Genomic DNA, 63,402 nt, shown 5'->3' with positions numbered 1-63,402 from the left:
ACAAATAAAAGCAGGCCCACAAAATGGGTCTTAATTCTTCAAAGAGTGTGTTTTTTCGGCTAATAATATCACTTGATGACAGATTAAATACAAAAAACGTAAATGTAACAAAAGGGTTGAAGTGTTGGGGTTCCATCTTTCAATTCTTTTTTTTTCCCCCTCAACGCTACATAAGACGTCTGAACCCTTACCTTCTTATTATAACCCTTCGTATCCCTTCCATCCTGAACAGTACTTATACTTTAACTCCACTTGACGCCACGTTATCTAATTAAATTCTACGAAAACTATTTCCACAAAAGCTCATAATGTTCACAAATTTGTCAAATTTAGCAAAATTGTCGACATGTCGTCTGCGACGCCGACATGACGTCATTGACCAGCCCCGCCCACTCCATCACGTGAAAGACTTGTTTACATTTAGGGTTCTTTGGTCGTGACTGCTCAGTGCGGGTGCAGCCAGGAGGAGAGATGGAGGGGCGGAGACAATGGAGGAGGAAAGTGGAGGGGACAGACGAGGAGGAGGAGGAAGATGAAAAATTAAAGACCAGAGGGAAATGAAGAGGATAATGCAAAGGAAAAGATGAAACAGAAGGAAGAAGTAAAGAAGCAGGAGGGACATTGAGAAAGTAGGAAGACAAGGAGATACAGAGATAGAGAAAAGAAGGAATTAAGAACGAGATGATGGGTGAGGGCAGGGGAAAAAGAGGGAATAAGGAAGAGGAGGAAAGAGAGGGAGAGGGAAGAAAGAGGAAGGAGGAAAAAGGAGGGGATGAAGAGGAGGAAGAGATGGAGGGGGAAAGGGAAGACTAGGAGGAAGTAAAACAAATAAGGAGAAATTAGGAGGAAGTAGAAGAAGGAAGGAAGCAGTGAAGGGAAGAAAGGGGAGAATGAGAGGAAGGTGGGAAAAGAAGAGGAATTAAGACGAGGAGGAAGGAAGATGAAGAGGGAGGGGGAAGGATGACGAGGATGAGGGGGTAATTAGGAAAAGGAGGAAGAGGAGGGAGGAGGAAAAAGACCAGAAAAAGAAGTGTTAAGGAGGAAGAAGAGGAGGAGGCAGACGAGGAATGGGTGTGTGACGGAGGGACGGGGCAGAGGAAAAGAGGAGGAAGGGCGGCGAGAAGGAGGAGAGGGTAGAAGGGAGAAAGGAAGAGAGTAAAGGAAGGAGGAAAAGGGAGAGGGAAGTAGTGGGAGGGAGCGTGGGAGATGGAGAGTGAGGGAGAGAAGGAGAGTGAGTGATAGAGAGGGAGGAAAAGGGGAGGAAGAGAGGGAAATACAGAGGGAAGAGAAGGAGGAAAAGAGGAAGAAAAACTAAGAGAAGGAGCAGAGAAGGAAGAGAGGAGGGAAAAGAGAGGGAGAAATAAGAGGAGGAAGGGGGAAAGAAGCAAGAGGAGGAGGAAGAGAGGAAGAGAAAAAGAGGAGAGAAAAAGAGGAATGAAGAAATGGACTGAGAGAAGGAAGAGGGGAAGGAAGCGAAGGAAAAGAGGAAGAGAAGGACTAAGAGAGGGAAGAGGGGAGGAAGAGAAGGAATAAGAAAAGGAAGAGAGGAGGAGAGGGAAGAAGAGGAGGAAAAGAAGGAGGAATTGAGGAGGAAAGAGAGGGAGAAAGGGAGGAGGAGAGGGAAGAAGAGGAGTAATCGAGGAAGAAAAAGAGGGAGGAAGAGAGGGAAGAAAAGGAAGAGAGATAGAAAGAAAAGGAGAAAGGGAGGGGGAATAGAGGGAAGAAGAGGAGGAAGAGAGCAAGAGAAGGAGGGAAAAGAGGAAGGAAGAGAATGAGAGAGGGATGACAGGAAGAGAGGGAAGAAGAGGGCGAAGAAAAGAAGGAAGAGGGAGGAGGAAGAGAGGAGGGAGAAGAGGAAGAGAGGATGGGAGAGAGGAGGGAAAAGAGGGAGGAAGGGCGGGGAGGTCGATCAGTGACGCCTGGCCCGAGTGGGCGTGGCCGCCCATCGCATGTTCGCGCGACGCCACGCGTCTTCTCGACAGTCACATCCGGGAGTCGAGGTCAATCAGCCGCACGGACGATAAGGTCACGGCACGGCGCCGGTCGCGATTGCACGTGACAGAGTTGATTACGTGGTCAACAAGCCACGGGTGCCACGTGATCCACACGTAAATAAATAACACTCAAATCACGTGATTCCTGGAAAGCGCATACGCATGGAAACACGCTACACACTTGGCCTGCTAATTCAGCTGTCCTGAATTCAGTCCCCATTCCCTTAGGCAAGGGTTTAAGGTGTTGGCTTGTAAGGTCAATGTGTTACTCACGTTGAGTCATATGAGCTATGGAGCTCTCATCCGAAAGAGTAATACCTGTCGATCACGAGTACAGCACGTGATCCAAGCCTATAGTGAATCACACAGAAGTGGCGTAATGCTGTACGTCCCCTGTAATGTTGACCTGAGAATACCATTAAAACACACACACACACACACCACGAGCATAGCTCCCTTCCCGTATAATACAACTAGGTAAATACACACACACACGGCTAAGCGAATGTATTCTAGCCTCGCATGGCACAGCCCGGGGTTCGAATCCTGTAGGAAGAGATTAGTCGTTTCTGCTATTCATCTTTCCATCTACATGAAAATGGTGGGCATTAACGAGATCTTTTTTTCTTATTATTTTAATACAAGTGGAGAATGGCTGTGTATGGATGATACTGTGATGCATGAAAGGGAGTGGGTGGGGGAGAGGGGGGTTCGCCGATTTAATGAAGCGGCTTTGCTGTAGATGTGCTATGCCTTGCTGCATCGCTTCTGACCCAGGGCGATGGGAGAGATGCAGAGATAACCTAACATCCAGGAGGAGCCAAGATGAGAGGGAGGGAGGGAGGGAGGGGTGGTGAATGGGAGTGGAATGGGTGGGAGTGGATTTATGCCTCTTGACTTTGGCTACCTCCCTTGTAAGGGGGAAAAAGCCCTTGCTATATGTATGCATTATTAGAGCTGTTTTCCAGACTATTGGAGTTGGTGAGAATGGAAGTGGAAAGGGAGTGGAAAGGGAGTCATTCATTCATGGACAACACTCCACTTGTGGTGGAGTCCGAAGGGGGATTAAGACAACTAGTAGTGGAGCTTGGGAGAGTTATGTGAGAGGAGAAAGCTGAAAGTAAATGTTGTCAAAAGTAAGTTGATGGTAAGTACAAAGAGGGGTGGCAGGGAGTTGGAGGGAAGTTAAGAATTTAAGTCCAAAGTTTCATCCCAGAGAGATCTATGGCAGGACAAAAAATAAAAGTGAATAAATGAAAAATAAATAAATCTACATTTCAACATGTTGCTTCCATGTCATGCTCAGTCCATAATCATCTCATGTCCACATAGACCTAGATATGTTATCAAGAGCATCCAGTGTTTGCCATTTGCACAGGCTATCCAAGTATACAGAGCAAGGGACCTCACTCTACACTGCCCATCTCTCAGTCTATCAATCTATACACCTAGGGCTTTTTCCCCCTTATAAGGGAGGTAGCCAAATCAAGGCACACACCCACTCCCATCCACCACTCATTTCCCTCAACCTTAGCTCCTCATGGATGACATGTTATCCCTGTATCCCACCCACTGCCCTGGGTCAGAAGCAATGCAGCAAGACACAGTACATCCATAGTGAGGCCGCCACTTCACTTACATAGCAACCCCCCCTCTGTCCCCTCAAGTGGAAAATAGAGAAAATAGAGAAATTCCTTTGGACTGTGTCAAAATATTATTCACACACAACCAATCCCCCCCCCTCCTTCCTTCCTTTCCTTGCTTGACACGGAAAAGAGAAGACAGGGAGGAAATCCCTTCATGCATCTATACATTCTCCACTCACCACTATCCCCTGCCTTCTCCCTTCCTTGTTCAACAGACATTCACCTCTTGATCACATCCCCTTTCACTCCATCTATCCATCTCATCCTTGGTTGCCCCCTCAAATTCACTCCATCCATCTCTGCCTTCCACACCTCTTTTGCTAATCTTTCTTTACTCGTTTTTTCCATGTATTTATACCCTATCTGCCATCCCCACTCTCCTCCTCACCTTGTTTTGCACTCTATCCAACCTTGTAATCGCCCTACCATACTTCTTGGACACTTCATCTCAAACACATTTAAACTTCTTTCTACCTCTCTCAAACTCCAAGTTTCCGCCCCATACAGTGTCATGAGTACAATCACCTCGTCATCAGGGCCCTCACATGAGGTGTGGGAGTGGGATAGGGGGTAGCATATGACTGGGGGAATCACTTTTAGGGGGGGTAGCAATTCTAGCCTGGACTTGGCGCCCACAAGGCTGACAAAATAATGATAAAAAAGATGTCAAAGAAGCCCTGAATATTGTAGTGTAATCAATTTTTTTTTTTTTTTTTTTTAGAATTGACAAAATATGAAATATTTTCCCTTATCCTTTCTGCATTTGGGACATTAAACACAAGTTTTAAAATCCGTTTAATTATTTTGCAGGCCAATAGCTAAAATAGGTAGTATCGGGTGGTGGAGGTGGAAGTGGTGATGGGGTATGGCATCACTGACAACTTTTCCCTGGGGTGGCACTTAGGCATGTAAGGGTTCTGCCCTTCTTATAATCTTCTTTTTGCATCCATTCCCAGATGCCCGTTTCTCATGACACTTTTTAACCGCCCCCCCCCCCCACAACAATTACTTGCGTCTCTCAGTCTACAGTTTACCTTATCAATATATTCTCATTTTATACAGATACTAAATATCTACTTGGAGTGATTTATGGACCAATCCAGTGTCTGTGGCCCCTGGGGGGAGGGGGTAGTTGATTATATTTCTTTTGGGTCTCCTGCAAGAAATTTTAGGCAACGGACTGATTGACTGAGGTAAGTGTCTACCATAGCTAAATGTCTCTTGGATTTTCTCCTTCAACACTACCACCACCTCAACATAACACAGGTTCCTCAAAAACATCAACTCAACGTAAAGGAATTCATCCACGTTTTCAGTGGAATATAACAAGACCGTGAAAGTCTAAAAGTGTATTTTGATCATTTACAACAAAGACTTAAAAATACAAGAAGACGTGAAAATATATTATCTATACAAGTATGTTAAAAATCATATCCCCCACAAATAGCCCCCTGAGAGCTCCTCACATATTTATGTCAATAGCACACACTGTGAACTTACTTAGAACCATAAACCTTATAACTTTTCTGTCAACTCAGGTACAGCTTTGAACAAATCAGCAACAAGGCCAAGATCAGCAACCTGTGGAAGAACACAAGAACACTTTGTAAGAACTAGTTGACTTTACAAATACAAGTTTACATCTAAAAACAATTTCACATACATACATATGCCATGGGCTTTTTCCCCCTTACAAGGGAGGTAGCCAATGTCAAAAGACATAATTCCACTCCCACCCATTTCATCCCCACCCGTTCCACTCCCATTCACCACCCCTCCCTATTTCTTTGGTTCCTCCTGGATGACAGATCATCCCTGCATCTCACCCACTGCCAGTGCATCTATTCTTTGGACAATATCACACTACAATCATGGAGTGGTTATATGTGTAGTAGCCTGACTAAATGGGCGTGAGCCATCCGTTGTGTGGTTTGTGTTGGTATGTCTCACAGGTACAAGAGTAATCCTGAAGATACAAGACAACTTCTGTCACCAATTCAAGGGCAAGAGACCACCACTGCTTACCTGGAAGATGGGTGCCTCTGGATCCTTGTTGATGGCCACAATGGTCTTTGAGTCCTTCATACCGGCCAGATGTTGAATGGCACCACTGATACCAATGGCGATGTACAATTCGGGTGCCACAATCTTCCCAGTCTGTCCCACCTGCATTAGAGAACAGAAAAATTATGTTAGAAAGCTATCCAAGCTATAAATATTTTATCCTTGGGTTTGAAGTAGAGAGAATGTGCTGTGAATATGCTATGTCTTGCTGTATTGCTTCTGACCCAGGACAGTGAGCAAGATGCAGGGATGACCCATCATCCAGGAGCCAAGAAAAGATGGAGGGAGGGGTGGTGAATGGGAGTGGAGTACGTGGGGATGAAATGGGTGAGAGTGGATTTATGGCTTTCATTTTGGCTACCCTTAGAAAAAACCCTTGGTATATATGTATGTACATGTGTATATATACATATGTGTGTGTGTGTGTGTGTGTATATGTGTATGTGTGTGTATGTGTGTGTATGTGTATGTGTGTGTGTGTGTGTATGTAAAATCCACTCCCACCAACTCCATCCCCACATACTCCACTCCCATTCATCCCCTGCCCTCCCTCTTATCTTGGCTCCTCCCAGATGACAGGTCATCATCCCTGCATTTCTCCCACTGCCCTGGGTCAGAAACAATGTACCAAGACACAGCACATCCACAGCAAGACCACTTTATTTCCCTCATGCAGAAAAAGAGAAGACATGGAGAAATCCCTTCAGGCTGCTTCAAAATATCATTCACATTTACTCCCTCACCCCCCATCCCACACCCACTCCCTTCTATGCATTACAGCATCATCCAAACACAACCATTCTCCACTCACCCTCATCTTCTGTCTTCTCCTTTCCTTCCTCAACAGAAATTACCCCTTTCCCAACATCCCTTTTACTCCATCCATCCATCCACCTCATCCTTGGTTGTCCCCTCATGTTCACTCCTTCCACCTCTGCCTTCCACACCTCTTTTACTAATCTTTCTTCACTCATTCTTTCCATGTGTCCAAACCATTCCAATACTCTTTCATCAACCTTCATAGTCTCCTTTTAGCATCCATTTTCAAATCTCTATTTCTCATTACTTTTTAATCCCCCAAGGCATTTACTTGCTTCTTTCAATCTACATTCTACCTCCACTCCTCCCTTTCCCACCACATTTGCACCCAGGTATCTAAAGCTATCCACTTCCTCTAGTCTCTTTCCCTTAATACTCACTTCCAAGGGGGAAAAAGACTTGGTATATATATGTATACATACATGATAATTGATGATTCAGTCTAAAGTCACAAAACTCCTCCCTATCAGGATGCTAGGATGGTGCCCTTTACAGAGGAAGTTCCATATACTAAAAAGGTCATATCCCCTTATAAGGAAGGTGACTGTCATCCACCCACCCCCACACCCTTTAGTTGTCTTTTCTTTCTTGGCTCCTTGTGGATATAGGGTCATCCATGTCCCAATCCACCGCTCAGGTTAGAAGCAATATAATAAGACAAAGTAAATCTGCAAGGCCCATGAACCAAAACAGATTTACCCCACTGTTTCATTACATCCATGAGAAGCTAAGATGAGAGGGAAACCAGGGTAGAGGGTGGGAATGGAATGGATGAAAGCAGAATGAGTGGGAGTCCCTTTGATTTGGCTACCTCCCTTATAAGGGGGAAGAAGCCCTTGGTATATAAATATATAGCTTCATTACATGGCAATTTTCCCCCAACATCCACTTACGAAATTACAAAGCAAACAACAGACTCATTGACGAGTGATGTCGGGACACCCCATACAGTCTCGTGTACAAACCTGCATATCATTTGGAACAAATCCAGCATCAACAGCTGCTCTGGATGCACCTACAGCTGCATTCATCTTGTCAGCCAGTGCGTAAAGAAGCTGGAAATTGTCTCCTGACTTCATGCCTCTACCTCCACTGACAACAGTCTGCAATAGAGAATTTTTTTTACATAAGATATACTGTATAGTTTACATAAGATACATAAGGTTATATATGATATCAAAATGACATGAGATTACATATCTTTTACATAAGATAATAAACAATATGAGCAAAAGATTAATAAAACCATAGCTTATAATATACAAAACACAAGTCAGCCCCAGAACCAAACAAAATAACCCAGTGATAGCCAGATTAGAATTTGTGAAGTTAAACAAAGTAATTAATTCCTTTTACAATGGGAATGGTAAACTCAGTGAATACCTTTTTGCCCTATGAAGAGAGGAGAGGAGAAGGAGGAGAAAATGAAGGCAAAGAGGGGGAGTAGGCAAGGGGGGTAACTTAGTCCCCTACTTCTGCCAACATATGGAACAAGCAGGAGGAGGAGGTAGAAGAAAAAAAAAAAAAAAGGAGAACGAGTAGAAGATGGATGAGAAGGAATAGAAGTAGAAGGACATGAAGAAGAAGTAGAAGAAGGAGAATAGGAGGAAGAGGAGGAAGAAAAGAAGGAAAAGGAGAATGAAAAGGATGAGAAAAAGGAAGAGGAGGAGAAGAAGGAAAAGAGGAGAAAAAGGAAAAGGAGAAGAAGAAAGGAAGGGAGGGGATAACCTAGTCCCCTACTTCTGCTGACACACGGTATATATTGTCACCTTGGCAGCTGTGAGTTCGGGCCGGTCAGACTTGGACAGCTCTTGCTTGATGAAATCAGACATCTCTGTGGGCAGTTCAGGGAGAGCTGTTGCCTCTGTGGTTGCACTCCCACCCTCCAGCAGTGCAGCCTCGAAACTGGTGCCTCGAACTGTGATCACCTGGTAAATAAAAAGATACAGTTTAAGCAAATACATACAGAGCCAAGATAAAATTGAGATATAGAAAGTGAAAGTGACAAAATTCAACTATTATTTTCATTTTCCTGTTTGAGAGGGAGATGTCTGTTGAGGAAGGAAGGGAAAGGACAGATGATAGGGGTGAGTGGAGAATGGTTGTGTATGGATGAGGCTGTGATTCAAGGAAGGGAGTGGATGGGGAATGGGGGTTTAGAGAGTGTGTATGAATGATATTTTGATGCAGTCCGAAGGGATTTCTCCCGGTTTTCTGTTTTTCTGCATGAGGGGACAGAAAGGGGTGAGGGGTCACTGATTAAATGAAGTGGCCTTGATGTGGATACAAAGTCTTGCTGTATTGCTTCTGACCCAGTGCGGTGGGCAAGATGCCGAGATGACCCATCATCCAGGGGGAGCCAAGAAGGGTGGGAGGGGTGGGAAATGGGATTGGAGTATATGGGGACAAAATGGGTGGGAATGGATTTATGCCTTTGACTTTGGCTATCTCCTTTGTAAGGGGGAAAAAAGCATTTGGTATATGTATGTATGCAGGTATGTATGCCTAATATTGCATTGATTGTTATGCTTATGCTATTTATCTATATACTAAAAGCTTTGTCACCTTTTTAAGGGAGTTAGCCAAGTCAAAGACATGTACTTACTCCTGCATATTCCACCTCCCTCCACCACTTTCCCCCCCCTCCCCCTCTCATCTTAGCTCCTCATGGATGATGGGTCATCCCTGTATCCCGCCCACAGCCCTGGGTCAGAGGCAATGTAGCAAGACAAAGTGCATCCACAGCAAGTCATCCACTTAATCAGTGACCACTCTCTCCATCCCCTCATGCAGGAAAAGAGAAGAATGGGAGAAATCCCCTTGGGCTGCATCAAAATGCCATTCACACAAAAGCATCCCCTGTCCCCTGCCCCTCACTTCCTTACCTTACAGTATCATCTATACACGGCCACTCTCCACTCATCTCTATCTCCTGCATTCTCCCTTCCTTGCTCAACAGACATTCCTCTCTTGCTCCCCCATCCATCCATTTAATCTGATTGCACCCTCAAATTCACTCTTTCTACCTCTGCCTTCCACAGCTTTTTAACCACTTCAGTACGGGACTTAAATCTCGCGGGCAGCAGCCAATGCCAGCCGTATGACGTAACGAAATAATATTCGCATCATAAAATATAGTCGCCGCTTATATCGATCGTTCTCTCTTTAACCCGCGAATTTTGAAAACCACAGAGAATGGGATTCAGGGCGCATTTGGGAGAATGTAAAAACACGGGCGACTACAATAAATATAATCAAGACGCCGATATGGCAGCGTCGCGAATCCACTTGCTCCTCATGACGCCTACGTGTGCGGCACCGTATGGAAGGGGTTAACTAATCTTTCTTAACTCATTCTTTCCATGTGTCCAAACCATCCTAATACTCTTTCATCAGCCTTATGTCATCTCCTTTTCCACTCCCACTCTCCTCCTCAACTCCCCATTTCTCATTCTGTCCAACTTAGTAACCCCTACCATACTTCTCAGACACTTCATCTCAAATACATTCAAACTTTTCCTCTTTGCTTCTCTTAAATTCCAAGTCTCTGCCCCGTACAAAGCCATTGGCACAACCACCCCTTCATACAATCCTTTTTGCATCCATTCCCTAATACCTATTTCTCATGACATTTTTAATACCCCAAGGCATTTAGTTACTTCTCTCAATCTACAATTTACCTCCACTCCTCCCTTTCCTGCCACAAGCAACCCCAAATACCTTGAGCTATCCACTTCCTCCAGCCTTTCTCCTTTTAGACCTACTTCCAACTCGCTGCCATCCTCTACCCTTGTACATCTCATCACCTTGCTTTTATTTATCTTGAACTTCCTCCTATCGCAACCTTCCCAAACTCCATTACTAACTCCCTTTATCCCTCCTCTGATCCTGCCACAACCACAATGTTGTCAGCAAACAACAACTGGCTCACCTCACACTTTTCTTTATTTTCTTTAACCATCTCCAGTCCCCTCTCCATTACCCTTGCAGTCCCACCTTTACCTCAAACCATGCACTCTCTCCATTTTTATATTATTAGAACGGGATATAAATATGATGGGGAGAGTTAAATACATAAATTCATGACATTCTAATCTTACAACTGTAAACTATAGAACCAAGAAGTTCTCTACATAGAAAATTAGAGTTCAGCAAAACATCAACAAACACACCTTAATGGGGTCTTTACTCTTCAGTGTCAGCAGTGCATTGCCGGCATAAATGGTTCGGACAAAAGTGTCAGCAGACTTCACCTCGATGATGTCACTGATGGGTGCCACATCTAGCTTAGCAGCAACGCGTGGCAGAAGTGACTTACCAAAGGCAGTTGCACCAGCTGAAAGAAAAAAATATATAAATAGAATAGAATAAATCAAATTAATAAATTAAAATATACATACATATACCAAGGGCTTTTTTCCCCTTACAAGAGAGGTAGCCAAAGTCAAAAGGCAAAATTCCACTTCCACCCATTTCATCCCCACCCATTCCACTTCCTTCCACCACCACTCTCTCCCTCTCATCTTAGCTCCTTATGGATGATGGGTCATCCCTGCATCTCACTTGTCACCCTGAGTGAGGAGCAATGCAGCAAGACACATACACAACTAAATATGATGATATGGTTTAATGTCACAAACTCCCCCCTATTGGTAGACTAGAATAGTGCCCTTTACAGAGGACTTTGTAGCATAGAATTTAATGAACCATGCCCTTAGTTCAATTTCACCAGTGGCAGGGCTCAAACTGCCATTCCCTCGACCTTCGCCGCAAGTAACGATGCCCTAACAAAGTAATGTGCATCTACTCTCAAACTTTCTCTTCACATACATACATATACCAAAGGCTTTTCCCCTTTACCAGGTAGGTAGCCAAAAAAACAAAGGCATAGAAACCACTCCCACCCTTTCCATCTCCACATACTCCACTCCTATCCACCCTTTCCCTAAATGTTTCTCTTCACAGTGAGACAAATTTACCACATTTATGGAGTTCTTCCTGGTTAATGACAGATGATTTTCTTTTCTGAAGAAATCTAAAGCATTAAAACAGTGTTCTTGTTTCTTGGCTATAAAATTGAAGATTATCCTTGAACCTATGACTCCAATACTTCTATGATCACAATATATATGTGTATATACCAAAAGGTCCCTTTCCTACCTTGCAAGGAGGGTGGTTGATGGATAAACTAGCTCAGGTCTCAAAGACAAGGGTCATTGTGGCTGCATGATGTGCACACATGAACACATGCATGCATACACACAAAGGTTAACTTACAGACAATGTGTGTGAAGTTAAACTGTTTCTGTGTCGCCAAAACAATTGGCGTAAGGCGTTCGGGCAAAAATCCATTTAAGGCCTCTGATTCTGCAACGAGAATCTTGCTGATGCCTGCTGCCTTGGACAGCTCACCCACAACCTGCGGAGAAGATCTATTTAGTCCCTATATTCTCGCCTCATTTCAGCCTATGGACGACCAGCCCAATCAAAAATATATTGTGGATCACTCCATTTATGTGTACGGATAAATTAAGCATGCACAAATCTAAAAATATATGCACCAATTACCAGTTTATTACCAAATATAGGACATCAGGCACCCAAACAGTGGGCAAGAGACAGGGATGACCATCCACGTGGAGCTAAGATGAGAGAGAAACAAGGGTGGTGGATGGGTGGAAGTGGATGTGTGCCATGGACTCCCCTTATAAGGTGGAAAAAGCCCTTGGTATATAGAGAGAATGTTGGGAATGACAAGGAGGTGAGGGATGGAGGGAGGGAAGGAGTGGCATTGCTGGTACATACATACATATACCAATGGATTTTTCCCCCTTACAAGGGAGGTAGCCAAAAAGAAAAAGGCATAGTAACCATTCCCACCCATTCCATCCCAAATACACTCCACTCCACCCTCCCTCTTATCTTGGCACCTCCTGGATGACGGGTCATCCCTGCATCTTGTCCACTACCCTGGGTCAGAGGCAGTGTCACAAGACACAGCACATCCACAGCAAGGCCACTTCATTAAATCGGCAACCCCCACCTCTCCGTCCCCTCAGGCAGAAAAGGAGAAGATGGGAGAAATCCCTTTGGGCTGTGTCAAATTTTTCTCACACATACTACCTCACCCCTCATCTCCCCACCCATCCCACCTCATGCATCACATCATCATCCATATACAACCATTCTCCATTCACCCCTGTCTTCTGTCCTCTCCCATCCTTCCTCAACAGACATTCCCCTCTTCCCCAGAGTCCCTTTTACCCCATCCATCCATCTCATCCTAGGTTACCCCCTCATGTTCACTCCCTCCACATCTGCCTTCCATACCTCTTTTACTAGTCTTTCTTCACTCATTCTTTCCATGTGTCCAAACCATCCCAATACTCTTTCATCAACCCTATCTCCCAACTCCCTTACCACCCCTGTTCTCCTCCTCACCTCATTTCTCACTTTATCCAGCCTAGTAACTCCTATCATACTTCTCAGACACATCATCTCAAACACATTCAAACTCCTTCTCTCTTCCTCTCGTACGAGTATGTTCCATGTTTCTGCCCCATACAGTGCTGTTGGCACAATCACTCCTTCATACAATTTCCTCTTAGCATCCATTCCCAAATGTCTATTCCTCATTACACTTTTCAATGCACCAAGTGATGAAATATGCAACATGTGGTAGAATGGAAGGAAGTATCTAAGGATAATGTGGAATAGATGGAACTGGGATGAAAGATAATGGTTTTTGTGAGTGCATACAGTCCTTATAGTGAGAAAAGTGAAGATAAGAGGGAGGCTTGTTTTGAATTGCTAGGAATGAGGAATGAGGAAATATAGGAGAGAGGAACATAAATGTAGTGTTGCTAGGGGATTTCATTGCTTGAGATGGGCCAATAGATGGAGTACTTGGGAAGTACCGAGTGTCCAATAAGAGCTATAATGGAGACATGTTAGAGAAGTGTTTAGATAAGGAGATGACAGCAACATAGTATTTATGAGACAAGTATATGTGGGTCATGGAGCTGGAGATTAGTCTGTATGATACAAGGTTTTATGATGATTTGGTTTAAATATAGATATCATGTGGATTCTTTTCCAATTAGCTGGAATTCTATTGTGCACCCAGGAGTGGTTGAAGATATCAGTTATGCCTTTTATTGCATTAGGACTGAGGTGTTTTTCAGTGGGTGTTTGACACCTTATCTGAGCATATTGGATTTTTTCATCTTCTTTATTGCATCTTCTACATCTTTATTATGTGCAGAGGTGGTTTTATCAGAGGCATGCTCATTTCATGTTCACTTAATTGTGGGTTCAAATCCTGCATTCCTCTTTTTGATTCCCAGCAGTGACTGTTACCTGCTCCAAGCAGTCCATATGCATGGCAAAGGTGATCGGTTTAGCCATAGCTATGTGCCTGGCAGAAGATCCTCACCACCTACATTCTTATCAGTGGAGAGTTAGCATCCATGTCTGTTGTGATTTCTCATATTTCTTTTTCTAGTTTCCAATTTTCTGGAGAAGTGGATTTGGAACTTTTTTTTTGAAGAATTGTTTCTTGATGATGTTGCATTGCTGTTTTGGTGATGGTTGTTTTCCTCGAGTTGCTCCAACTGTTTCTTGAGTGGGAGGTGGTTTTAATTTTAATTACATTCAAAGAAGCCTTGAGAAAGAGGGGAATGTCTGCTGAGGAAGGACAGGAGAAGACAGAAGACCGGAGTGAATGGAGAATGGTTGTGTATGGATGATGCTGTGATACATGAAAGGGAGTAGGTGGGGATGGGGAATGAGGGAGTATGTGTGAAAAATGAATTGATGCACCATGAAAGGATTTCTCCCCATATTCTCAATTTCTGCACGAGAGGCCAGAGGCAGGGAGGGTCGCTGATTTAATGAAGTGGCCTTGCTGTGGATGTGCTGTGTCTTGTGACATTGCTTCTGACCCAGGGCAGTGGGCAAGATGCAGGGATAACCAGTCATCCAGGAGGACCCAAGATATGAGGGAGGGATAGGGTGGATGGAAGTGGAGTATGTGGGGATGGAATGGGTGGGAGTGGATTTTATGCCTTTGTTTTTAAGCTACCTCCCTTGTAAGGGGGAAAAGCCTTTAATACATGTATGTATATACATACAAAGAAAGAAAGAAAGAACATAATTGCAGTAGCCTTAGAGGGACCAGTTTTAAGTGCAGTTGGTCAGACCCTGGACTGGTATCTGTATTGTAGCTGTGCGGGGCTGTTTCTTTGTCCATCTATATACCAAGGGATTTTCCCCTTACAAGGGAGGTTGCCATGTTTATTACCAAATGAAAGTAGTGGAATGAGAGTAGCAGTGACAAGTTGTCCACTCTCCTTGTGTTTAAAAGTGGAGGAAATACATATGAAAATTATCCTGGGCCCAGTTCAATGAATGCCAGCTTCATAACCAACAGGAAGACAACTCTCTCTGATGTCTGTTTCACAGAATTGCCACCTACAGGTACCTGTTGTCTGTTTCCCTGCGGTTTGTTGTCACAACTTACTGGGTAACTGGTGCATATGAACTCTGAACCCTGAAAACAATGTAAAACAACTAATTTTCACATATTCATAACATCAGCCTATATCAACACTGATCAACTCGACTGACCCCAGCACAGTCTTTTCCTGCAACAAGACATGACACTTCTCCACCGAGTTGCTTGGCTGCTGTCAGAGCGTTGAGCGTGATTGGATTGAGGGTGACATTGTCATGCTCTGCCACCACCAGTGTGCTCTGCAGGCGGCATCCAGCTGCCTGAAAAAGACAGATATAAAATAAAAATAGAATAAATACTCCCATAACAGGGGAATAAGACTGCTACCATTAAGTCCCATGTATGATATAAAAAATTGGGATCAATCTTTTCTATTTTTCTCTCATGTGGAGTGAAAGCATACTCTAATATGGCCATGCCCCCTTGTGGGGAATGATCACTGGTATATATACATACATACACACACACACACACATATGTATACATATATATACTAGAAAAAATATATATAATAATATCAAATACTCAGGTAGTGCATCTAGAAGCATTTCAAGTGAAAGAAGTCCAAACCTTTAACTCAACAATAGGAAGTTACACCTTTGCCTTGTGCTGTGTTGCTTGCATCTCAGTTTGCATTTAGGTTTACTGCCTGCCTGTCTTCGTGCATGCTCAACCTAACCTCACCCAATACTAAAGCTAGTCTATCCCATATGCCAGGGGCTATGCCCCTACACCCACTCAATCTAGTTAATATTTTCCTTTCATAAATTCAAGTACCTCTTTCTTCTTCATTTCTCCTAAGAGATCTACTTCTCAAGAAACTTCTTTATATGGGGGACGACACCTTTTCATGTACTGATTGACAATATTTTTGACAAAATATGTTGCATCTGATGCACAGGGCAGAATGGAAGTACTGGAATAGGAGAGTAGGTCACATCTACTAGAACAACATAAAATACTATGCAAAAATATGTGACCTTAATCAAGTAGTTTCATTAAAGTCTTCATAATCATTTCCAGTAGATGAATTTCTTGCATGTGGACGCTTATCTTAGTTCTGTTATTGTACCTTAGCTGATGGGTGCACCTGTAGAGCCTTCAAACTGGAGGCACTACAGAGGACCTTCACAAGCAAAATAGAAGACTCAACTACTGGGAGAGACTGAAAGTACTTAAGCTCTACTCTCTCCAGAGATGACATGAATGGTACACCATCAAGTATGTGTGTAAATCACTGGAAAAATGGTGGCAAATATCGGCCTACATGTCAACAATCACCTGCAACGGGGCTGACTATGCTATGGCCATTAAGCTGAAGACCATAGTCCACCAGTTTCACTTACACAGGGGCATGCCTCTTCAAGTCTGCCCCCACTAAAGATAAGAACATTGACTGGGATTACACCAGAGAGCTTTAACCACTTCGGTATGACGACGCCTATGTACGTGTCATGAGGCGTGAGTGGGTACACAAGGATGCTGGCATCGGCGTCTTGATTACATATTTTTTGTAATTATACACAAGTTACTACTGGATTCTGTGAACTGGTTTGATCTCGTTTTCTGTGTTTATTATTACTAAGAGTAAGAGAGAACGAGTAATACAACAATGACTTTCTATTTTATAATGCAAGTTGTGTGATGCATCGTATATATGGCAGCCGATGCATGCTTCACATGATAATTTGACTCGTACTGAAGTGGTTAAAAGGCAACTGGACAAGTGGTTGCAAATGGTGCCTGACCAGGCCCCTACTTCAGGATACACCAGCCCCACATGACCAATAAACTCCAATCACTACGGCAGAACCTAGGAGATGTGGAGCTGCCTGGAGACAGCGGACGTCCATGCCAGCTGTGTACTTAAATGGATGAAATTCTACAAAGTAAACAAAGTAATCAGCATACATCCTACAATTGCTACAGTAACAATTCCAGTAACGTGCATGCACAGATATTCAATATGAAACGGTGCCAGTTTAGTATGTGACCTACCTATTTGACGCACCTAGGAACGCGCCAAGCTTTGCAGTATATATAGTTTGTAATCTTTAAGTAATAACAGTTCTCCGTCTGTGATTCCTTTGTCATCACTGTTTAACAGAGGTACGTTTTTCAAATTTTACCACTATGTTGATTCAGCTACTGGCGTTCATACTCAAAAAATTGAAAGATCGTGGTTGGAAAGTAAAATAGACATTCTGAAGAAAAAGCGTGGAGTCCCTTTTCATCATTTCCAAGGGCATCTTGATGAATACTGCTGGCGGTATTCAAAGGGACCTGATGGCGACTTATTTTTATGCATTTTGCAGGTATCCGAGAAATTTTTGTACGACTTGTTAATAAATTGCATTTTAATTATTAAATGAAAACATTTTCAAAGTATTGTTGTTTGTTTCAAAATTTTCCTGAGGTAGGACACATTCAAATAGGGTAGGCCACATACTAAACCAGTTTCAAAGAGGTAGGCCACATACTAAACCGGCACCGCTAATGTTGTCCAATAGCTCCTAACCTAACCATTCATGGCAAAGTGGATCTTTCAAATACAATAGAGAAAATACTGAAAAATGCTTTTATTTGTTACTGAAGCAGAAGTCAGAACCCTATTAAGTTTAAGGTGCAGACCCCAAATATAATTATTCATCAAAAGACAATAAATATGTATTTAATCAGTATCAGGTTCTTCATTGCTCTATTGGGCAAACATATAAATTTTCTGTGATCTATGACTGGGTAATTATATTTTCATTAGAACCCAACAATTACAATCATCAATGACAATGCTAGTTGCTACACAAAAAAAAAATAATTCCCGAATCAAGCCCAATATATTAATATGAATGATGACAGCCAGTGTTTTTTCCGCACTAACTTCATACCCTACGACCAACGGAATGAGATGGTATGGTCCATAAACGAGCTGAGGCACAAAATTATAAAAAATATTAATATGTTATATACGAGCCAATCACCCAGGCCAGTGCCCAGTTCCAGGGGCTGCCCAAATTATCGTAAATATACTACAAAATTCACCGATTTACAGAAAAATATTAATGTTATGTTTTACGTCTATTGCATTTAAAAACTCACCTGCCATAGCCGTGGGGCATTCCTGGTGAGAGAAAGCATTTCTTTTGCTTTCTTCCGGATTATTGTTCTCTACCAGCTGATTAGACGGTACCTTCAGTAAAGAAGGGACTGTACATTGAATGTGCACGGCTAGAACTGTTGTATAAAGTTAAATAATCAATTCACAAAGTTATTAGTATGCATAGTTCTTTATCTGATTTAATATAGATATATGATTTAATCTAACTTCTTACTTTCTATGCAATATTTAATATCATAACTATAAATTCGCGTATATATTATGTAAAACTATTTTTGAAGTTATCGTACATAGGCAGCACATACGCGCATATTTTGTAAGCGCAGATTTCATAACATTGAATGCTTTATGTAAATGTAAAGTGATAGAATATTATAAACAAAAAGGGACTTTTGTAAACATCTATAATGCCTAGTCAAATCACATATAACTTATTTTCCTTATTTCAGTTGTTCTTCTCCAATTAAGGTGATTAGTCGACGTAGGAAAGGATCATTCTCATCCCTTCCACTCCCATCATTTGTCTATTCTACGTCTTTCTACTAAGATATGATCATATATGCATACATATAGAAAATCCTTTTAAGGGAGTGGCCAAATGAAAGTATCCACCCAACTTACACCCACCCAAAACCTATTAATTTAACACCCCTCTCATCTCAACCCTGTTTCCCACCACACTACCCGGATTAAAGGCAATGCAGCAAGGCACAGCTCTTCCACAGCATGCCCTGACAGCTGGATCATTATATAGTAATCCCTCTTCTCATCTATTGTAAAAAAACACAAAAATAAAATTAATAGATGAATTAAATTAAATTAAACAAGATGAAAACAGATAAATTAATAAATAAATAAAGGGAGGTAGAAAAACAGATAAATGGATTGCAGCGTAGAATAGAAAAAAACATCTTCAGTGCACATTTTCACTTGTTTTAAAGCCTAATCTCTTGTGGTCCATCAGTTCTTGTACCATGACCAAACTTAGGTTGGTCTGTTCTTCTCCTTCCCTTGTGGTGCCACCTCTCACACCCAAAATTTGTAGTACCAGAATGACTACTATGATTATATCAATGAATGGATGGGCGAAATGTATAGTACGCTTTCATAAAACCGTGTTCAATCAAGAGCACCACGTTTGATGATGACAATTAGTCAAATGTATTTCCATAATGGTGATTTGGAAAACATTATATTAAGTCTAATTTAGTGGTAATCGCTGCCACCACCCAAAACCCCCAAAATGTAGATATAATTTGACCTCGTGGTAATTTCTGATCAAACAATATTTCATTGCATTCTCCCCTTTTAAGGCCATTTTGGTGTTACTTATATTTGCGGAATCCAGTATAGGTTAATTAAAGAAAATAGTAAGTTTATAATCAGTTGATTTACTGATCTTTTGTTAGGCCGGTGGTCTATGTCCACGTTGGATCGTCAAATGTTAGGCTGGTAGTCTGCCCACGTTTGAGCAGCCAGTTAGGCTGGTTGAAGGCAAACTCTGTTAGAGATAGAGTTGGGGTTATTTAACCATGAAAAGTTGGGTTAATAATGAAATGTTAGGCGCCAGGGGGGAGGGGGGACGAGACGGCGGGGGAATTGACGACTGTGTTCCAAGTCGTGTCTTCGGCGATCTGCTGGCGGGGATCAAAAGAGAGGGGTGGGGAAGAAGGCGAGAAAGCAAGAAGCATAGAGTTGAGTTTATTTAACCATGAAAAGTTGGGTTAGCAATGAAATGTTGGGCGCCAGTGATGGGGGGAGAACGGGACGGGAAGTGACGACTGTGTTTCAAGTCGTGTCCCCGGTGATCTGCTTGCAGGGATCAAAGGTGGAGGGGGGGGGGCGAGAAAGTAAGGAGCAGCGAACGAACTCGTGTATGCTTCTCCGAGGCTCTCTGCATCTTCAGCGTCCGTTTACTCTTTATATACATGGGCAGGTCATGACCCATGCTCCTAATTGCCGTGAGGTCAAGTGTGCTGCGTGGGAAGTCGGAGCCAAAACGTTCTGACACCGATAACTCACGAAGACAGAGGGTAGGCGTTCCTCAGTGAACCAGTGATGTGTGTCACGTGCTGGCCGAGGTAGTCATCGCTGAGGCTGGTGAGATGCACATGTCTCATGAAGGAGGCTCTGTGTGGTAGTCACGCGGCAGACCAGGGCTGACCAGCCATCCCGGGGCCCCACGAGCAATTCCCTCAAGGAGGCTTTGTCCCATCCTTGGGCCTCAAGCAAGCTCCGGGTCGCGTTGCAGCTGGGCAGATGCGAGCGTGTCCCATGAGGCTACTTGGGGGTCAATAAGGTCGTGAGACGCCGAGAAGAGATGAGGCGAATGGGTGAGGATCGGTGAATCAGGTGGTGAGGACCGGTCGTGATGACTACTCCTAACATCTATGATATCCATCTAATAAATTGCAATCAAAATAAAATAAATCATATGTAATATTCTCTATCACAGTAGACACTGCAATTGATTTAAATTGTCATAAATGAACCAAATACCTTACATTGGGTTATTATTTATGATACAATTATGAACAAAAGAGGTCACTTGTATAGGGATTAAGTATTGAATGAATTGGAGGCCCCATTGACTTGGCTGAAATGTTTGGATATTACGCTTGCTAACTATTAAGCCACCGTATTTGATATTTACACCTACTCCCTATCCTAGCCTAATCCTATATAAGATTTACTTTATCTTTGGAAGAGATCACTTTATCATTGGATAGAGCTCTTGCCCACAATCCCTTTCAAAATCACTCGATTATATTCCTATAGTTTATTACAATTCTTTTTTTTTTTCGATCACCACGCTCAATAGATTCAGGTTTCAGTTTGGTTTGGTTTGTTTACACTCCCTCTCCCCATGTTAGGGGATGGGTTTTTCGTGTTCGATAACCAAATGTTATGTCGAACCGCGTTCGATGAACCATTAGACCGTGTAAACCCCCTCTTAGACTACCCATATCCGCACGTGAAATACTGCATGGCTTGCGGACGTGTTCGATCTTTGGATAAAAACACCGACTACCACTTCGTAATACAATTCAAGGTTTCGTTACCTCGTTTCGTGATCCAACCTTTATGTGTTCTAAATTCATAGAAAATATTCCTCTAATGTAATCCTGAACTGTAGGATGGGGATTTTTCTCCACCTAAATTTAAGGTTCCTAGTCTATGTTTACATACGAATACGTCCTCATGACGTCACGGAGGAGTGGAGTGAGTTTACACACAATGCCTACGTATGATCTCGCGTATAGAATCTTCGAGAAAAATGCAAATAAACGAAAATACTCACTCAAATTTCTGGCCTTAGATCCAAACAATCCATCCACCAGTTACCCTGGATCACTTACTAGAGCTATTCCCCGTTTTTAGTAGATTCTATCTATGCTTGCCATATGGAAATTGAATGCTGAGGTGTCCCAATGATTTTGACACTATGTGCCTTCAGAGAATCATGGAGGTATTGCAGGAATTACTTTGCATCAAACCAGAGACTGTACTGTGAGACAGGGTCTATGCCAGGGGTGGGGAACCTTTTTGTGCATGAAGGCCACCTTACAATTCATCGTCCTACATAGAGGCCGCACTGATTTTTTTTTTTCAATTATTTTATCCCTTTTTAGGGGACGGTGCAAGTTTTCCACCCCCTCCCTAAAAATTCAGTTTAAAAATATTTCTTTAATTTTAAAAATATACATATATATAGAATTTTTAAATTATCTTTACCCATTTTTTTTAATTTCGAAGTGGGTGCAGAATTTACACTTGACTTTTTTGTTTTAATTATACCCTTTTTATGAATTCAAATTTAAAGTAATTTAGAAATGCAAAAAATGCATACAGATATTTAATGAGACAAAAAATACTACGCAAAAAAATTGCATAAAATGTAATTATGAAATGAAGATTCAAAATCTTAGGCCGCACTTGATGGCCCGGAAGGCCGCAGGTTCCCCACCTCTGGTCAATGCCATTTACCAGTATAATTTGTGAATGTCAACTTCAGCTATACAGTATAGGTATGTGGCAAATTTCCCTGATGGTGATCCTACTAACAGAGTTGTCTCCACATGGCTGGGGCAAGCTGATTGAACCTATTGAGTTGTTTGGAGTGGGAAGAGTGGCAACATGGGAGCTTGCTCAGAGACTATGAAGACTGGTATCGGCATGAGTGAAGCATTATGCTCCCTGGCATATGCCCCTAATTGATGATAATAAATTAATGAACCCTTTTATTGCATTCTCAATCCTCCCCTCAAGTTCACTCCATTCACTTGTCTTTCTATACTCATTCTTCCCATATGCTCAAACCATCCCCTCGAGATGCTTCCATTTATCATCTATTTATGCCTATCTCTTGCCCTCTCCTTTCTGGATGATAATGTGTACATCTGAACATAAAATACACTCCCTCTCCATATGTTCAAACCATCCTAATATTCTTTGATCAACCCTCTGTAGCAATTATCTCTCTATGCCTACTTTTTATATCACCTCATTTCTCACCCCATCAATTCATGTATTTATCTAATTGTGGTATACAGGAGAGGAGCAATGTTCATTGGGTCCTGTCTCCTATTCTCTAATTTTCTAACATACCTAGACTTAAATTCATGTACAGTTCTAACTTAAACTATATCTCTGATTCCCCCCCACATTGTAATCTCATAACAAAACTAGTAAGAGACTCAAGGGGGAGGGTTATTACAAACCTTTAAGATTTAAGATCAAACTAGAAAATTATACACTAAATACCAAGAGGGAAGAGAGAGTGGTGGATGGGAGTGGAGTGGGCATGTCTTTGAGTTAGTTACCTCCTTTATATGGGGTAAGAAGCCCTTGGTATATAGATGGGTAGAAACAATTATGACAACTGCATCATCATTGAATTGAACAAGCTTCCAGCTGAGGCAATTGAATGCGAAGTTTAAAATTCACATGCATATACCAAAAAGCCTCTTCCCCCTTATAAGGAAGATGGCCATATATGGGATGCACCCACCCTTCATCATTGTTTTTTTTCACTTTGGCTCCATGTATCTTAAAATTCACTTTGGATAAATACACATCCATACATTTACCAAAAGGTCTTTCCCCCTTTAAAAGAGATGGTCAAGTGAAAGCACACATCTATCTATATACCATGGGCTTTTTCCCCCTTATAAGGGAGGTAGCCAAGTCAACAGGCACGTATCCACCCCCATCCATCACCCTTTCCTCCCTCTCATCTTAGCTCTTCATGGATAGAGTCATCCCTGTCTCCTGTCAGCATGCTTATCATCATAACTCAGTGAGAACTGGAATAGATGTTGAAGAATGTATAAAAGAATTCAAACAACTTCACTCTTTTATTTAGAAACTTGGTTGCTACAACAGCATCAACTGGATTAAATTTCCTTGACACCTTACCCTGCAACTCAATACTAAATTCACATGGTGAAGGAACTTATGACCCAAAAAGAGTGAAATTCAAGGGTCCCTGAATAAAAAAAATTGTGGCTCTTGCGTGCTCAAACACCATATCTTAAGTCACTGTACTGTAGTAAGATCCTTATATGTAAGTAAAACCAGTTAGGATGAAAGAATGCTGTCCATATACACTCCCTAACAGCCAATTAAAGGATACTATGAAGAATTTTATCAAAATCATAAAATAATCTTTTTCTTAACATTACTCTATAATTTTCTTGACAATAACATATACATCTGAACAAAATACATATTTTTTGTGTGTACTGATTATCTTTCCTAAGCCAAGAAACATGGCCATACATAAATTTACTTAAACTTTATTATTTCTCCTTTAGATGATTTACAATCTTTTTGTGCAAATTTTGAACCAGGGCAGAGAAGTAGATAAACATTGGGCCCATGTGAGCCGCTTTTTTGGAGGAATTAGTCTCGCAGACAACACACACAGAACGAGGTTCCTCCTTCTCCTGCCAAAGTGTGGTTGTGAACTCCAGAATTGGTTCATCAGTGTTTACAATGAGTGATTTTAACATGATAGAGGTAATTTCAACTTCACGCTCCAATGGAGTTTTCTGTGAGGAAAGCACCTGCTTAGAAACCTTTTTACGACCAACCCACATCTCATTCATGGCTGAGCATTTAAAGACTGCAATCTTTGAGAATGCTCCTTGGACTTCTACTGCCTGGCCATCTTCAATCTTCCTTCGTTTGCTGATCCCTTCCTCCACAACAGACTCACGTTTTTCACCAACTTCAGCTTCGTCTGCGCCGTCTTCCTCTTCCTGGACATCAATCTTCAAACATTTACTAAGGCTAAAATTGACTAAATCTCTTGCCATCACTGCAACGTGGTCAGATTCCTTTACACTTACACTCTTCTTTTCAACCTTACCTCCAGCATCTATGCTGATGTGAGGATAGTCCGTGTAAGAAAGGGAGAAGTTATATGGCTGCAATAGCGGATTACTCTTGTCTGCCGATTCTCCGTTTCCACTGCTCGTACTTGGGTTTTCATCGATTCTACAGCCATTCACCTGAGTCACCACAATGTCCTCATCATCACTGTTCTTTTCAGCAGTCTTTTTCTTTTCATCACTGTTCTTTTCAGCAGTCTTTTTCTTTTTGCCTATACCCTTACCACCACCATTTTTAACATTTTCCTCTTCGTCTAAAATTTCTATGGAGTCCTGAGAGTTAACGTCTGAGTCATCTAATGTAATGACCTCATCCTTGGAGGGTGAGGCCTTTGGTGAATCCTTTGGAGTGTCCTTTGTACCTGGATTCTTGGCTGGCAGCTTTTCTTTCACCTCAATCTTATCCATCAACTTAGACAAAGGACATTCACCGTCAATGATTTTATCACACAATTCGCCAGCAACTTTACACTTGTAAACAAACTCTATTAGAGCATCGCATCTCAGCCCTCGGGAGGTGTTATGAGACAGGTCAAATGGATCCTGAATGCATAATGGGGTATCCAATTGGAGGGTCACATTCTGTCGGCAGTAATAGTCCATGCACGGATCCATTTGGTGGCGTTTTTTATTGTACAGTTCATCTCTTGTCAGAGTTTTACCCAGCAGGGGACAAATGACAAGGTCATCATAATTGAAGTCGGCGTACAACTTGAAGAAGTGGCGCACCAATTCAATGATTGTGTAATTGTGATACTTTCTTTGCCATTCAATAATGTTCTGGCCAAAGTCACAATTCCAGCCATTGACGAAGGTGTTTCCGACGTTGCCGTATTGCGAGGCTTGCTTTCGTAAGTACACGATTGGTGGTATGACAGGATTTTCCAGTTGCATGAGGCAGAAGAGCATCATCATGGTGAGAGCATAGTTGGTCAGGAGGTAGGTTGGCTGCCCCCCACCAGCAATACCCTGCATGAAAGACAAATATAGATAAATTAATATATACATACATATACTAAAGGCTTTTTTCCCCCTTAAAAGGGAGGTAGCCAAAAAACAAAGGCATAAAAACCACTCCCACCCATTTCATCCCTAATACACTCCACTCCCCTCCACCCTCTTCCCTCCCTCTTATCTTGGTACTTCCTGGATGACGGGTCATCCCTGCATCTTGTCCACTGCCTTGGGTCAGCAGCAGTGTCACAAGACACAGCACATCCACAGCATGGCTGCTTCATTAAATCGGCAACCCCCCATCTCTGTCCCCTCATGCAGAAAAGGAGAAGACGGGGAGAAATCCCTTTGGGCTGCGTCATAATTTTCTCACACATACTACCTCACCCCCATCCCCCTACCCATTCCACCTCGTGCATCACAACATCATCCATACACAACCATTCCCCATTCACCCATCTTCTGTCCTCTCCTGTCCTTCCTCAATAGACATTTCCCTCTTTCCCAAAGCCCCTTTCACTCTGTCCATCCACCTCATCCTAGGTCATCCCCTCATGTTCACTCCTTCCACATCTCTTTCACTAGTCTTTCTTCACTCATTCTTTCCATGTGTCCAAACCATCCTAATACTCTTTCATCCACCCTATCTCCTAACTCCCTTTCCACCCCTGTTCTCCTCACCTCCTCATTTCTCACTCTATCCAGCCAAGTAACCCCCATCATACTTCTCAGACACCTCATCTCAAACACATTCAAACTCCTTCTCTCTTCCTCTCTTATGTTTCATGTTTCTGCCCCATACAGTGCTGTCGGCACAATCATTCCGTCATACAATCTCCTCTCAGCATCAATTCCCAAATATCTACTTCTCATTATACTTTTTAATCCACCAAGGCATTTACTTGCTTCTTTCAATCTACATTCTACCTCCACCTCCACTCCTCCCTTTCCTGCCACATTCGCCCCCAAGTATCTAAAACTATCCACTTCCTCTAGTCTCTCTCCCTCAATACTCACTTCCAGCCTGCTGCCACTTTCACCCCTTGTACATCTCATCACCTTACTTTTACCCACATTTATCTTCAACTTCCTTTGTTCACACACTCTCCCAAACTCTGTCACTAACTTCCTCAATCCCTCCTCTGATCCTGCTACAAGCGCAGTGTTGTCCGCAAACAACAGCTGGCTCACCTCCCACTTTTCTCCATTTTCTTTAAGCAACTCCAACCCACCTCCCTTGCATTTACCTCTAGCACCACCCCATCCAATATATAAATAACAAATAAATATATAAATAAACAAACATATATGTATCAAAGCACACTTAACCTCCTGTCCCATCTTAACACCTTGGGGGTGGTGGATCACCTGTTCCCCGTCACATCACTCGAGTCAAACCAAAGCAGCAAGGTTCTATTCAGCAAGGCCCCACAACCAGAGCTGGTTTACACCCCCCCACTCCTTCATCACATGCTGACCCTCTCCTCATCTGCTTAAAACCAATTTATGACACAGACAAGAAGATAGGAAACAGGAAGTACGAGTGAACAGAAAACAGTTGTTGATGGATGAGGAAGTGACAAGACTCAAAGGAATTTCTTCTCGTTGACTCTGTGTAGTTCTTGTGTATTTCTCCAAGGAGTCCGTTCTAGATGGGGCAGAGGCAGAAATTCACGAATGTGATGGTGCCAATTTGACCACCAGTTATCAGATCACTGCTGTTGCCTGTCACTCAGTGAGACACTGGCTTGGCAACATGGGGAAAAAGCACTACTGCCATGTGTCATATCATGGAATTTATTGAAATCATTGTTTTAATCCTAAAAAGTGAAAAGTGATACTGAACTATAGAGCTTCCTTTACTAGAGAGACTGAGACAGTCAGAGAGAGAGAGACAGAGAGAGAGAGAAAAAATAAATAAATAAATAAACATGGGAAATGAAAGCGACAGAGAGAGAGGCATGTACTAAGGCTGATTTGGCAGAATGGCTCACATTACATCGTACACCATGAACACTCTTTGGAGTGGAAGAACTATAGGAGGATAGGTTGCCATGAAATGATATGGTGGAAATAAAACCAGCCCTAGCTGTCAGGCCCTGCGGTGGAGGTGCTATGTCTTGCTGCACTGCTCCACAAAGAGCAAAGCTGGGAGGGGCAACAATACGAGTTTTTGCGGAGTGTAGGGCGGTAGGAAGATAAAATGTCAATTTAAAACAAAAATATAAAGAATCAATATAGGACTACTGTAATCATAACACCTTATAATACAAGCAAAGGCAAGGAAGGTCATGCTTCTGCCTGTATCAGCCACATTTGTCGACCGATGAACACCGACCTGAATCTTGGCCCAATATCGAACAAACATGAGGTAAGGGCGTACAAGCTGGTGCGTAGTGGTGTACAAGTGGATAAGTCTGGTGTTGAACACGGGCATACGATTCTTGAAAGAGAGATCCACCTGCAGTCCCGTTTTGGCATCCTGGAATTTAACTATAGGCACCCTTGCCCTCGGAACGGCTTGGATCTAAAATAAAGAGAAAAATTACTTTTCACTGGAAGGTTCTAAGCCCCCTCTAACATATAGACATTGGTGAGCTGGCTCAAGTATCTTACATTTTACGAGAACCATACTGATTAGAGATGAAAACTGTCACCAATATGACAAAGCCATAGTGATCCAACCATGTACCTTCTACTGAATATAGCAGTCTATGGTGACAATATGTTAACCACACTGTTATGCAAGAAAGGGAGGGGCAGGGAATGGGGGGGGGGGGTGCTTATGTGTGAATGATATTTTGACATAGCCCAAAGGGACTTCTCCCTGTTTTCTCTTTTTTATGCATGAGGGAACAGAGGGGGGGTCGCTGATTAAGTGAAGCAGCCTTGCTGTGGACATACTGTGTCTTGGGACATTGCTTCTGACTCAGGGCAGTGAGTATGATACAGGGGCAGCACATCATCCATGAGGAGCTAAAATGAGAGGGGGGAAAGTGTGGTGAATCGGAGCGGAATGGGTGGGAGTAGGTACGTGCCTTTGACTTGGCTACCTCCCTTATAAGGGGGAAAAACCTCTTGGTATATAGATAGATATAGATGGTGACATACACATTAAGTATGTCACCTTGCAAAATTAGTTAAGCTTTTGTCAAATGTACAAACCAAGAACTTACTTGATATCCAAATTTTGTTTTACGAATTTCTCTGGACAAAAACCAGGTGAGATCTGCAGCATTTCTTTCCTGCTCCGCTGAAAATATGAACAAAAAATGTCCAATTCACATTTACATGGCGAAAAATAGGGAAGGAGCACACAATGGTGTCCTATTTCTCTTAACATTTGATAACTTAATGATCGTTAAAAATATTGACATATTATGAACTTTAGTTTCATTTCACCATCAAATATTAAAACTGATTACGTAACAAATTTCGTCTAATCTACCAACCTTTCGATCCTGTGGCCCAAACATCCACCCCAAGTTCGGCGTACATATCCACATCACAACCTTTGAAGCCTAAGTTATTGGCTGATGAGCCAAAGATATACGTTATTGTGCCCGGGAATTGCTGCCTCAACATATTTTGCAATCCCATCCTGAAAAGGTCCACAAAGTTGTGGTTGAACTAATGGGGCCTTTTGACATGATAGCTTAACTTCAGTTTATGCAAATATGAAGATGACAACTACAAAGTTGGTTTTCATAAAAGATATGAGAACATACATACATATACCAAAGGCTTTTCCTCCTTTACAAGGGAGGTAGCCAAAAAACAGTCATAAAATCCACTCCCACCCATTCCATTCCCACATTCTTCACTCCTTTCCATCCTCCTCTCTCCTTCTTATCTTGGCTCTTCCTCGATGATGGGTCATCTCTGCATCTCACCACTGCCCTGGGTCAGAAGCAATATTGCAAGACACAGTACATCCACAGCAACACCACTTCATTAAATTGGCGACCACCCCTCTCCTTCCCCTCATGCAAAAATGGAAAAGATGGAGAGAAATTCCTTCAGGCTGCATCCATTTATTTTTCACACATACTCCCTCACTTCCCCCATCCCCACCCACTCCCCCTCATGCATCACAGCATCATCCATACACAACCATTCTCCATTCACCCCTATTTTCTGTCTTCTCCCGTCCTTCCTCAACAGACATTCCCTTCTTTCCCAATGCCCCTTTTACCCCATCCATCCATTTCATCCTTGGTCACCCCCTCATGTTCACTCCTTCCACCTCCATCTTTCTTCACTCATTTTTTCTGTGTCCAAAACATCCTTATACTCTTTCATTCACCCCTATCTCCCAACTCCCTTTCCATCCCTGTTCTCCTCCTCACCTCCTAGTTTCTCATTCTATCCAGTCTGGTGACCCCCATCATACTTCTCAGGCACCTCATCTAAAACACATTCAAACTCCTCCTCTCTTATATTCCATATTTCTGCCCCATACAGTGCTGTTGGCACAATCACTCCTTCATATAATCTCCTCTTAGCATCCATTCCCAAAAGTCTATGTCTCATTACACTTTCTAATCCCCCAAGGCATTTACTTGCTTCTCTTGATCTACATTTTACCTCCACCTCCATTCCTCCCTTTCCTGCCACATTCGCACCAAAATATCTATAACTATCCACTTCCTCTAGTCCCTCTCCTTTAATATTCATTTCCAGTCTCCTGCCACTTTCTCCCCTTGGCTATGTCATTTCTTCATCCATTCACATTCCCTCTCAATTTACTCTCACCATTTTGCATTTCCTGTTCCATGCTCAAGAGAGAGCACATCAACCAGTCTTGAGTAAAATGCCACCAAGGAACTAAAAGACTGCCATGTATGATACCTATCATGGAAACCCATTCAATATGACTAAAATTATTCATGATATGATGATGATGATGATGATGATGATGATGATGATGATGATGATTGATGATGATGATGATTTAGCATCACAAACTTCCCCTATCAGGAGGCTAAGACAATACCCCTTACAAAGGACTTTGTAGTGTGGAATTTAATGAACCATGCCCCTGGTCATCATTGTCGCAAGTAACAATGCCCTAACCCGCTCGTCCAGTGAGCTTCCTTATCCCATATACCTTAATCCCTGCCGGAGTTGATAGTCTGATCCTTTCAGTTCTATGTCATTAATAATCCTTTGAATCAAGACATCTATGTGCTTGGTGTGAGGAGTAGGATCTTCCATTAAGGAGAGCGTGGCATCGCTTACTGGAGGAACACCATCTTCAACTGTTCAGACAAAAACATTACTTCAATTAGTGACACAAGACATGCTGCACAGTGTACAAAGCTTATGCATTATGTACCAATAAAACCAACCTCTACCATTCACAATTAAACAGTCAAACAATAATTTTATTTTCAGACTAGTTGGTTTTATGTTTGAATGTTTTTCCCATTGTAATCACTTTTTGCTGGCCTTTTCATTCTATTTTCTATACCATTCATACAAACATACATAAAGGCATACATATAATCAAAAATCTGTTCTTTGCATACAAATGAAAAGAAATTTCCTATGTCTATCATCACAAGCAATTACAATATATATATATGGATACATTCGGATCACATGAAGAATCGTCACCCCAGACTTCAACAGGGTGACAATTCTTCATGTGGGTCATTCTGGGTTTATGATTCTTCATTTGTATAAGTTGATGACAATAATCATAACGTTCATTCAACCTAACCTAATCGTCACCCAAGACTTCAACAGGGTGACAATTCTTCATTGTGGGCTATCCTAGGGTGACACTTCTTCATGTGGGCCATCCTGGGTTTACAATTCTTCGTTTGAATTCTTCGTTTGTATAAGTTGATGACAATAATCATAACCTTCATTCAACCTAATGTAGCCTAGCCTAACCTAATCTTTATTCCACTGTTGATATTCGGCATATGGGGTGACAGTTCTTCAGGTGGGATCTCATGGGGTGACGATTCTTCATGTGGGCATTCTGGGGTGACAATTCTTCATGTGCCCCATACATTCATATACTAAAAGGCTCCCTCCCCCTCATAAGGAGGCAGCCCAGCCAAATCATACATTCATCTTTCACTCATCAACAACTATTTGCTGTCCTATTCATCTTAGTTCCTAGTAGATGAAGGGTCATTGCAGCCCCAGATCACTGCTCTGGTCAGAAGCACTGCAGGAAGACAACACCCCCAGTGCAGGCCCATCAACTGAAGCTGCCTTACCTCCACCACTTTTTTATAATTACAACACTGATATTTCAAAAGGCCCTTTCCCCTTTATAAGAGGGGTGGCCAGCCAAGGCATGTACCCATCTTTCATCTATCCCACACTCATCTAATGACAACATACCCTCCAATAGAAAGTTACCTACAAACTTGCTATGTATGGCAACTTGATGATGTATAGAGAATTCTCATACCCTTGCATATAGTATGCATGACATTCATTTGCTCTGCTTTAATACAGAATTTACTGCATATTGAGTATATGTTATGTAATGTTGTGTATATATATTCAGGAAAAGTCAATCCTTTCATAGGAACACACATTCTACATAATCACTCCATAACCCACCTAAGTGTCTATTTTATTTTATTCTATTTATCTTATTTAATTTTTTATTGGCATTATTACTTTTTAGAGTACATCTTTCCTATTGTACTTTTTTGAACACCAATCACATTTTGCTACCATGTAAACCAATTAAACTACCAACCTGACTTTCTCTGCTGTGTTTCCTTTTTTCGCTTTGGTGACACAGTCAGGCGTCTGTCTCTCACGTAAAAAACACTCTTCAAAGCTCTCTTACATGCATCTCTGAAACAAGCAATTTATACTTAATTTTGCAGATCAAGACCTACAACAACATACATAAACGTATCAATAACTGTTGTACCTCTTTGTTATAATTCACTCGCACAAATATTACTAGATCACGACAAAAAATTCTATTTGGACTCTACAGCAGTGTATTTCTTCAAACAAAATTCAACGCAATTCTACCCTCTCACATTTGGTTTCTAAACACTTGTGAATGAAACCTCTACACTGTAACAACACTCAGAAGGAAGGTGGTGTATAATTTTGTCTCCTAAATTGCTAGGCAATCATTTTTATTCTAATTATTTTTTAATTCTTGTGGTATGTGCCATACATGCATTTTGTGGAAAGATGAATACAATCTAGTTGTTGCAATGCAAGATATCATCAACTAAGGAGAAATATCCTGCATTAAATCTCACAAGAGTACTTACACCACAAGATGTCTAAAAATATGAAAAAAATCGAGAGGACTTACGCAGACTCAAAGGTGATGAACATGAATTTGAAGGAGGGAAACACACTTTCAATTCCATATTTCCAGAATTGCACAACAACGGCTTCATCTGGCGTCTCTGGTAAGTAGCCTGCCAAATAATGATATATATCAATCAATCCATTGCCCCTGGTTTCTCTTGCAAAGACCTGTGACCTTAAGATAATAGACAATAGATCAAATATATCACATGTACCAAAATTTATAGAGGAAATGAAGAACATCCCTTCAGATTGCATCATTTCCTAATTCATCTACAACCACTTCCCTGTTTAAGAGACATCTCTAATGTCTGATTCGCCCCACCTTAGTCTTTCCCTAATTATTTACATACCAAAGGCTTTTTCCCCCTTACAAGGGAGGTAGCCAAAAAACAAAGCCATAAAATCCACTCCCACTCATTCCATCCCCACATACTCCACTCTAATCCACACCCCTCCTTCACTCTTATCTTAGCTCCTCCTGGATGACGGGTCATCCCTGCATCTCGCCCACTGCCCTGGGTCAGAAGCAGTGTTGCAAGACACAGCACATCCTCAGCAAAGCCGTTTCATATTGGTGAGCCCCCACTCTCCATCCCCTCATGCAGAAAGGAAGAAGACAGGGAGAAATCCCTTCAAGCTGTATCAATTTATTTCTCACACATACTCCCTCACTTCCCCCATCCCCCCACTCACTCCCTTTCATGCATCACAGCATCATCCACACACCACTCTCCACCCACCCCCATCCCCTGTACTCCCCCATCTTTCCTCAACAGACACTCCCCTCGCTCCCAATGCCCCTTTTACCCCATACACCCATCCCATCCCTGGTCACCCCCCTGCCTCCGCCCTCCACTAATCTCTCTTCACCCACTCTTTCCACATGTCCAAACCATCCCAACACCCTTTCATCAACCCCACCTCCCAGCTCCCCTTCCACCCCCAATCTCCTCCTCACCTCCTCATTTCTCACCCCATCTGGTCCAGCAACTCCTATCACACCTCTTGGGTGCCTCATCTCAAACATATTCAAACTCCTCCTCTCTTCCTTTCTTGCACTCCATGTTTCCACCCAACACAGTGCCATCAGCACAATCACTCCCACACACAATCTCCCCCAGCACCCACTCCCAAATGTCCATCTCTCATCACATTTTTCAAACCCCCAAGGCCCCACCTGCCACTCCCAACCCACACTCCACCTCCACTCCTCCCTTTCCCACCACATTTGCACCCAAGTATCTAAAACTATCCACTTCCTCCAATACTCACTTCCAGTCTGCTGCCACTTTCTCCCCTTGTACATCTCATCAACTTACTTTCACCCACATTTATCTTCAACTCTCTTCCCTTGCACACCCTCCCAAACCCCATCATTAACTTCCTCAATCCCTCCTCTGATCCCACCACAAGCACAGCATCATCAACAAACAACAACTGGCCTGTCTCCCACCTTTCTCCACTTTCTTCAACCACCTCAAATTCCCGACCCACCATTCCCGAATCCACCTGTCGCACCACCCACCCACGTGTAAACTGAACAGCCAAGGTGACACAACACATCCCTGGCAAAGTCCCTCCCCAACCTCAATCCACCCACCTCTCCACTTCCAACTCCAACACAAGCTCCACCACTCTCACAAAAACTCTTGACCACTCTTAAAAGCTTTCTTCTCATCCCACACATATGCAAACACCCCTACAGCACTCCCCCTTTGCTCACACTGTCACAAGCTCTTTCCAAATCCATAAAGGCCCAAAAAACATCCCCACCCATTCCCAAAGTCTTTTCACATATCTATCTCACCACAAAAATTTGATCCATGCAACCATCACCCATCCCAAACCCTAATTAATAAAAATAGATGAATAAATAAATAAATAGATAAAGAAGTAAAATAAATAAATAAATAAATAAATAAATAGATAAAGAAGTAAAATAAATGAACAAATAAAGGAACAGAGAATCAGTGTACCTACCTGATACATATACGGATTTGTCTGCTTCAACATCTTCCCCACCAGGGGTGTTCTTATTCTTGTAGTTCTTCTGATGTTTTTTGCCCAAAAGATGGGATATAAACTGCAGCTTGTCCAACAATGGTGTCTGACACACACCACACTTTCTCATTTCTATACAACTGTCAGCCATTTTGCACTTCTTTTACATACAGTACCAATATTGCCAAGACAAATTAAGTTGTAAAGATATATTCATACAACTATTTAAGTTACCACAATTGTCTAAACATAATGTGCATTCAACTTGTAGTCTTGTCATTCATAGTAAAATAATGATATGGTTTGAGAACCTAAATTCCATTTGTCCTTGTTTCCTTAACACAGCACACAAGGAGCAACTACAGCATGTTCTGTCCTGAAAAGAAAAGAAAATATTGTAATCATATGTATACATAGGGTACAAACAAAACATCTGCAGTACATCTATGATAAATTTTTACTTTGATCAATAAACATTTAATCAATACCTTCTTTATATGAATTAAAAAGCACACATTAAATGTACTCCAGATCTATCAATCCATATACCAAGAGCTTTTTCCCCCTTATAAGTTACAGGCTTATGTCTAGACATTTTAGACATAAGCATTTAGGTTGCCAACATTGGGATTTAGGTAAAATCTCTGCCATTTTCAAGATTTATGTCTAGACTTAGGGGTTAAGATATTTTATAAATTTGGCCCCTGGGTCAGAAGCAGTGTCACAAGACACAGTGCATCCACAGCAAGGCCACTTCATTAAATCAGCGACCCTCCTTCCATCCCCTCATGCAGAATAAGAGAAGATGGGGAAAAATCCCTTCAGGCTGTGTTAAATTATTTTTTCCACACATACTCCCTCACCCCTATTCCTCACTCATTCCCTTTCATGCATAATAGCATCATCCATACACAACCATTCTCTATTCACCCTTATCTTCTGTCTTCTCCAGTCCTTCCTCTACAGACATTCCCCTCTTTCCCAATACCCCTTTTACCCCATCCATCAATCTCATCCTTGGTAGCTCCTTTATGTTCACTCCTTCCACCTCTTTTACTAATCTTTCTTCACTCATTCTTTCCATGTGTCCAAACTATCCCAATACTCTTTCATTAACCCTATCTCCCAACTCCCTTTCCACTCCCATTCTCCTCACCTCGTTTCTCACTCAATTGAGCCTAGTAACCCCTAAAATACTTCTCAGGCCCCTCATCTCAAGATAAGTGCACTAAAAAAGAACTGGCTGAGTTGAAAGGTAAAAACAAGAGGTTGAAAAATAATGGAAACAAAAATAATGAGACCATAAGAAAAGAGGCAGATGAACAAATTAAAGCAATGACCATGGAAGTGGGAAAAAGCATGGGAGAAAATGAATTGCAGCAATTCAGGAATGATTGGAAAAAAGACAAAGATAAGGTAATTTTCAAAGAAATAGTTCACCAATAGATGCAGAAGGCTGAAGATGCAGTTATTAGGGTAATTAAACAAAAAGAAAATCTAGTAAGACATACAGTAAACAAAAAAAAAACATACATACATATACCAAGGCTTTTCCCCCCTTACAAGGGGGGTAGCCAAAAAGAAAAAGGCATAAAATCATTCCCACCCATTCTATCCCTGAATACACTCCACACCCCTCCACCCTCCCTCTTATCTTAGTACCTCCTGAAATGACAAAAAAGTATAGTAATTTATGGTCTAAAGGAAAAACATAACCGAAATTAGTTCCTGAGAGAAAAAGAGGACAATGAGTTGGCAAAAAGTGTTCTAAAAGTAGTACAGGATAAGCAAGAAATAGATAAGGAAGTAGAGGAAGTGCACAGAATGGGTATATTGAAGAAGGAAAAAGTTGACCACTAAAGATCAAATTTAGGTCACAAATGGCAGTGGAGGAAATCTTAGCAAGAAGCTGCAAAAAAATGTGCAGCAAGATCCAGGCAAGGCAATATAATCCTTGGCGAGAGAGATGGGTGTCGCAGTGGTGACTATGAAGAAAGTGCTGAACGAGAATCTTCGCTACTCCTCATACAAGAGGCACAAGGCCCAAGAGAACTGCCTTACGAAAGCCAAGAAATTCCTCAACAAGGTCAAACACCCAGTTGAGCCGGGGATGCTCTGGTTCTTCTCAGACAAGAACTTCTCCCAGTACCAATTGCACAATGCACTGAACAACAAGTGGCTAGCCTACAGTCTGCACAAAGTCCTGCACTTCATGAAGACCAAGTTCCCTCAAACTGTAATGATCTTTGGGTGTGTTTCTAGCGAAGGCCACAGCATGCCACCCCACATCTTTGAAGACAGACTCAGACTCACTTCAGATGGTTATATCAAGTTTCTGTCCACTGTTGTCAAGCGCTGGGTGGAGAGTGTGGCTGTGGGAAGACCATACATGTGGCAGCAGGACTCAGCTCTGCGTCACACCTCCAGGAAAACCCAGTAGTGGCTGTCTGAGACCTACGACTTCACCAGTCCCAACATCTGGATCCTCAGCTCACCTGATTGCAAACCCATGGACTTCTATATGTGGAGCACAGTTGAAAAAGACACCAATCATACTGCCTGCAATACCAAGGACAAGCAGATTACCAGGATCAAACTGGTATTCAGGCGTCTCTCAAAGGACACTGTGAAGACTATATGCTGCAGGTTCAGGTCCCACCTGGAGGCTGTGGTGGAGGCTCAGGGTGGCTTCTCTGAGTGAGCTATATTTGACAAAAGATCTTCTAAGAGATGCATTTTGAATTTTGAGAATACATAAATTTTTGGCCAAGATATGACGTTTTCATTTCCTTTCTGAAAAAGTGTCAAATCTATTTCAAACACCCTGTATATACAAATACCAAGAGCTTTTCCCTGTCCCTCCCTCTTTTCTTCGTTCCTCCTGGATGGCAGGTCATTCCTGCATTTCACACATTGCCCTTGGTCAGAAGCAATGTTGCAAGACACAGCACATTCACAGCAAGGCCGCTTCATTAAATCGGCAACCCTCCCTCTCTGTCTCCTCATGCAGAAATGGAGAAGACGGGGAGAAATCCCTTCAGGCTACATCAATTTATTTTTCATACATACTCCCTCACCCCCCATCCCCCACCCACTCCCTTTCATGCACCACAGCATCATCCAAACACAACCATTCTCTATTCAACCCTATCTTCTGTCCTCTCCCATCCTTTCTCTACAGACATTCCCCTCTTTCCAAATGCCCCTTTTACCCCATCCATCAATCTCATCCTTGGTTGCCCCCCTCATATTCCTTCCTTCCACCTCTGCCTTCCACACCTCTTTTACTAATCTTTCTTCACTCATTCTTTCCATGGGTCCAAACCATCCCAATACTCTTTCATCAACCCTATCTACCGACTCATTTTCCAACCGTTCTTCTCCTCACCTCCTCATTTCTCATGCTATCCAACCTAGTAACCCCTATCATACTTTCCAGGCACCTCATCTCAAACACATTCAAACTCCTCCTCTCTGTGTTTCAAGTTTTTGCCCCATACAGCACAATCACTCCTTCATACAATCTCCTCTTAGCATCCATTCCCAAATGTCTATTTTCATAAGAACTCTTGACTGCTATTAACAGCTTTCCTCCTATCCCATACATCTACAATACTTCCCACATTGCCTTCCTGTCTACCCTGTCATAAGCCCTTTCAAAATCCATAAAGGCCCAAAAAACATCCTTACCTTTTCCTAAAGCCTTCTCACATATCTGTCTTACCACAAAAATTATATTCATGCAACCCCTAACTGTCCTAAACCCACACTGTTCCTCACCAATTACTCCTTCTGTTCCTCTCCTAATCCTCTCAATCAAAACCCTCCCACAAGCCTTCCCAACTACACTTAGCAAACTCTGAAACTACTACACAAGTAGCTTATACAAACAATTAATTCTGATATCAAATAAGTTTGTCCAACTGACCTGATTTGGCATCAATCACTTGTTTGAAGTAACATGGCAGGAGGAATCCTTCCTCATTACCAGCACAAAGAATCACATTGTTGCTTGACATGAAGAACTTAAGACCATCTAGACAATGAAAGAAAATAATGTCACTGATATATCAATTATAAAAAAGTAATATCTTTACTGAAGTCAACAAATTCAGAATCTATAATGCAATTATTATTATTATTATTATTATTATCATAATTATTATTTTTTTCTTTCATTCATTTTAAAAACTCACCATTAAGTGCCTTCTGTAAATCAATGTAGATGTAAAGGTTACAGGACTTCCGGATGCCACTGACCTCACCAGAGGCACCAGGAAGATGCTGGGTGAAGTGGATATGATTGCGGTTCATGCGACTCAGACCTTGTCCTCTGATGCTTTCCCAGTGACGTCGATAGGTGCCATGTATGACACATGGGTACTGTGTCCAGTCTGTAATTTCATCTAACTCAGCTTCATCCACCTAATTGTTAGAAAAAAAAGGAAACAATAAAAAATGTCTGTAATTTCTTCTACACATTTAACACAATACATCATACTGCCTCACCCTATCCATTTCTGTGACACCTGTCACATTTTTCAAACATTTCATCTCAAAACTCTTCAGTCTCTTCCTTTATACAGGTAGGCTGCATTACAAAACCATACAATATACAAGAATCCAGTGATATGAGCTTGATAAATTAGAAATTATTTTCAATATATTATCTCTAAAAGCCTTGATTTGACTGTGTCTTGCTGCATTGCTTCTGGCCCAGGGGGATGAGTAAAATCACAATGTTCAAACTGCCTGCCCTGCCACAATGACTTTGATGTGCAAAGGCAAGTTTGTGGGCAGTGAAAGAGAATGGCGCATCCCTACCCTGTCCCTTATATACTTTCCCCATTTTATCACTTGTTATACAAGAATTCATTGTACAATGATGTCAAATGGAACCAAACTACTAATATCTTTAGGATGTCCCTGCATTCCAATAATGACACATTTAATTCAACACATAACTTACTTCAATAGAATGGCCTTGACAAGCTCTTATATAAGTCTTCTCGTCTTCTTCCTTTAGTGCAAACCTTTGTTTTGGACAGTTCTTGACAATCCTTCTAACATCTGCCTCTGTTACCTAGTACAGAAAAAGGAAAGAAAAAAAAAATTATTTAAGACAAAATGTTAAAACCATAACTAGAATATTTTCAGTTTCTATATGATGATGCTAAACACCAATAAAATCAAGAATTTGCCAATTCACCCTCTTCCAGATTGTCATTACAGTAGCAGTAGAAAGGAGAAAGACCTAAATACCTTTCTGGTTTACATTTGCACAATCATCACCTACTAATTCAAAACTACATTAATGAACTGATGCAAAATGCTACATAAAACTCGTAACCAGTTGAGCAAAAGACTATAAATCTTTCTTTAAATTATATCACAAAATGTAGTTGTTATCCGGGAATCATTGGCCACAGCTGTAACAATACAAAATCAATCCAGTGTCCCAGATTTCTTATAATGGATACATGGCTCCCAGGTATACACAGGATTAGGAAAGCAAAAATTGGTGCAAAAAGACACAGCTACAGCTACTGAAAAAGATCAAGAAATTAAAAAAAAAAAAGTTCAAGAATGTGGAACCTTGAGTAAATACAAAATACAGCTAATGAATGAAGCCATACAACTAACTAGCAAGCACAGCAGAGCATGCCTAAGCCTGGACATAACAGCATTTAAGGTCATAACAAGAGCAAGGTCCTCACTCTGCAAAAACAAAACCTTACATGCAAATTGTGTGATAACATAATATGTGCAGATTTGCTACAGTATACAAAAGGGAATGAGGGCTTGCACAGCATCCACATACAAAAGAATCAACTACCCCAATACCTCAATGCCTCCTGATTAATTATATACATATATATAGATGTGTGTATATAATTTATTCACCTAATTGTCCCAAAAGCCTTTCATTTCCAATTACCAGTACTCTGGGTCAATCAATTCTAAGAAAGTGTCACTTAAGCTAACAAATGAGTAGGAGCTTACGGTGCACAAGTAGATGTTGTGCAGGATGAAGTTAAAAAATGTTATTTACATTTCCACTTCCAATTCATAGCCAACCTTACTGCCCTAGATACAACCATCACACCGAGAACACTGAACAACTCATCTTACACAGACCCACACTAACAATCTCTGGACAATAACACAACATTTTTCTATGTGTAAGGGCCCATCTGGTGGCTGTTGCCAGTTACAGGGTGTGTACAGTAATTGTTTTGTTGTTTCAGGGACACTGTGGAAAGACACGGGTAACCACACTACTCAAAACAAAAGCAACCGATAAGTATACAATGAGACTGTCCCAGCAACACCTTGCATCCATGGAGAGCTTGACATTTCCTCATCTATGGAAAAGGCATGCAGCACTTATGTTAATCTCTGCCAGAGACAGCAGCAGCAAGATCTCAGAGCTACTAAAAGTGACTGAACAGTTTGTCAAGACCATCAGGAGGCAGTTGATTTCTTCTGACTACAATTATGAAGGTGCTGCCAAGAGGAAACATTATTCTCAATGATCAGACACCATCAGGGATGCCAAATTTATCACTCAATTGCAAGCCATGGTTGACAAAGACCCCAGCCGGTCCATGAGGTTCATTGCCAGAGACCTGCAAGTGTCTTAGGGCACCATAAGGAAGTGTTTGCATGAAGATATCAGATACAAGTCATACAAAATGCGTGAGGGTCTACTCCTCTCCACAAAGATGCAAAAGAATCGCTTCAAGAAGAGCAAGAAGATGCTCAACAAACTGAAGCACCCTCTGGAGAACAACATGCTCTAATTCTTTTCAGGCGAAAAGAACTTCTGCCAGGACCAGACCCACAACTCTCTGAACAACAGGCGGTTGGGGTAGTCTGCAGCGAGGGCCAAGTCATGTCCCCGTTCTTCTTTCCCCAGGGGCTCAGGGTGAGCACTGAAATGTACATCAACCTCCTACAGACCCATGTGAAGCTGTGGATTGAGGAAGTAGCTGCTGGTAGACCCTATGTGTGGCAACAGGACTCAGCACCATGTCACACCTCCAGAAAATCTCAGACATGGCTCTCCGACAATTTCTTTGACTTCACTGCCCCTGATGTGTGGCCCCCTAACTCACCTGACTTCAACCCTATTGACTATTTTGTATGGGGCGCAGTTGAATGAAATACTAACCACACCCCATGCAAGAATAAGGATGTTCTGATCAGTCGCATCAAGGTCGTCTTCCCCAATCTCTCCAAGGTTGTGAAGAAGGCCTGTGTCAAGTTTCAAGGGTGTGTTGAGGAAGTCATTGATGCCAAGGGCAGATTCATCGGGTAATGGGACACCAGAAGTGTGCTGATACAGTCTTTTTTGCAATAAATGCATTTTCAACTAAATTGTGACTTTTTTTTTTGTGACCCTAAAAAACAAAACAAATACCATACGTACTCAGTACTTGGGAGCTGTATGCCTCCTGCAAGCAAGACCTGGGACAACAAATGATGGACTAATTGTCATATTTTTTTCTACACTGATTTTCATTTCATATCTAACAGATCTTTCATCCAGGCTGCCAATTTCTTTTTCAATTCAAGCAAAACCATCTATCTTCTTCTTTATCACTCCCCCCATGTATTGGTCTTCCAGGATATCTTTCATTTAAGATATTTCCTTTAAGTCTTCCAATATGCTCCAATATCCATATTAATGGTTTGTGAGGTACCTTATCAAAGACTTTCTTCAGATAAACCACTCAGCCCAAAGTACTGTACAAAATTAGAAACTTGGACTCTTAGAGGGGTGGAAGGTAACATACCAAATGTATTTGTGATGAGATATAAGTATGATAGGTATTTCAACAATGGATAGTGGGCAATGTGGAAAAGAAGAGAGAGAGAGAGGTAATCTAAGCATATGTAAAGAACAAAAGAGTATGGAAAGCAGAAATAGAGCAAGACCAGAGGAAAAGCCTAGCATTAGATAAATGAACTGGGTGATGACCTTTGGATGCATGTGGTACATAAATTGAGCATGGATGAGAAGGCAAAACATTGTGAATGGATTACTGAATATTGCAGCTCAATGGGATGTTCATCACATCTATAATGGAATATATATTTATTTATTTTCTGATATTTACTCCTACATTTAAACTTTGCTCTAATGTCCAAACCAGAGCTGGCCATCTATTACGGGAGCAACGAAGTGTTACATGGTCAGTTTATCATCAGCTCATGATTGGTAAACATCTCGCACTATAGTTCCATGGAACTTTCCACAATTTGTTATCTATGATATATATATATATATATATATTTTTTTTTTTAAGAACATGTGGTAGTGTGGACAACAATTTAGCAGAAAAAAATATTTCAAAGTGGGAAAGTGGAAGTTGGCTTGGCCATCCTTAAAAATAGAGATAATCAAAGTGATTCAAAGTACTAAATGGAGTGAAAATTGATGTTACTACAAAGATGAGAGAGAAAAAAAGTTATTGTGGATTAATAAAAAACAATGACCTGGTGAGTGTTTTGGAAACAATAATTTGTGAATAAAACAATGCATTGTGTACTTATTTTCTATACATTGTTCAAGTGTAATTATCACCATCTAGGCTTAAGTGTGCAGTATTCAGTTCAAATGTTCTATGAAAGGTACATTTTTGCAGGGTATGAAAGAATACTGAATCAGGCTGAATTACAGAGAAAATAATTCAAAAGGAAGTTAAAATCAGCATATCAGAGATTGAATATAGTGTTTCCAACTCTGATTTGATAGATAATTGGATGACATAAAATCAGGGTACAACCTACTTATACAGTTTGATTGGAAATCAATTAATCTTATTGCATTACTCACGATCTTGGAAATTGCCAGTTGGGATCCCTAGACACATGTGATCCATAGTAACTTTGGTAATGATGAACATTTAAATTTTCAAATGAATCAACCAAACAGAAATGACATCATTTGATAAGAATTAGGAATGTGGTATATTAATTAACAGCCTATACTAACTTTGTAAGTCAATCCTTTGCCCCAGGTCTCTTTTGAGGAAGACCCACAGTTTCCAGGTAAATGGCAACAGTCATCAGGCAAAGCCATAAGTCGCTTAGAGAACAAATACTGTGTTGTTGTCTATGGAATGTTAGTCTGGGGTATTGTACCAAGTTTACACTTGACCCAAACTAATTTGCATAATACCCAGTCATAAAAATGAACATTTTCCAAGATGGTGTAACCACTGCAGTCCCAAACTGTGTTAATGTGATATAGTGACTGGTTCTCATTGAAAACCATTGTAAAATTAGTTTTAATACCTCCCCGTGTTGGCTACCCCACGTGTAAGGGGGAAAAAGCCTTTGGTATATGTATGTACCTCATTTTTATCATAATTATATACCAAATAAGGGTGGAAAATGATATATTATTCAGCCTTCAATTTGGTGATGTTTAACTCTTGATTCAAAGAATTTCTCTTCAATTTTATTTGATTTAGAGAGGGGTGTAAGAATGGATTGATACAATGTACACTATTTCTTATGGTAAAAATTTACCCAATACAATATATGAATAATCATATATCTAAACAACTTTGTGGAACAAATCAAGTTCAAATACAGAAGTTATGCCATACTCTATACATGTGCATCAACTCTACAGATCGAGTGGATGTACAGGGGGGAAAGGGGTCTCAATGGTGAAGCAGTGGAGTTAAACAAGCTTCAGCTGTCCTTCAGTAGAGATACAGTTGGGGGAGCAGGGAAAACTTCATCCTTAAAGGTACCCCCCACCCATTCCCTAGAAAAAAGTACTCAAGCAAAATGAAGCATTAATGTAAGGGGGAAAAAAAAAAGTGGAGATTGTATGTGGACAGTCCAGTGGTCCATATGTGAAATTTCATACAAAAAGCTAAGAAAGAAGCGTGTGTGTGTGTATTTACCTAGTTGTATTATACAGGAAGGGAGATATGCTCATAGTGACCCATCTTTGTATCTTTCAGCATCAATTTTGTTCTTAAATGAATAGTATTTGCACTCACTGTGCATGTGCGTGCATGCGCATATTTACGTAATTAACTAACTGTAGATCAGGAAAGGAGTGTGTGCATATTTACCTAATTGTATTTACCTACCTGTAGATCAGAAAAGGAATGTGGGTGTGTATTTACCTAGTATCTTACGGGAAAGGGAGCTATGCTAGTGGTGTCCCGTCTTTGTATCTTGCGGTGTCTAGTTTGCACTTAAATTCCTGTATGGTTTTTGCACACACTATTGTTTTGTCCAGTTTGTTCCAGACACCACTTTATGTGGAAAACTTTTTTTTTTAGGTCTCTTCTATAACTGTCCTTTTCGAGTTATTTTTTCCATGTCCTCTTGTGTTTCTGTTGTCCCAATTTACTAAGTCCTCTCTATCAAGGACTTCCATGCCCTTCATGATTCTGTAGATGGTCAATAGGTCACCTCTTTCTCTTCTTTGTTCCAAAGTCGGTAATTTTAATTTGGCCAGTCTCTCCTAATATGACATGTTTGAAAGTGCTGGGGCCATTTTTGTGGTTGCTCTCTGGATTCTTTTAATTTTCTTTGTATTCTTTTTGGTACTGGGTGACCATAATGTCACAGCAAACTCTAGTCTAGGCCTTATTAGTGTGACTTGTATTTTTTTAACCATTTCTTCATCTAAATATGTAAAAGCCACCTTTATTGATCTTAGCAAGTTATAGGATTCTCTGACAATTTTGTTTATTTGTTTATCAGGGGACAAGTCATTTGAGATAATCATTCCCACGTCTTTTTCAGATCCCACTTTCTTCACTTCCTTTGTTCCAATTCTATATCGTCCAGATTTTTTTTTTTTTTTTTTTTTCTCTTTTACTTTTTCCAAACTCCATCATGCTACATTTCTTAATGTTTAAGACTCCATTTCCAAACTTTGTTTAGGTCTCTCTGTAGTGATTCACAATCCATTTCAGTATTCACTTTTCTCAACAATTTAGCATCGTCTACAAAGCAGTGTGTGTGTATTTACCTAGTTGTATCTTATGGGAATGTGCGTGTGTATTTACCTAGTTGTATCTTATGGGAAGGGGAGCTATGCTCATGGTGTCCCATCTTTGTATCTCGCAGTGTCCAGTTTGCTCTTAAATTCATGTATAGTTTTTGCACACACTATTGTTTTATCCAGTTCATTCCAGATGTCCACCATTCTGTGTGAAAAACTTTCTTATTTTTCAGGTCTCTTCTATAAATATCCTTTTTGAGTTTCTTTTCATGTCCCCTTGTATTTCTCTTATCCCAATTTAATAAGTCCCTCTATCAAGGACTTCTGTGCCTTTCATGATTCTGTAGATGGTCAGCAGGTTGCCTCCTTCTCTTCTTTGTTCCAAAATTGACAATTTCAGTTTAGCCAGTCTCTCTTCATATGACAGGTTTGAAAGTGCTGGAGCCATTTTCATGGCTGCTCTCTGGATTCATTAAATTTTCTTTATATATATATTTTTTTGTACTGGGTGACCACAGTGTTGCAGCATACCCTAGTCTAGGCCTTACTAGTGTGACTAGTATTTTTTTAACCATCTCTTCATCTAAATAGGTAAAAACCACCTTTATTAATCTTAGCAAGTTGTAAGATTCTCCAACAATTTTGTTTATCTGTTTATCAGGGGACATGTCATTTGAGATAATTACTCCCAGGTCTTTTTCAGATCCCACTTTCTTTACTTCCTTTGTTCCAATTTTATATTGTCCTGATATTCTTCTTTTACTTTTTCTGAACTCCATTATGCTACATTTCTTAATGTTGAAGTCTACTTTCCACTTTTGGCTCCATTTGTGCACATGTATGCATATTTACCTAACTAATTGTATCTACCTAACTGTAGATCAGGAAATTGTGTGTGTATTTACCTAGTTGTATTATACGGGAAGGGAGCTATGCTTGTGGTGACCCGTCTTTGTATCTTTCAGCATCAAGTTTTTTCTTAAAATCTTGAATAGTGTTTGCACACACTATTTCTTTATCTAAATTATTCCAGGTATCCAGTACTCTATGTGGGAGACTATTTTTTCAGATCTCTTCTATAGTTATCCTTTTTGAGTTTCTTTTTATCTTCTCTTGTTTTTCCATTGTCCCATTTTAATAAATCATTCCTATCTAGGATTTCCATTCCTTTCATGATTCTATAATGCATATATGTGTGTGTGTATTTAGCTAGTTGTAGTGTACAGGATTGGAGCAATGCTTGGGGTCCTGTCTCTTCCTCCATTTTTCAAACCTTACCCTGAATCTGGGTTATATTTGTGTGAGTGCATATATGAGAGAGAGAGAGAGTGAGAGGAGAAGAGAGTGGATTAAGCCTAGAAATGTTTCATCTTTGACCTCCTGACCTTTCTAACACAATGTTTACTAAGGACATCATTAAGCTCTGCCCATCCCCCTGGAAGTAAGGAGAGTCCTTCCTTATGAGCACCGTGCCTCAGGAGCCAAGTCAGTGACTTGCTGGCTGCCACATCCTGCTTGGACTAGAACCAAAAATGTTATGGACATTAGTACAAGTGCATAAAGCAGTGGCAAAGTCTCCTATAAATAAAGGTATTGCACACAGAACAAAATATCTATTAGTTATCTTCTAGACAATACACCTAATTTATTGCACAGGTTGACACAATGCATGCCACTGCTCTTTTAAATAATGAAGTCTTAAAACAACACATATTAAGCAATTTTTTTTATAAATACAATGTTTACATTTTTTCCATACAGAGATCTGTTGCTAAGATTCCTTTAAAAAGAAAATCAAAGTCCTAAGTATAGTTGGAAACAGAAGCTGGATCCTCCCATATCTCACAGAAAAGTTATACGGCATTTGTTACATGAATACACAACAATGAGGACAATTCATTAAGTTTTCACTGTCATTAGTTGCACCATGCTACAGTGTACCACAGAAAGCTTTGGACTGAGTGTGTCCTCTCTTCAGCCATACAGTATACATACAAATAAATAAATACATAATTAGATACAGGTATTTCTTGTTTTGTGCAAGATATGGGTTCCTACAGGCATTGCACAAACTGAAATCGCACAAAAAATTATTTTTCCCATAAGAAACAATGGTTAATAGGGGGATGGGGTTTTGGCCCAAAAAACTTCAATTTTTTTTAACAAAAAACACATTTATTTGATTAATAAAGTGAACATAAATTATTCTAAAAATATATAATTCTAAACCTATTTGTAACACTAAGGTGTAAATAAAGTATAAATAAAGCACCCATTAATACTTAAGATGATACTCCCTCACTTCTCACAGTCACTTGCTGGACTGGCAGTGACTGTAAATACATGAGAGGGCTGTAAACATTGACCTGGGGGCGGGAGCGACTGCCTGTCGGCAGGCAGCGGAACTATGCATCTAGCGCACTGTTTGAAATGTGGTTGGGGCAAATCGCATCTTAGCGAACAGATCGCACAATTTTAATTATAACATTTTTAATGTCGCATCTCAGTAAATTCACACATAAAGAACATGCACAATACAAAAAATACCTGTATAAATACATACATGTGAAATGATCATCGCCTAATGTTTCATCAAGTAAGAACTCAACCCCACAAAGGTTTCTGGACCCTCTTATCCTATCTGAGATAAAATACTGGAGTCACTTATGTTCTATATCCTAGTGAACTAAATATCAGTTTTAGAACTCTAAGTTGGGGAAAAAAAAAAAACTTTAGCAAAAATTTGAGGTCAAGATTTGACCACTGGGGTATCAAAACTGAAAAAATTATATAGATGAGAAAAATGAAGGCATAAGCTTTGGCTATTACAATCATTAAAAAAGTTTGTTTATGCTACTATTTTTCATATAATTAACACAGAAGTCCGTCAACTGTATATATTTTTCACAGTTAAGGTCCTAATCTAATTAATTACCTTTACTTTGATAAAAAAAATAAAATAAAAGCATTTCTCTAGGCTATTATAAACAGCCACATAAAGGTTGTTTATCTTGGTAATTTTCATGTAATTAACTTATAAGTGAACACCATGTACATGAATACCTCATTATACAACCAAGTTGTGTTCCCAGCTGACTGGTCGCAATGTGAAAATTTGTCTATCGAGGTGAGTTTTACATGTAAATAGGGGGGTTGTGTTCATGGACCCTGTCAACCCCCTCCTCAATTTTTGCCTGGGGCTTTCACATACACCCAACATTTGTTTTACCTACTTTATAGCACTTGGTCATATAGTGAGGTATTCCTGTATTTACAAATTGTTTGTCAATTCATAAGATTGCCAAACGATCTGGCAATTTTTGCAACATGTTGTTACTTGTACAGAATCAGCACAGACGGTTGTAGTTTAGATCTAAAAGTTAAACAGATTCAGCCAAAAGTGTGTGTGGTTGATTGTTATGGTTTTTGAATAAGGCTCATAGAATATCAAGAATTAAAATATAGTCTATAACTGTATTCTAAAATGTGTCATCTTATTGTATATTTTTTTTTTTTACAGATTTATAGAAATTACTCAGTGATATCTTGGCTATTAGGCCTCTTCAGCAAAATACAATGGTTCAGCACAGCACTTGAAATACTGCAAAGACCTTACTAAAAACATAAAAAGCGCATAACAATCATAAAAAATTGACTGATGTGCTTTTTGAAAAGTGTGATGAAGATTGAAAAAATACTCAATGTTGTGTGTGAACTATTGGACACTGATAATGAATAACCCCACAATACTTAGAACTATTGAAAACAATGAGACTGAGCAACATTTATTTGAATCATCTTCAAGCAGTGATTTGAGTGACATAATATCGAGATCTGTACAGTGAATACTCAGTTGAAGAAAATCCTTCAACTTCAACTGAACCAGTTCTAGCACTTCTGGACCAAACATCAGTCAAAAAATAGTGAGTAATAAGATAATTATTTAGGTTTGCTTGATCTATATGGTATATATTTGTTCTTCATATAAATATAATTTTCAATCAATTCTTATTCTTAATAACTAGATATTTCTTATTTCAATGCTATTTTTGTTTAATTAGTCATTTTTCCATAGCAATGTATGCATATTGTTAAGCCTTTCTGAAAATAAATGGATAACTCATAAGGAAAATTTATTTCCTCTCTCTCTCTCTCTCTCTATATATATATATATATATATATATATATATATATATATATATATATACAAACATGTATATAGAGAGGAAATAAATATTCCTTTTGAGTTATCCATATTTTAGAAATGCTAACAATTAAATCATATATTGTAATAACAAATATGATATTTTTTTATCAAATTCTATTCTGTATATTAATGTAAATGTATGAATTTTTTATTTATTTTCAGAAGGGTTGACATTGAGGCAGAAGAAGCGCAAAGCTCACAGTAAGATATCATATGCCAAAAAACACTTGAAGGAGAGCCTAGAGGTCAGTTATGGTGTTCTTATTAATAGCAAGGCAGAAATTGAGGCTTCAAAACCTGAAACACATTCTGAGGTTAGTTAAGTTAGGTAGGTTAGGTTAGGTTAGAATAGACTAATTTATCATCCTTTTATTTCTTCAACCTCAGCACCTATCAAAACAAACATGGCATATCATTCAACCCCCGCAACTTCATTCATTAGAAAATAGGTTTTAGCAAATTTTTTGTTATCTATTTCCATCAAGAAAATCACATATTACGATGATCTATTATAATTTACAAAATTAATAATTAATTTTCTATTGCTATATCATGTGGGTGTGCACAACTAAAATCTTATCTTTTTTTTTTATTGATTCTAATAGCCGAAGCTTATACCTTCATTTTTCTCATCTATAATTTTTTTTTTTCAATTTTGACATTCTTGACCTCAAATTGTTGCTAAAGTGGATTTTTTTTCAGCCTAGAGTTCTAAACTCTGATATCTGGATTTTTTTTTATTCTAAATATATTTATACAACTATGACTTTTATTACCCTAGTTATTGGTAATGTTAGTAACATCTCATATGACCTCAAAATATCTCATCATATCTCCTGAACAGTTGTTCAGATTGACCTTAAAATTTCAGAAATGTGTTTTCAGCAAAATCAGAGAGATGAGTGGGTTAGGCACTTGTTGATCTGACCGAGAATACCCCTATAGCATTCTCTTCAGTATTATTCCTTAAGACTCCCAGGACATTTAACATGAATATGAATATATATATATATATATATATATATATATATATATATATATATATTTATGTGTGTGTGTATGTACAGACTGCACTAAAGTACACCTCAACTCCTTAACACCCTCAAAAGGACAAAAATACAAATGGTACATACATATACAGGTCTCACGACTGCACTCTTTCCTATTTATGTTTTCTTATACTTTTTAACAACAAATGGACTTATCACTTTTTTGTCACCTATACACGTCTATAATTCAGAACTGGTGCCATGAATATTCAATTATTCTAACCTATTTTATATAATGCATTCATGATACCATATATAGTCTTGGAGATGGGCTACTACACATGTACAGAATCCAACATCAATTAGACATGCAAACAAATTAAAGTGCTAATCCACAGAAACAAAAAAAAACACAAAAAAATAATATATATATATAATATATATATAATATATATATATTTATCATCTTTTTCAACCACATATCACTATTAATTCCATACCATCTCAAACGAGACTGAGAGTCGCTCGAAGGAGGCATCCGTTGGAAATTGAAATGTGGACGAGCCGAGGATTCGAACCCAGCTAACCCGTAAAAAAGTTACATTGACGTAAACCAATACACTATCAAGAGAGATATAAGTTGAGTACGACTTTCTTATATTTGTATGCTCGAATTACATACACCTACACGAAATATCGCATTCAACCCATCTCTGCCATGATAGAGCATTGGACGTATGTGCACGTGGGAAAGTTTATACGTACACACTGAATGGTTCCCAGCGATCAAAAGATATTAATTGATCATTGGGAACCATTCAGTGTGTATGTGTATATGTATATATATATATATATATATATATATATATATATGTACAAGATGCAATAAATTCTTAACATTCTACTTATCTACATAAATAAAAAATTGCAACATTACACTAAAAGTGTATAAGATTTAAAAATAACAAGCCCAGAGAATTAAACAGAAATAAGATAAATGACAAATAAATAAAATCAATAACACTGTCACATACTAAGAACTATAAGGTCTCCTATGAGTTTGCTTTCTAGTTACAATTCTTAGGTTTACAATGGCATATGACAATTACTGAAAGGATATTTACTAAAGAGTAACAAATAAATTGAGGAATTTAAAATCATTCCTAACAAATATATTACATCTGGAACTAAAGAAGGTTCTTAAATGTTATTCCAATTGTCAGTTATAAAATAAGCATTTTCTGCCTCTTTTGTACTGTATAAGCATAATCTGGTAGTTTGTCAGCAAATCACATTTCTTACTATGATACAAATCTATATTCTAACTGAAAATTATCTCTACACAAGTTTCCTTTCATTTCCTCCCCTTTAAAATTACAGTATCAGTATGTACTATGTAAACTAGATTACCAATAATCTTATATCTATATTGACTTCTATTTCCATAATTTCAGGACTAATTTAGGCATGCTAAATGTTCTAGAACTAACAAATATGTTGATGTATATTCTATGAGTGTCAATCTTATATCAGGAGTAAAATACACCTTTAAAATACTGTCAAATACAACTATGTCTATGACACTCCCACATCCTACAAACAATTTGAAGTAAATAACATTCCCTAACACTTATGTCGGCTCTCTATATTTAAAAGACCACCTCTAGTTAATATACAGATTAGTTCAACATCATGTTGACATTCTTATCTGTGGAGACTTCGTATCAGTATTGACGGAAAAAAAAAAACATAACTAGGAAGGTTATGTTCCCAAGATGTAGTTAGCCTACATCTCTTTCCTTTCAGTGTTCATTCACTAAAACTTCTGTAATTTTCTTGCGCTAGAAATAATAAATACTTTCTCCAATTCAATGCTTACCATTTCCACTTAATATCTTGCACACAACAACCGAAAAGTTATAGATTTGTTCAGTTTTGCAGCCTTTTTTCACAGCTATTGCCACGACCAAAAAACACTTCAATCAACCATGTCAACACTGAAAATGGTAACAAATTGTAATCGATACCTTGCTTTAACTAGCGCTTTCCGCTATTTGATTCCGACACTAACCTGTCAAATAATTATTTGACAGGTTTGTGACCTTTTCAGTAGGTGATAAAGATCTGAAATATACGCCCAGAATCTTACAAATGTTATACGTATATATATATATATATATATATATATATATATGTATACATATATATGTATATATATAAATATTATATATATATATATATATATATATATATATATTTATATATATATATACATATATATGTACACACAATAAATCCATCGGTAAAGATCGTTTAATGCTATCATACCAGATAGTTAAACACGACAAGGATAGGGTCAAAGGTCTACATGAACAACAGTAACGTTCTACCTCTTGGCAAAAAATGACAAGAAGCATGGTAGCAATCCTAGTCTATAATTATAATACTTTACTATGTAACAAAATTTTCCCACCAGCTATACCTAAAATGCCTAACATAATGTATTGTTATGAAATATTTTAAGAATTTACGTGAACAGGAAGTTTTGTACAAACTTAACCATAAACAAATCACATGTGTAGGAACAATTCTGATTTGTAGATTCAGAAATATATATATATATATATATATATATATACATTGAAATGACAAGGAAACACGACTGTTAAAATATTGACATACAGCTTAATTGTAATAACTACTACGCGAGATTGAGAATGAAACTATGATTATTTCATAGATGGAGTACGTGGGATAGCTAACATTTTTGAACCAACAAATAAAATGACCCTGGCAATATCGATTATTCCTACAACCTTGTCGCTTTACTCGCTCCGAGAGGCAGAGTTGTTTACATTACGACGTTGTTTTGTGTCGATCATTTCATATATAGCAAAACCACTAAAATCTTCCGAAATACCTAATATTATCATCTGAAAAATAAAAACAGTATTCAAATAGACAATTGGTCACAATGAGTCCACTACTGTACAAATGCCTCTCCCCACCTACTTTCCCCGAGTTGCACGACTACGGCAGCTTTGCCACGTCACTCCTGCAAACTTCTCTTATCACTACATTCTGACTGCATATTCGTCATACATTCATACATATACCAAGGCTTTTTCCCCTTACAAGGGAGGTAGCCAAAAAGGGAAATACATAAAATCACTTCCACCCATTCCATCCCTGAATACACTACACACCCCTCCACCCTCCCTCCCATCTGAGCACCTCCTGGATGACGGGTCATCCCTGCACCTTGTCCACTCCCCTGGGTCAGAAGCAGTGTCGCAAGACACAGCACATCCACAGCAAGGCTGCTTCATTAAATCGGCGACCCCCCCCCCTCTCCGTCCCCCCATTGCATAAAAGGAGAGGACGGGGAGAAATCCCTTCGGGCTGCGTCAACTTTTGCTCACACATACTACCTCACCCCCACCCCCCAGCCCATTCCACCTCATGCAATCACAACATCATCCATATACAACCATTCTCCATTCACCCCTGTCTTCTGTCCTCTCCCGTCCTTCCTCAACAGACATTCCCCTCTTCCCCAAAGCCCCATTCACCCCATCCATCCACCTCTTCCTAGGACGTCCCCTCATGTTCACTCCCTCCACATCTGCCTTCCATACCTCTTTTACTAGTCTTTCTTCACTCATTCTTTCCATGTGTCCAAACCATCCTAATATTCTTTCATCAACCCTATCTCCGTAGGGTTCGTAGTTTGTAATAATAGAAAAAGTCGAAATGTAGAAATGTAATATCGTATACTCACTGAAAATACCGCCTCTAGCTGTAGTCGCACAATTGCAGTATCACTATATGCACTATTAATATGACTGGCAATCCTCTCTGGTCTATTTTGATTTATAGTTTTTAATTTTCACTTTTTATTTCTAGTGTAATAATGATGTAGTGTTGAAATGTTCAAAAATATTAAAAATGTAGCATATAATCCTATATACGACCAGTCATATCAAACACATATTTTATGATAAATTTCAGAACGAGTGTATATAGAAACAAATCCATTGACTAGCCCAATTATGTCATGAAATGTGGTTATTGTGAGAATGTATATTTTCATATAATCTAAAAAAAAGTATCAACTAAAACGTGTATCATCTAAGATATGTATTTTCTCGGACGTGTGCCTAGATCACAACATAGTTTTAAAGTTGGACTGCGATTATCAAATGCGTTCTCAGAAGAGGGATAGAGAGAAGTAAGGCAGGTAAATAAATAGTGCAGACTGCAGAGTTGTGGTGGTGTGGTGACATTGTCCCAACCACCCACGCCGGCCACATTTGTAATGGTCTGGTATGGCCAATCAAGGAAGAAATCAAACTCCTGTCTACATAGTAATCTTTATCTCTTAATCACCGAGTCAGGCGAGAATATGGCAAGCCTGAAATCTGGACCTGGAGATCCTCGGTCGATGCTAGGAGGAAGACGGTCTTGGCGCTGGAGGCGAGTTGTTGCTGCGGTGATCAGTGAGGCTGTTCTGATCTCAGTTGGCAAGAGGCCGTCCTTAGAAACCCCGTGACGGGATCACGGACGGTTCCCGTTGGAACGTCTAGCCCTCTGGTTTTCCGCCTTCCCTTTAGCTGTGGTCCGTGTGATAGAGCTGTGAGCCTTGACGAGTTGATACGCCTCCTCTCACGTTGGTGACGTCATCAGTCTGGGTTGGACCGGCTGGGGAAGCAGACATCTCCGGTGTGGCCGGCGTCGACGGTTGAGCTAGAGGAGGCATCAGTGGTGAAGACGGTAGGGGCATTAGCCACCGGATAGGACGGGCGGGTGAATATTGTTATTGTAGCCTTAATCTGCCTAAATGCTTGGATTGTCTCAGGAGACCACCTAACGGGTACGACCGACCACTTGGAATTGTTCTTGGTGAGGTCGTTCAGATGTGCAAGTTTGAAAGCTGCATCAGAGATAAATCTATGATAATAACTGACTATCCCTAGGGACTGGCGCAGCATTTTGACTGATGATGGCTGCGGGAAGTCGATGATGGTGTCCACTTTTTGAGGGAGAGGAGAGAGGCCCTCTATTGTTATACAGTGTCCGAGGAAGTCGAGTGATGGCAATCCTAGAGGGCACTTTGATGGGTGTATCATGAGGCCATAAGCCTGCAGTCGGCGGTACTGGTCGTAATTATCAGAAGCCACCATATGTCATCGATGTAGACGGTGGCAAAATTGAAATCTCTGAGGGCAAGATCCACAAACCGCTGGAACTGGCGACATTGCAGAGGCCAAGCGACATCATCCTCCACTCAAAAAGGCCAAAGGCAGTGATAATGGCTGTTTTCTGAACATCCTCTGGTGCTACAGAAATCTGGTGGAATGCCCTGATGAGGTCGATCTTAGAGAACACCTGCTTCCCGTGAATCTTGAGGTGGAAATCTTGGGAATGTGGAATGGAATAGCGGTCAGCTTTGGTGATGCGGTTGAGTTGGCGATAATCACCACAGACCCGCCGTTGGTTTGGTGGTGGAGGTGTATTGGAAACCATATGGAGTGGTGATGCCCAATCACTCTCAGAGGGGAGGAAGATACCTTGGTCGAGTAGTTCTTGGAACTCTTGCTTGACGGCTGCCAACTTCTCTGGGGAAAGACGTCGAGCCTTATTGTAGACTGGCGGCCCAGTTGTTTGGATATAGTGCACTATGTTGTGGGAGCGGGTAGTGGTGGCCTTGTATGGAGACGTCACCTGAGGGATGTCTTGCAGGGTTTGTGTGTATTCGCCAGCTGGCTGAAGGGAGGACATTTTGGAAGAAGTGTCGTTAGTGGTAGTTCCTGGTATGCAACTTGTTGTATGGTACAGGCAATTATCCCTAATGCTGACTGACATTTTGTAATGCTGTAGAAAGTCATAGCCTAGGATGGGTTGATGGACGACGTCTGCAATAACAAAGGTCCAGGGGAACTTGACATTCTGGAGATCCAGGACAACATAGTGACTGCCACATGTGGCGATGGGTGTACCGTTGGCTGCGAGCAGATCGTATGACGGATGGTCTCTTCCTTGACTCGGGGCTGCAGCAGGAGGCATTATGTTGACGGCTGAGCCCGTGTCCACCAGGAAGGAGAGTCCAGAATGGTCATCACGCAACAAGAGGAGGCTGAAGGCATGGTTGACGGGGGTGGTGGTGCCTACCGACCCCCGCGTCTGGCGTTTCCCGACCAGCTGTAAGCCTCAATACATCTGAGTGCTTTCTCACTAAACCGGGCATGGTACCAGCAGATACCACTATCCCTAGGTGGCACAACACTTCGTGGCATTTGATTTTTGTAAGTTAACTGCCTCGGCAATTTTCTTATTTCGGTAATTTCCTCCCGTAGCTGCTGCACGCTTTGGTTCCCGGCACTGTTCGACGGATGGACGGTCCTGCTCACTGCACAATTGACTGCGAGAAAGCTGGTCCAGAGGTGGTAACTGAGAGGCCCGCGATCACTAGCACCTGTAATATCACTGCACACTGTGTTCGTTGCACTGTTGCTCTTTTCTGAGAGCATGGTGCTTATCGGAGGTCTACAATCACTAGCACTTGTAATATTACCGCACACGCTGTTCACTGCAGTGTTGCTTCTTTTTGAGAGCGTGGTATTTATCGACGTTTGTAGAGACCTATGACGCTGGTACATCCTGTTGGCGATGGAGCAGTAGGTGTTGTTATCCTTGTCAGCAGTTAAGGCGTCCAGATTTAACTGCAGGTCATCCGGCATCTTGGAGAGGTGTATTGACCGAAGAAGTTCCTTGGGAAGGTGCACCTTTGTACGAGCTTTGAGTGCAGCCATTCTCCTGAAAAGCGCGGATGGCCGGTCGTCTCCGAGTTGGATTTGTTGTATTTTTTTTTTTTTTTTTTTTTTTTTTTGTAAAGTTCCTCGTCAGATCTGGCGTAGTTTGAGGGGGTGGAGTCTTCTTTCTTCCTCAAACAAAAGTACCGGGCGGAGGGGGTACGAAGTCCTCTTGTTTCTTCGCTCTCTCCAGGCAGGCTGTCGCCTTCGTTGGTCTAACTGAGCAGCCAATATTCCACGCGTAGTGGCGCTTTGGAGCAATTGGGGCACTTGACTTGGAGGTCAGTACAGCCCGGCTTGAGCTTGTCGACCATTTGCGTATTGCGAGGTGTAATCAGCATGGTACCGTCTCGCAGGGGACGGAAGGAGATAAGTTTCCCTTGTAGGGGACCTTTCTCCAGGGCCTTGATTACGTCAAATGACGCCGAGAATCCTTCCGAAGCAGCTATCTTAAAGACAGGCATCTTAGGATTTTCCCGGTTCGTTAAGCAGTTATCCATGGGCGCTGCAGATAGCTCTGAAGGGGAGGGGGAGCTCAGCTCGTCCCGCTTCATTTTGGCCGCGACCGGGGCTGAAGCCGCTATGCCGCGGAGCCAGTGGATTTTTTTTTTCCATGTGTTGGCATGAGGCCGTCCTTATAAACCCCATGGCGAGATCATGGACGGGTTCCATTGGAACGTATAGCCTTCTGATAGGCCGCCTTCTCTTTGACTGTGGTCCGCGTGATCGAGCTGTGAGCCTTGGCGAGTGAATACGCCACCGCTCGCGTTGGTGACGTCATCAGTCTGGGTTGGACCGGCTAGGAAAGCAGACATCTCCGGTGTGGCCGGCGTCGGCGGTTGAGACAACGTCGCCTCAGTGTGGTACGAATAAAATACGACAAATTTAATTTATTTTTCGAACAGTATATGCTTCCCTATTTCTGCTGTATTTAGACATCACAAATATTCCCACTCATCTACTTGTCTGTACATTACCAGTCACCAGGGACCTTTCTCCAGAGCCTTAATTACCTCAAATGACGACAAGAATCCATCCGAAGCAGCTATCTTAAAGACAGGCATCTTTGCATGTAATGATACATTTGACTACAATATCATCTAATCACTGGATCACTAGCCCCCACACTAACATGTACCGTTACGAGCGTTGTGGCCTGTCAGGTAAAACAAGATAAAAATAGATAAAATACCCTTCCACAGTGAAAGAGCTATCCTTTTGCGTTAGCTAGTGCAAAGTATGATTGTCACTTCGGTGAACGGTTAGAGCGCGTTCACACTACAAGCGGAGCGGAGCGGCATTAATTGTTACCTAGTTTTGAATGCACAGACGCTCAGGTGTTCACACTACAAGCGGGGCGGAGCGGCACGCTCAAGAAATGCTGGCATATTTTTTGACACTCGACCACTAGCGGTTCTCCATGGCCAAGAAGGTATCGATCAAACTAAAGTGTTTGCAAGTGAAATACTAAATTAGTAGAACATGAAATATGAAATAAAACTATTTTTTTTATTTCCACAATATACAAATACAAGGGTTTCTGCGAATTATATTAATGTTACCATGGCAAATTTTATTCTAATAGTTAGCAAAATAGAATTTTTCTCCTCTTTCCGATCTTAAAACAATCCTCTTTTGTTTTATTTTAACGTAAACAATAGTAGGTCACTAATAACAATAATTATGCCATGTTAAAAATAATAACAGGGAAAAAAGAAATAGTTAAGTCCCCGTAGTCTACAATATACGACTATATACAGTTTATCCAACTCTACCTGCTTGCCATGGAACCGCACCAACACAATAACGTAATTTTTTTGCTGGTCACGATACCGGGTTTGACGATTGTCAGAATGGTCACCAATCCAATCTTCGTAATCTGTTGGATCTATTTGTTTACCAATGAAATGTATCCTCAATAAAAATTCGTTGCATAACACTGCATAAAAATCGTGTCTTACGTAAAAGGAAATAAAACACATTGTGTCAATTTTGTCCAGACTTTGTTTTTCACATGTATCAATAATAATTCATTAATTATTTTTGAATAAAAACCTTTCTTACCTTTTAGAAAATTTTCCTTCTATGAGGGAGTGCAAAATATCGAAACTTGCCGGTTTCATCCGTACATACGCGTGGAATCGCGACTCATCTCTCCTCAGTTCATGGAAGAGATGGAGCACGTATTCTCCATACCGATCTCTTCTTCTTCTGATGGTATGAACCCAGTGTTACCGTTTCTGTCTTTTGCTGTCGAGCAATATGAACGCACTCATGAAATCTTCCATCGCGACTGATTCTTGGGCAAGTCGCTCACACGCTCTGCTCCGCCCCGCTCCTCTCCACTTATAGTGTGAACACCTAACCGCTCCGCTTGTAGTGTGAACAAAGCCTCAGTCTTATTTTCTTCAGAGTTGTGACATTCTTCAGCTAAATAAAATCTCTCAACGTTATAATAGAAAATAAATCTATGTAAAAGGGAAAAATGAAAAATAGCTACTCGTAACAAATAAATAAACATAAACGAATAAATAAACAAATATATGATGAATAAAATTATCTATCTTATAAAATATCCCTTTCATTGGTAACCTTCCAATCATATGCAGTTGCAAATGAAAGTTTGACATGGTCATTTATTCATTTTTATGTATTTTCATGTTCTTACGAGAACATAAATTACAAATCCGGATTTCAAATATCACAGAAATTTATAAGAAATTATTTAATGAGCTATATATTATGAATTTGCATACAATTTACGAATTTTCATTTGATAGAATTCATGAGAGTAATTCTGGGTTAAGTTTTATAAATTCAAAATTCCCGCTTATAGGCAAAATACCTTTGACTTATCAATTATTTACCTTATCTTTATCTTATTAATATTTTTGACAATTGACATTTATATTATATTTCATAATTATCTTCTTTGTTTATTCGATATAATTTTTTGTAAATTTAAAGATGAACCGTTTGTTTTGGTCCCACAATGCCTTGCTTTAACCTTCCTTCCACAACATAACGGAGGTGAGTTGAGGTGTACCTCTACAATATCGTACAAAAAATATTGGAATTATACTCAACTTGTTGAGTTTCACACATTAATTATATTTAGAAATTGGAGTGCAGTGTTCGTAGATGTGGAGAACTATAGTTTTTTCGGGTTTGGTAGACAAGATAGTTGGATGCTGATAGATTGTATGATATGTATGATGACCGATTTGTGATGCAAGGAACGTCAAGAATTGAATAAATCATGTTTTCAAAGCAGTTTCGAGTAATATGAATTACCAGAGCGTTATGTCTAGTTTATTTGGTGTTAAATGAAATGAGTAAAAATATTTTTGTTTTAATGTTATGGCGTTCTTTGACGAGACGTGGAGTATGGACTTGTAACTGAATTTCGTTAGCAGTCGGAGATTCGCGTGAAAAATGTAGCATGGTAAATATTGGAATTTCAACCTGTTAGATATTATTTTCTAAGGTAAGGGTGAACAGAATTCTAGGTCTGGATGCAATTACGAAACTGATTACCTATAAATGTATTGGGAGATTAAGAGCATGACTCAGATACGTGTCACATGATATAGCCCGCTATTTGTAATTATATTACTATCTCTTTTCTAGAGCAGATACTTTTAGTCCTTAGGTAATGATAGGATGATGGAATATACATATAGTGATTTTAGATAGTCACAGTAAATCTACATATGGTGATAGGAGTATGAATTTCAGTACTGCTTTCCCCTGGCCCAGTTTTAAACGGACAAGTTTTTCGTTTGGGTGAATTAAGAGGTTGGGTCAAAATAAGGATTGATTGGTTCAATGACAGCCTGAAGTGTAGATGACACTAGTGGTTGGGTATAGTTAGCTAGGTCAACATAAAAATGGAATTCCTGATATTTGAGCAGTAGTTTTCATGAGATGGAGAAAGTTGCTATGAGTACAATGCAATTTGAATTATCCATCTAGCTGTCCTACTTCCCGAGATACTGCATTTTGAAGGGTACCAAGTCAGGTCTATTTTGTCCCTGGAAATCAGGCCAAAAAGTGTGTAGCCAAGTCCATATACGTATCATTGTAACAGTCGATACTTTTGGAAACGTAGTGCCAAATTGACCCGAGAGGTTGGAAGTGCCCTAGACTTAATTTTTCAAGCATCGGAAAGTTGGGAGAACTACGAAATAACCATTTACTATTGCTTTGATTAGTCAATATTGCGGAAATCCAATATGGCGGCCCAAGGAATGACGTATTAACAAGTACAGTTGTTCATACTATGTTCAGTAGCAAGATATAACTGGATTATACTACCTTACATTAGGTTAGAGTACCAGTATAGATCATGATAAAGCATGCAAAGATGGTTTGACAGACACATCTGCATCGGCGGCCAAGATGCCACAATACGTTTGACATCATTACCTGACCTGTTATAATCAAAACTTTTTACTTATGATTTCTAAGCTCTCCCGTGATACCCTGCCCTGGTTTTGGTATCAGAATAATCTGTGAGGCTAGTAGTTTCAGTTTATTTGGGTCTGTTACCCATTGGAGTTTTCTAGCTCATTTTTCTCGAAACATGAAAAAAAATTGATTTACTGCTGAATGCAGGCTGCCATGGTTTTTTCATGTTTCTATGTACTGATGAGTAGGAGTCTCATCGGTCATGTGTTTGAGATGAAATGTCTGAGAAGTATGATAGGGGTTACTAGGCTAGATAGTGAGAAATGAGGTGAGGAGAACAGGGGTTGAAAGGGAACTGGGGGATAGGGTGGATGAAAGAGCATTAGGATGGTTTGGACACCTGGAAAGAATGAGTGAAGAAAGATTAGTAAAAGAAGTGTGGAAGGCAGAGGTGGAAGGAGTGAATATGAGGGGGCATCCAAGGATGAGATGGATGGATGGGTTGAAAGGGGCTTTACAAAAGAGAGGAATGTCTATAGAGGAAAGACGGGAGAGGACAGAAGATAGTGGTGAATGGAGAAAGGTGTATAGATGAGGCTGTGATGGATGGGGGGGGTGAGGAAGTATGCATGAGAAAAAAATTGATGCAGCCCGAAGGGATTTCTCCCCGTCTTCTCCTTTTCTGTATAAGGGGACGGAGAGGGGGTGGGGTTGCCGAATTTATGAAGTGGAGGGGAGTGGAATATATGGGAAATGAAATGGGTGGGAGTGGTTTCTATGCCTTTTTCTTTTTGGCTACCCCCGTGTAAGGGGAAAAAGCCTTTGGTATATGTATGTACCAATATGGAACTAATGATGTGATTGGTTGAAATTTACTTGAAAGTAATAAAATACACTAGCGACATTTTTATGAATTAACTTTCCCATGATATGTAAATTTGGCTGTTTGAATGGCGTGTGCATAAAATGACGCGCTATTGGTGGATGTCATGGATGGTGGCGCCTCTGGCGGTGTTTGACCTAGCTAGTATAGCAACATCTGATGTAGAATATTACTTGATGTCTTGAGGTCCTTCCTCAGTTGTGGTCCACCACTGCTGGAAAATTTTGCTGTGTCTTTTCCCAACCTATCTGTAATTTCGTAGCCTAGGCTGGCATTCACAAAGCCCTGTGTCAAGTGTGC

General features: G+C 40.5%; 3 protein-coding genes across 5 annotated transcripts; all 3 read right to left on the bottom strand.

The window, feature by feature from the left end:
• Positions 1-4,974: 4,974 nt before the first annotated feature.
• Positions 4,975-18,293, bottom strand: wal (electron transfer flavoprotein subunit alpha wal). The gene is made up of 8 exons (XM_076208017.1): positions 18,135-18,293; positions 15,152-15,298; positions 11,801-11,942; positions 10,696-10,859; positions 8,293-8,451; positions 7,489-7,626; positions 5,666-5,806; positions 4,975-5,221 (listed from the first exon to the last, which is right to left on the bottom strand). Exons 1-8 carry the CDS (start codon positions 18,171-18,173, stop codon positions 5,156-5,158), a joined length of 996 nt encoding a protein of 331 aa, XP_076064132.1. The 5' UTR covers positions 18,174-18,293; the 3' UTR covers positions 4,975-5,155.
• Positions 18,294-23,495: 5,202 nt separating this feature from the next.
• LOC143038596 (speckle targeted PIP5K1A-regulated poly(A) polymerase-like) lies at positions 23,496-38,853 on the bottom strand. Of its 3 annotated transcripts, none has more exons than XM_076208014.1 (9): positions 38,746-38,853; positions 34,797-35,193; positions 32,815-32,923; positions 32,233-32,333; positions 30,613-30,763; positions 28,955-29,103; positions 28,679-28,755; positions 27,841-28,029; positions 23,496-25,517 (listed from the first exon to the last, which is right to left on the bottom strand). In XM_076208014.1, the coding sequence occupies exons 2-9, from the start codon at positions 34,966-34,968 to the stop codon at positions 23,955-23,957; spliced, it is 2,511 nt and encodes an 836-aa protein (XP_076064129.1). In that variant the 5' UTR covers positions 34,969-35,193; positions 38,746-38,853; the 3' UTR covers positions 23,496-23,954. The 3 variants fall into 3 exon arrangements, with proteins under 3 accessions (XP_076064129.1, XP_076064131.1, XP_076064130.1); XM_076208016.1 differs by having other exon boundaries at positions 27,886-28,029; XM_076208015.1 differs by lacking the exon at positions 38,746-38,853 and adding an exon at positions 37,131-37,258.
• A 16,826-nt stretch (positions 38,854-55,679) lies between these two features.
• Positions 55,680-56,126, bottom strand: LOC143038337 (uncharacterized). The gene has a single exon (XM_076207367.1). The coding sequence runs from the start codon at positions 56,124-56,126 to the stop codon at positions 55,680-55,682; it is 447 nt and encodes a 148-aa protein (XP_076063482.1).
• Positions 56,127-63,402: the final 7,276 nt, after the last annotated feature.

The sequence above is a fragment of the Oratosquilla oratoria genome, chromosome 24 (genome assembly GCF_046742065.1).
Source record: "Oratosquilla oratoria isolate Oo_2021 chromosome 24, ASM4674206v1, whole genome shotgun sequence".
Classification (NCBI taxonomy): domain Eukaryota; kingdom Metazoa; phylum Arthropoda; class Malacostraca; order Stomatopoda; family Squillidae; genus Oratosquilla; species Oratosquilla oratoria.
The sequence above is the reverse complement of the archived record's forward strand: the minus strand, read 5'-3'. Positions and strand labels throughout refer to the sequence as shown.

Bases quoted from the DNA above. Each gene is read 5' to 3' on its own strand.
- LOC143038596 (XM_076208014.1), bottom strand. From the start codon at position 34,968: ATGGCTGACAGTTGTATAGAAATGAGAAAGTGTGGTGTGTGTCAGACA. The intron at 30,764-32,232 runs GTTGGTAGTTTA...TTGTCTGAACAG, and splicing joins AACACAGCAGAGAAAGTCAG to TTGAAGATGGTGTTCCTCCA. The intron at 25,518-27,840 runs GTCGGTGTTCAT...TCTTTCATGCAG, and splicing joins GATATTGGGCCAAGATTCAG to GGTATTGCTGGTGGGGGGCA.
- LOC143038337 (XM_076207367.1), bottom strand. From the start codon at position 56,126: ATGATACACCCATCAAAGTGCCCTCTAGGATTGCCATCACTCGACTTC.
- wal (XM_076208017.1), bottom strand. From the start codon at position 18,173: ATGCTTTCTCTCACCAGGAATGCCCCACGGCTATGGCAG. The intron at 15,299-18,134 runs GTGAGTTTTTAA...TGTCTTTTTCAG, and splicing joins ATGCCCCACGGCTATGGCAG to GCAGCTGGATGCCGCCTGCA. The intron at 7,627-8,292 runs GTGACAATATAT...TCTCTATTGCAG, and splicing joins CCGAACTCACAGCTGCCAAG to ACTGTTGTCAGTGGAGGTAG.